At 40.6% G+C, this 72,089-nt stretch overlaps 4 protein-coding genes, 1 long non-coding RNA gene and 1 pseudogene across 8 annotated transcripts; 4 read left to right on the top strand and 2 right to left on the bottom strand.

Moving 5' to 3' along the window:
- The first annotated feature begins 16,025 nt into the window (after positions 1–16,025).
- Positions 16,026–18,705, top strand: LOC112197871 (UDP-glycosyltransferase 73C4). 4 transcript variants are annotated; one of them, XR_005810125.1, is made up of 3 exons: positions 16,026–17,681; positions 17,874–17,952; positions 18,515–18,705. XR_005810125.1 is itself a non-coding variant. In XM_040518599.1 (2 exons), the coding sequence occupies exon 1, from the start codon at positions 16,210–16,212 to the stop codon at positions 17,665–17,667; it is 1,458 nt and encodes a 485-aa protein (XP_040374533.1). In that variant the 5' UTR covers positions 16,026–16,209; the 3' UTR covers positions 17,668–17,681; positions 17,874–18,494. The 4 variants fall into 4 exon arrangements, 2 of the variants coding, with proteins under 2 accessions (XP_040374533.1, XP_024194562.1); XR_005810124.1 differs by having other exon boundaries at positions 16,028–17,681; positions 17,795–17,952; XM_040518599.1 differs by lacking the exon at positions 18,515–18,705 and having other exon boundaries at positions 17,874–18,494.
- A 1,704-nt stretch (positions 18,706–20,409) lies between these two features.
- LOC112199118 lies at positions 20,410–21,530 on the bottom strand. Its single transcript, XM_024340175.1, has 4 exons — positions 21,158–21,530; positions 20,917–21,035; positions 20,682–20,811; positions 20,410–20,633 (listed from the first exon to the last, which is right to left on the bottom strand). The coding sequence occupies exons 1-4, from the start codon at positions 21,528–21,530 to the stop codon at positions 20,410–20,412; spliced, it is 846 nt and encodes a 281-aa protein (XP_024195943.1).
- A 19-nt stretch (positions 21,531–21,549) lies between these two features.
- LOC112199119 lies at positions 21,550–22,919 on the bottom strand. Its single transcript, XM_024340176.2, has 3 exons — positions 22,697–22,919; positions 22,417–22,549; positions 21,550–22,272 (listed from the first exon to the last, which is right to left on the bottom strand). Exons 1-3 carry the CDS (start codon positions 22,882–22,884, stop codon positions 21,550–21,552), a joined length of 1,044 nt encoding a protein of 347 aa, XP_024195944.2. The 5' UTR covers positions 22,885–22,919.
- A 10,188-nt stretch (positions 22,920–33,107) lies between these two features.
- LOC112199120 lies at positions 33,108–38,930 on the top strand (annotated as a pseudogene).
- A 9,519-nt stretch (positions 38,931–48,449) lies between these two features.
- On the top strand, positions 48,450–50,876 carry LOC112198121. Its single transcript, XR_002935865.2, has 3 exons — positions 48,450–48,655; positions 50,056–50,121; positions 50,818–50,876. It is a non-coding gene; the product is annotated as an uncharacterized LOC112198121 (long non-coding RNA).
- Positions 50,877–66,936: 16,060 nt separating this feature from the next.
- LOC112197615 (aldehyde oxidase GLOX) lies at positions 66,937–68,850 on the top strand. Its single transcript, XM_024338357.2, has one exon. It carries the CDS (start codon positions 67,034–67,036, stop codon positions 68,672–68,674), a length of 1,641 nt encoding a protein of 546 aa, XP_024194125.1. The 5' UTR covers positions 66,937–67,033; the 3' UTR covers positions 68,675–68,850.
- The last annotated feature ends 3,239 nt before the right edge of the window (positions 68,851–72,089 follow it).

The raw sequence follows: 72,089 nt of genomic DNA on the forward strand, positions 1-72,089 counted from the left end.
CAGATTTTTATTTAGAATAGTCTTTTAATTTCCAAGAATTATGTAATGGCAATTATGCCTTAATCAATAAAATGACTTATTGGATTATCTCTTTTCCTCTAGGCGTACTCAATTAAGTATGATGTCTAGGAAAGTAATTGAGATTAGTGGTACTTAAGAGAGCTTCGCTCCACCGACATCTCTCTCTACTTCCCTGGTCATATTTAATTGGAATTACCGAACGAATTGAGTGACTACAATTTGTCTAATGTTTGATTTTACTTTGGATTAGATTATGGTCACGAAACTTTAATGTAATCATTGGCTATTATTAATAAAGTATCGATTACTTAAAAGATATAAGAGCCAATGGTTTTCATGCGGAAACGCATTGTGAGAATGGACATGAGTTCCTTTGCATCACCTCTAATGACTACGGACGTAAAAGAGTCTTAGAGAAACTTATGTGTCGATCTAGTGGGTTGTATGCAACCACTATTCGCATAATTGAATCCAATCATGTTATGAGAGATGATTTATGGGATTCTGACACATATAGGCTTTGGCATGACCGTCTGGGACACCTAGGTCGTGATATGATGATCCGTATATTAAAGACTTCACACGGACATCCATTCTTCAGAACGAAGAGAAGTAAAAACCAAAAATTGGTTCGAGGAGATGCACCTGCGCCTCACGGCGCCAAGACTGTGCAAGACCGACCACTTAGGGTCGGCGCCGTCTACCCCCTATGGCAACAACATGGCATTGACGCCATGGATCATTGTTTGACTCCTCCTTCTACTTCTAAAGTCAATTGTGACTTCATGGCTAAACCAAAATCCTCATTGGTTGTCTCTAAAGCCCATCATTCGTTCTGCAAAGCCTGCTCTTTAGCATAATTAGGATCGAGACCATCCTATGCAAAGGACACTAAAGAAAATATACCATTCTTGCAAAGAATCCACGGTGATATTTGTGGACCTATTCAACCACCATGCGGACCATTTAGATATTTTATGGTGTTGGTTGATGCATTGACACGCTGGTCACATGTCATGCTATTGTCCACAAGGAACGCTGCATTTGCTAAACTCCTAGCACAAATAATTAAGTTAAGGGCTCACCACCCTGATCATCCTATTAAGTCTATAAGGTTAAGACAATGTTGGGGAGTTTACATCAAAGACTTTTGATGATTATTGCATGTCCATTGGGATAGAAGTTGAACATCCAGTTCCTCATGTTCACACCCAAAATGGTCTCGCAGAAGCCGCCATGAAACGACTACAAATGGTCGCTAGGGCATTGGTAATGCGCACCAATCTCCCTATTTCTGCTTGGGGCTATGCAATATTGCATGTAGCTGTGCTTCTTCGTCTGAGGCCCACTGCCACTCAACCCTTTTCTGCGTCCCAGATGGTGACTGGGTATGAGCCTAATGTCTCACACTTACGCATATTTGAGTGTGCAGTATATGTGCCTATTGCGCCGCCACAGCGCACCAAAATGGGTCCTCAACGACGATTGGGCATTTATGTTGGATATGATTCTCCAACTATTGTCCGCTATTTAGAACCCTTGACAGGCGATCTCTTTACCGCAAGATTTGCGGATTGTCACTTCGATGAGACAGTCTTCCCGTCGTTAGGGGGAGATAAGAACATAAATGTTCAACAGGAACGACAGGAATTGTCGTGGTCTGTCCCCACTCTGTCTCATCTTGATCCCCGAACTACACAGTCCGAAATTGAAGTGCGGAGAATTCTCGATCTTCAGAACGTAGCAGAATCGATACCTGATGCGTTTTCTGATATCGCTAAAGTGACGAGATCACACATACCTGCTGCAAATGTGCCTGCAAGGATTGATGTCCCTAAAAGTAGAGGACATGACGCCAACTCAAGAATGCATGAGCATGGTGCCAACGTCCCATCTCTCAATGATGGTGACGATGTGGCTAGGCCCACGACTCCTGCCAAGAAGCGCGGGAGGCCAATAGGTTCGATGGATTCTCGCCCAAGAAAGAAAGCGAGTTTGGCACAAAATAATCCATTAATCATCGATATAAATAATCCATCTCATGAGAACATTCCGGATTATGGTTATGTCCAAGAGACATCATTGGGGGACGCTCCAATGTCAAAACCAACTCCAGAGAATAGAGAGATCTCCATAAATTACACTAGTGTACATGAGATGATGGATAGAAATTTTATGGCGATTGATGATGCATTTGCATATCATATTGCAAAAAGAATCATAGAATATGATGATATCGAACCTCGCTCTGTCGAAGAATGTCAACGAAGAGCGGATTGGCCTAAATGGAAAGATGCGATCCAGGCTGAATTGGATTCACTAGTAAAGAGACAGGTATTTGGGCCTATAACGCAGACACCCCCAGATGTAAAACCTATTGGCCATAAATGGGTCTTTGTTAGAAAGCGTAATGAGAAAAATGAGGTGGTTAGATATAAAGCCCGCCTCGTGGCGCAAGGTTTCTCACAACGCCCTGGAATCGACTACGAGGAGACATATTCTCCCGTAATGGACATTATAACGTTCCGCTACCTTGTCAGTTTGGTAGTTTCCGAAAAACTTGACATGCAGCTTATGGATGTGGTTACAGCATATCTCTATGGGGATCTAGATTCAGAGATATATATGAAGGTTCCAGATGGACTTCAATTACCCAAATCAAGTGGCTCAAAACCACGGAGCGCGTTTTCAATAAGATTAAAACGCTCACTATATGGATTAAAACAATCCGGACGGATGTGGTATAACCGTCTAAGTGACTACTTAATTGGGAAGGGATATATTAATAATGAAATATGCCCATGCGTGTTCATTAAAAGAACAAGTTTCGGATTTGCAATCGTAGCAGTTTATGTTGATGACATGAACCTAATTGGAACTCTAGATGAGTTAAAGGAAACTGCTCAATATTTGAAATCCGAATTTGAGATGAAAGATCTTGGGAAAACACGGTTTTGTCTCTGTTTAGAACTCGAGCACCGTAGTGATGGCATTTTGATCCATCAGTCTGCATATACTCAGAAAATCTTAAGGCGCTTTAATGAAGATAAAGCAAAGCCTGTGAGTACTCCCATGATCGGTCGTAGTCTTGAGCTAGGAAAAGATCAGTTTCGTCCAAAGGATGAGGACGAAGAGCTATTAGAGGCAGAAGTGCCCTATTTAAGTGCAATAGGCGCATTATTGTACTTAACTCAATGCACAAGACCAGACATCTCATTCGCAGTGAACTTGTTAGCTAGACATAGCTCTGCGCCTACACGTCGCCATTGGATTGGTGTAAAGACAATCTTTCGATACCTAAGAGGTACGATTGATATGGGCCTATTTTATCCCTACAGAGAGAAGGGGAATGACGGAAGAATGGGATCGGACCCCATTAGGCATGGAGCCACCGTCCACCATGACAAGGTGGCCGGCCATGTTGCCGCCAACGCCGTCATCACCACCAGGGGTGGCCGGCCTCACCCTATCCCCTTCATCAAACGACAATGATGTCTTGATGGGTTTTGCTGATGCAGGGTACCTCTCTGACCCTCACAAAGGTCGCTCCCAAACGGGTTATGTCTTTACCATGGGAAGCACTGCGATATCTTGGAGGTCTACGAAACAGACCCTTGTTGCTACTTCCTCAAATCATGCAGAGATTATTGCTCTACATGAAGCCGTACGTGAATGTATATGGCTAAGGTCTATAATTAGACATATCCGAGGACGTTGTGGTTTGAAGTCTACCACAGATGAACCTATATGCATTTATGAGGATAATGCAGCTTATATTGAACAAATGAAGTTAGGTTTCATCAAGGGCGACAACACCAAGCATATATCGCCTAAGTTCTTCTATAATCAGCAACAACAATCACTTCTAAAGATTGAAGTGAATCAAATCCAATCAGAGGATAATGTAGCGGACTTATTCACTAAGTCGCTACCTAAATCCACCTTCGAGAAACATGTGAAGAGCATCGGATTGAGAAAGTTATCCGAACTCCCACGATTGTAGCAATCAGGGGGAGATATCAACATCAGGGGGAGTTATGATGTCTACATGTTCGATCTCAAAGAGTGAAGGACGTGTTGTGCTCTTTTTGTCCTTCGACCAGGGTTATTTTTATCCCACAGGGTTTTTGTTACCTGGCAAGGTTTTTAACGAGGCAACGGATAAAGCGTCACCACCAAGTTTGAGCGGCACAAGGGGGGTGTTGAAGGAATATCGATTTAGTGTGCCTTATCAAACTAGGAGTAGCAATAGGAGAGAAGGTTCTAGATTTCCCAATCCTACACGGATTGGTATTCCTTGTAACATTAGAACTAGTACTTTGTAATCCCTATATATAGGGCTCCTGTACATACATGTACATTTGCAAACATAATTAGCTATAATGGGCCACGCTCATTGTACCGCCAAAGGTACTAATTCCAACTAAAGGAATGACACGCAGGCACACCGCCAGGTAGGCTACAGCCTCAGCGTCGGACCATCTCCAGATCACCGTCGACGCGCCGCCACGCGCCACGCCAAATTGGCATCAGAAGCTTCTGAAACTGGGAACTGAAGTATATCAGTCCCACATTGAAAACAAAGAGAAGATCAACCTCTTCCTCACCTATAAAAGGTTCTCTCCTCTCTCCTCATTAATTACGCATTCAATACTTACCTACTGTTACTTTGTCAACACAAATACATTGACTAACTTAGGCATCGGAGAGCAGAAGACCGCCTGGCGCGGTCTCCCTCTGACGCCCATTGTATTTCATTTGACAGGTGATGGTAGCTTCGAGAACAACACAAGTATCGATCCGCCCACCGGATCAACGTTAGCTAGGGTCCAGCTACCGCTGGACTTTTAGGCATCAACATTGGCGCCGTTTGTGGGAAACCTTGAACAGAAGGCCATCCCACCACACTCACCATGACTAACGGTAGCGGGGGAAATGCTGAAGAGCAGGCAGACCATCCCTCCATCCCCCAATCTTCCGACCCAGCGGTGGGCGTTAACCGTGCACTATTCACAACCCCGGTCAACCCCGGTGGTGAGGTAGATCCAAGCGGCAGTCGCCCGCCGGGCCAAGACCTCGTCACTATGTACGAGCTAGCACTAGCGGATCTCCATAAGGCAAACAGGGAACGTGAGGAGGAGCGCAAGGAAAAGGCCGAGGCCCAAAGACAGGTGGCTACGCTTATGGAACGTTTTGAGGAACTGAAAAGGACGCTGGAGGCCACCGCCCGCCCAGCACTGAGCGGGCAATCACATAACACCAGGCATAGTCGACCCAGCACCGGCACATTGGTACCAGGGCCGGCCATACAGATGCAGGTACCGTTGAACCCACCTGAAATGTTGGGAATAGGACCACCGCCCATACCTCAACTATTGCTGGAGCAAGTGGCGGAATCACTCCCGCACACCAACCGCTCGGGAGCCAGGGCAAGGACGGAAGGCAATCTGCCTATGCCAGGGCGCAGGCCATCCCAGCGGGACATTCAGGCCGATTCCGCCGGCGATGCAACCGCCCAGATATTGGAAAGGATGCACCAACTGGAGCAGAGGTTGATCCGGGCGGAATCGGGCGTCCCAGCACCAACTCGGAATCCGCTCTTCACTTCCAGACCGAGACCCTTCTCCGCTGCAATTCTGCGGGCTGTCAAACCCCAAAGATGTCGCATTACGGCGGAATGTCCGACCCCTTCGTCCACATGGACACCTTCAAGAAGGTCACCAACAACAAGGGGTTCGACGACGCCACCTTGTGCCACTTGTTCAGCGAAACGTTAGATGGCGAGGCAATGAACTGGTTCTTTGAGTGTCCGCCGGGATCTGTCAGCTCATTCCATGCACTATCACACGCTTTCCTCTCCCGCTTCATCTTATTGTCCGCCGGTCATCACAACACGAGTCAGCTATTCAGCGTTAAGCAGGGGGAGGACGAATCACTGAAGGCCTTCGTCACAAGGTGGCGAGCGGCAGCGTCTCAGTGCCGCGACCTAGACAAAACTATGGCATCAGCGGCCTTCAGGAAGGGACTTCTCAAGGGACCGTTCCTCTATCACCTCAACTACAATCATCCCAATGCGACGTATGACCACGTCATGAGTGAGGCGGTCATTCACGCTCAGGCGGAATTCATCATATATGGAGAAACCCCACCACCACCAGCAACGCCAACAAAGTCAACACAGCCATCCTCCATTCACCAGGAAACCGCTAGCAAGAACCCCTCAGCACCACCAACTGACAGGAAAAGAGAGTGGCAGCAGGGCCACCACCAGAACAAGAAGCAGAAGGACCAGCATTGCAACAGGGGAAACCGCCCAACCCATGGGGATAACCGCAACAAGCAGGCGGAGTCCTCGCAGCGGTATGCAGTTTTCACGATCCTAACCGCCTCGTATGAAGACATCTACAATCAGTGCAAGGAAAAGATCCCACCGCCACCCCCCAAAGTACCCAAAAACGGGCAAACCCAGGAACACCGGCAGGTGGTGCAAGTACCACGAAGACAGCGGCCACAATACCAACAGCTGCAATGCTCTCAAAACAGCCGTTGAGACCTTGTACCGCGACGGCAAGATGGAACAGTTCAGGGTACGCCAACCACCACCAGTAATTGCCAACGTCGAGACCTTGGGCCGCATCAACACCATCGATGGCGGTGCTCCAATCACCAACATGTCCCACAGGGCAAGAAAGCGCTATGCACGCGCTAATCATCCGAAGGAAGTCTGCAACATCCGCTACGAAAGATCTGCCAAACTCCCAAGATCAGGTTGGGAACCTATTACCTTCTCAGAGGAGGAGGAGCGCGGAGTCCATTTACCCCATGACGACCCATTCTTGGTTGATGCCATTCTTGGCAAATTCTCGGTGGGGAGAATCTTGGTGGATAGCGGGTCCGCTGTCAACGTCATCTTCAGCGGCTGCTACGACCATCTCAAGCGGAACAAAAAACTACTCCAGGATCATGAGCCACTGCTCAGCTTTTCCGGTGACGTCACACAACCGCTAGGGTCGGATTACATGCGCTTGGTTATTGGCACTAGTCCGTGCATGGCGGAGGTGCATACAGAGTTCATTATTGTAGACTGTTTCAGTTCGTACAACGTCATTATTGGTCGACCAGCGCTTAACAAGCTCAAGTGCATCATTGCCGGGTACATGCTTCTCATGAAGTTCCCCACGCCCAACGGCACGGGCTGTGTGAGGGGAAGCCAGCAGCTGGCACGAGAATGTTATTCAACGACTATGGCGCGGTCAACACGCCGCCATGAGATTCTGACGGTGGGTAACGAGGCACCACCACCAAACATCTTTGAGGATCCTAGAGATGAGGAGAAGAAATATGTAAAGAAGGAGCCGGTCAACCCGGACACGTCGTTGAAAGTTGTCTGCATCTCAGACGAGCACCCTGACCGGACAGTCCGCATAGGCGCCCAACTAGATCCAGAGGTGGAGGCAGAACTCACTCAGTTCCTACGTGATAACGCCGCCGTTTTTGCATGGTCCTACGCGGACATGCCAGGTATCTCCCCTGAAATTATCACTCATAAACTGACCATCAAGCCCTCCTTTTATCCTATCAAACAGAAGCGGAGGGCCTTTGATGAGGAAAAATACCGGGCAATCGGAGAGGAGGTCGCCAAACTACGGAACATTGGATTCATCCGCCAAGTCATCTATCCCCAGTGGATCTCAAATTTGGTAATGGTCAAAAAGCCCAGCGGCAAGTGGCGGATGTGCGTCGACTTCAAAAATCTCAACAAGGCATGCCCAAAGGATAGCTTCCCGCTGCCTCGTATCGATCAGCTAGTTGATTCAACTGCCGGACACGAGCTCCTCAGCATGATGGACGCTTTCTCCGGATACAATCAGATCAAGATGCACCCCAGCGACCAGGAATGCACTACCTTCACCACCGATAAAGGCCTCTACTGCTACAATGTCATGCCTTTCGGTCTGAAGAACGCTGGCGCAACGTACCAGCGGTTGATGAACGCCATGTTCGCTGAGCATCTGGGAAAAATCATCGAGGTCTACGTGGACGACATGCTAGTTAAGAGCATAAAGGCCAGTGGACATGTGACAAACCTCAGGATCATAGTAACCATCCTCCTGGCCTATAATATGCGCCTCAACCCAGAAAAATGTTTCTTTGCAGTCACCGCTAGCAAATTTCTCGGCTACATCGTCAGCGAGCGAGGTATCGAGGCTAACCCGAATAAGGTACAGGCCATCCTTAACCTGGCAAACCCCGAGTATAAGGTGGACGTCCAGTGCCTCCAGGGCAAGTTAACCGCCCTTTCTCGATTCATCTCTCGACTCACTGATAAATGTGCCCCATTCTTCAAACTCCTCAAAACAACTCACAAGAAGGTCATTGATTGGAACCCAGAGTGTCAGGCGGCGTTCCAGGACCTAAAAGAATACCTGGCGGCAGTCCCTCTCCTTTTTGTCCCTGTGCAAGGAGAAACACTGTTCATCTATCTAGCGGTCTCGGCAACGGCGATAAGTTGCGCCATTGTCCGACGGGAGGGCCAGGATGAGCTCCCCGTGTTCTACGCCGGCAGAGGCATGAACGGAGCAGAAACAAGATATTCACTGTTGGAGCAGCTGGCCCTCGCACTTATCGTTGCCGCCAGACGCCTCCGGCAGTACTTCCAGGCTCACACGATCCATGTGTTAACCAATCAGCCGCTGAGGCAAGTGATGCAGAACCCTGAACACTCGGGGCGCCTCAGTAAGTGGGCCATTGAGCTCAGCGAATTCGACATAGAATACAAGCCAAGAACCGCCATGAAGGGCCAGGTAGTGGCGGACTTCATCGCTGAGCTTACTGAGCGTCGGCCGGAACCCGGTACTCAAACGGAGCTCGGAACAGAAATAGTAAACGGTGAAGAGGCAACTCCCCCAGAGTCAGATTGGAACCTGCATGTGGACGGCTCCGCCTGCGCCAAGGCCAGCGGCGCCGGAGTCATCTTAACGGGACCCGGGGGACTGAACGCGGAGTACGCGTTGAAGTTCAACTTCAAAGCTTCAAACAACATGGCAGAGTACGAGGCACTTATCGCCGGCCTACTCCTCGCCATTGACTCAGGAGCTGACAGCGTCAACATATTCAGCGACTCGCAACTAGTTGTTAACCAGGTCAACGACAGCTTCCAAGCCAAGGACCAACAGTTGGCGGCATATTTGGGGTACGTCAAAACGTTGCTAAAAAGGTTCAAATTTCACACCATCACACAGATTCCCAGGGAGAAGAATGCTAAGGCTGATTCACTGGCGAGACTGGCAACCGCCCAACCACATCAGAGCCCAGCGGACACAAGGGTGGAATACCTTGACAAGCCAAGTATCACAAAGACCCTGGCGGAGATTTTCAACATTCAGGTCAATCCCAGCTGGATGGACGAAATCATTGCATACAAGCGCAGCGGCACATTGCTAGAAGATAAAGTCCACGCAAGACAGCTCAAACGCAGGGCAACCCGCTACAACATCCAGGATGGCAAGCTTTACCGCCAGGGATTCACCCATCCCAACCTCCGTTGCCTAACCCCAGAAGAGGGAAAGGCCGTCCTAGCACAAATCCACGGCGGAGAATGTGGAAACCACTCGGGCGCCAGATCCTTGGCCAACCGCACAATGCGACAAGGCTACTTCTGGCCCACACTTGGTGATGACGCCCGGCGGATTTCGAGGTCTTGCCACAAATGCCAACAGTTTGCAGATCTCCCCCACGCACCGGCGGAACCACTGTCAGTCATCATCGGCCCATGGATTCATTCCACGTGGGGCCTAGATTTGATGGGAAAGTTCCAAACCGCCAAGGGTCAGTTCAAATACATCATTGTTGCCATAGATTACAACAGTAAGTGGATAGAGGCGGAGCCACTGACGGCAATAACTACCGCAAAGGTAATTCGCTTCCTTTGGAAGAATATTTACTGCCGCTATGGTGTCCCACATACAATCATTACAGACAACGGCACACAGTTCAACAATAAGGAACTCATCTCATTTGCCGCCAACCTGGGCACCAAGTTAAGTTTTGCATCTGTCGCCCATCCCCAAACCAACGGCCAGGTCGAAGCAGCAAACAAGATAATCAAGAAGCTGCTAAAAAAGAAGCTCGACGGCGCCAAGGTTTGTGGGCAGAAAAACTTCCAGAGGTCCTATGGGCCATCCGGACAACCCCATCTACCGCCACCGGCGAAACTCCTTTTTGTATGATGTTCGGCACAGAGGCGGTCCTTCCTATGGAGGTAACTCATCCTACCGCTAGGGTCGAAGGCTATGGCCCAGAGACCAACAACGACGGCGTCAACTTGGACAGGGATCTCCTAGAAGAAAGAAGATACAAGGCCCATCTGCATAACTTGTAAAACAAACAACGGGTATCGCGTTTCTACAACGCCAGAGTCAAGGCCCGGAACCTCCAACTGGGGGACTGGGTAATGAAGGAAGTCATCCCGCCACCAATAAAACTCCGCCAAACATGGGAAGGCCCATACAAAATCGTGGAAGTCGTTAGCCCAGGCACCTTCTACTTAATGGACAAGGACGGCGTCACGTCGACCCACCCTTGGAATACTGAACACCTTCGGTATTACTACAAATAGTCAAACCGCTACCCAAGAGCATCTTGACTTAGCTAAATTTTTGTTCAAATGTTTAGCTAAGGGAAGCTACCCAACGGGTACTATCCCACTGTTGTACACCGATCCGTCAGCTATCAATGAAACGAGGAATTATTCAAACCATTGTTACCAAGTCTAGCACTGAGGGCAGCTGGCAACGCCAGCAATCGTCGGTGGACTTCATCCGCTACGTGGTGCACTTGGACCAATCTTAATTCCTTTAATGTTTCATTGATCGACAGAAGAAATATATATAACTCAAAACACTAGCACTTGCAAACACATCATGGCAAACCAAGTCAGAAATTTATTTCACTTTCAATATTCTTTACAAGCTGTCGTGACTCAGCGGCCACAAAAACAAACTAGGAAAATCTCCAGCGGCCTCGGCCGGCTTCAGGGGTTGCCTTCGACATTTTCTGCTTCGGCGGGCGGCGGCACGATCGATCGACTCGCTTGGTCGGACCCTCGCGCCGTCGGACTGGGGGTCTCCATGGTACCATCCGCCCGGGTGTGTGCCTCCAGGAATCCGGCATGTGAAACCTCCGACGGGGTGGGGTGGGGAGTCTGCTGGAACCCTTCTGCCAGATGAGCGCCACTTTCTCCGCTGCCTGAGCAGACACCGCCTGGGGCAGGCACGTCTGTCTCCGGCGGGATACTCTCAGTCGGCGGCACGTCAGGCTGTGACGCTTTGGCGAAGTCGATGGCGCCCTTCCGCTTCAGCATGTCTATATTTGCTCGGGCCCCAGCCTTCGCCGACTCGGTCATTGCCTTCTTAAACTCCGCCGACTGCTTGAACGCCTCAACGGCGGCGACCGCAGCAGTACTCCCTTCAGCCTTCAGCCGGGTAACCTCACCCCCCAGCCGCTTCACTTCGGCCATTCTCTCGGCGGACTCCCGCTGCACAATAATGAGTTTTTTATCCTTGGCGGCTATCCGCTCCTGCAGCAGGACGATGTCTTGCTCCAACTTGGAGACATATTCATTCCTCTCCAAGTCCCGCTCAATGGCTACGTTGAGCTTACCGCGGACGTCGGCATAGTCACATTCCGCCTTGGCAAACCCCCGCTCCGCCTCCGCCAGCTTCTCCTTCGCCTCCGCCAACTCCCTCTAGAGACCTTGGATTTCATCCCTGAGCTCCCCCTCAATCAGGGGCCGCTTCGACGCCGCCACGAACATGTCGTGCAGTCCCGCCGATATTTGACCAAACGCCGAGCTGAAGGGCGATTGGTCAATTGCCGTGGGGCGCGAGATACCCGCTAGGCCGCCGAACCCTAGCCGTTCGCATAGATGGAAGAGGAACTCCCACTCACCATCTGTCATGAACGCGGCGTACTCGGCAAACGAGTCCAGATCACCGCCGGCGGCCGTCTCTCCCTCCACCGCAACAGTTTTCGAAGGAGCTTGGCGAGCCTTCTTCTGCCGGCGGGCCCCGATTACCTCAACCTCCTCTTCCTCTTCCTCGTCAGGAGAGTCAACCTGCCGGCGTTTTCTCTCCAGCGCCCTTTGGTTCCCGGCGGCGGTCCTCGTCACCCTCGCTGGCGGCTCCGCCAGTTGCACCACTTTCCCCTTTTGAGGGCCACGCCTCTGAGCAGGCATCCGCTCCTTCTGTTGCCCAGCCGCAACGCCTCCCCTATCCCCGCCAGCTGCTTGGGTCCCCGTCTGCACTACCGGCAGACCATCCTCACCAAGGTGGGAGTGGTGCGGCATAGGCAGCACCACGGGAACCTCGGACTGACTCAGTGCCAGTGTCTCGGGGTTCACCAGCGTCTGCTGAGCCGCCAGCCCCTCGGCATACATGGCCTCCAGAAAGTCGTCTATCTCCGCGCGGTCCATGGCCTTTTCGAAAGCGTCGCGACTTGATTTGTTACCTGGCGGAGTCTCTAAAAAAAAAAAAAAAAAATTTCATCAGTCCAGATCACACTTCCAAAAAAAAATAAAAAAATAAAAAAATAAAAAAAAAATAAAACGGTCTGGCGGAGGTTTCTCACCAATGGAACGCGTTAGCCGCTGGTCGACCAGCAACTCCCAACCGGTCAGAAGTCGGAAGTCTAGCAAGTTGCGGTTCCGCCAGCAACCTCTGATCCTCGCTACGCGGCACTCTTCTTCGCGGGTTAGTGTGTACCGCAGTCCCGCTACACAAAAACGGTAATCGTTAGTGAGACTACAAATGCAAATACATAAACCCGCCAACTACGTTCAGCGGAAACCGGTTACCAACCTCGAATGGGTTGGAACTCCGACTTAATCCTAAATGTCGGCCCTTCCTCTTTCGACCTGGCGTGATACTCCCAACCCTCTGTGGCGACGCAGAAGGTCCCCCGCCAGTAGGACATTGAGTCCCTTAGATTTTCGATCAGCTTGGGGGCTCCCTGCCGGCGGCTCAAGTTCACTTGCCCTTTGCAACCCCGGCGCTTCACGTACACCAGCTCGTAGAAGTGAAGCACTTCCGCCACAGTAGGCCCCTCGCACCCGGACAACCGCCAGAGTGAGTTCATGGCCAACATCAACCTCCACATGTTGGGGCAAATCTGACCAAGGGCAAGGCCAAATTCGCACACCAGGATTTGGAGATTGGGCACCAGCGGGAATGTCACTCCTTGGCGGAGTATCGCCTCATGAACGGCAGCAAATCCGGCTGGGAGAATCGAGGCCTTCTCATCCGCTGTCGGCGGGCGCAGCTTTACCGAGCCCGGCAACCGGAACGTCTGCTTCATTCGGTTAACAGCAGCGGCGTCGATCCGCCCTTCTGCCTCGTCGACGGTGGTGCCATCAGATAGAAACCACGCCGACTCGGCATTCCCACCCGCTACTTCTTCTTTTCCACCGGAGCCGCTAGCAGCGCTATTACTCGCCAAACACTCGTCGCGTCTAGCGTTGGCAGCAGCGGCCTCACCCGCCCTAGAGCTCTCTGGACGCGAACCACGACCCATTGCTACCTCCCAGGGGATGGTCTGTAGCGGCTCAACTTCTAGTGGTTCTGGCAGTGAGGTTCCTGCATGGGCAGACGGACGCAACGAGTCAATAAAAATCCTATCCGCCGCGCTGAACGACACATCAGACCCGGAATCCTCACTGCTCGAAATCTCTATGACGTTAGCCATCCCAAAACCCTAAAACCCACATCAGTTAGCACAAACACAGATCTAGCCTATTCTCACATCAGTTATAGCCGAGCACATCAAGAACAAAAAAAAAAAAAAACCCAGAAAATGCCTGAAGCTTTTACCAAAGTGTCAAATCTCGCTAGCTTTCCCCCCTTTTATGTCAACATCAGCGTGTCCTCCGCCGTCCGCTGTAAAACGACATCACACGACAGCCGTACACGTGTCACATCCCTCCACTTAATACCCGGATTAACCGAGGCGTCGCTTCGATTGCGAAACCCGTAATTACTATCATTTATGGCTGGCAGACGGCCAGGCTTAGGGGACAGGCCTCCGCACGCTAACCCCCTGCGAGTTGGACACGTGTCTACTACCACCAGACGAAGCGTCTGGTGGAAGTAACCACCGCGATAACTTCACCAACCGTCCGAGTCTCCGCTGAGCGAAAACCCCGCCAGCGGAACTTCTCCCTTATCATCCTCCAAGCGATGAAGTCTCCGCTGAGCGAAACCCCGCCAGCGGAACTTCTCCCTTGTCCTCTTCCAAGTGATGAAGTCTCCGCTGAGCGAAAACCCCGCCAGCGGAACTTCTCCCTTGTCATCCTCCAAGCGATGAAGTCTCCGCTGAGCGAAAACCCCGCCAGCGGAACTTCTCCCTTGTCCTCTTCCAAGCGATGAAGTCTCCGCTGAGCGAAAACCCCGCCAGCGGAACTTCTCCCTTGTCATCCTCCAAGCGATGAAGTCTCCGCTGAGCGAAACCCCGCCAGCGGAACTTCTCCCTTGTCCTCTTCCAAGTGATGAAGTCTCCGCTGAGCGAAACCCCGCCAGCGGAACTTCTCCCTTGTCATCCTCCAAGCGATGAAGTCTCCGCTGAGCGAAACCCCGCCAGCGGAACTTCTCCCTTGTCCTCCTCCAAGCGATGAAGTCTCCGCTGAGCGAAACCCCGCCGGCAGAACTCCTCCCTTGTCCTCTTCCAGGTGATGAAGTCTCCGCTGAGCGAAACCCCGCCAGCGGAACTCCTCCCTTGTCCTCTTCCAAGTGATGAAGTCTCCGCTGAGCGGAACCCCGGCAGTGGAACTTCTCCACGGCCATCTTGCAAGCAGGGTGTCTTCCGCTGTACATTTCTGGCGGAACCCCCTTTCATCTTGCAAACTGCGTACTTTACTCAACGCAATATCGTTCAACAAAATACCACCAGCCGCGTCTACAGGACGCTACTTCCTGCTACATTTAGCGGGGGGATATCTGCCGAACTGCGAATCCCGAGGCCACGCCTCACTGACAACGACCGCCACGCGGCGTTACCGTCAGACCGTCCCTACGGGACACGGGGACGAGTCAACAGTCTACGACGGCCCTGATCAGGCACGTTGACCCCCGTCATTTGGGTGTCACATTGGGCTCGCTACCCAACACCCTCTGCTCCGTGCAGCTCCCCCTCAACAAACAATTTACTGACCATCCGGAGGTCTATCTTCGCCGGGGAGTGGGGGACTCCCTGGCGGGCCCAGCAGGGGCCCACCCGAAAGGGTATAAAGCGTTTGCTCAGTAAAACCAACGGTTGACAACGCACTGACGCTAATTATGCTCTTGCAAGTCTAGCGGAAGAAAACGCTTCAAACTGCCGAACAAGTCCCCAACCAAGATTGCCCTCCTTGACTGGGGACTTGGGGGACTTGTACATACATGTACATTTGTAAACATAATTAGCTATAATGGGCCACGCTCATTGTACCGCCGAAGGTACTAATTCCAACTAAAGGAATGACACGCAGGCACACCGCCAGGCAGGCTACTGCCTCAGCATCGGACCATCTCCAGATCACCGTCGACGCGCCGCCACGCGCCACGCCAAATTGGCATCAGAAGCTTCTGAAACTGGGAACTGAAGTATATCAGTCCCACATCGAAAACAAAGAGAAGATCAACCTCTTCCTCACCTATAAAAGGTTCTCTCCTCTCTCCTCATTAATTACGCATTCAATACTTACCTACTGTTACTTTGTCAACACAAATACATTGACTAACTTAGGCATCGGAGAGCAGAAGACCGCCCGGCGCGGTCTCCCTCTGACGCCCATTGTATTTCATTTGACAGGTGACGGTAGCTTCGAGAACAACACAAGTATCGATCCGCCCACCGGATCAACGTTAGCTAGGGTCCAGCTACCGCTGGACTTTTAGGCATCAACAGCTCCTATTCTCAATAATATGACATACAATTCTCTCTACAATTCTCTCGAATCTCTTTTTCCTTAAACATCTTTTAGAATGTCTATATGTACTAATGCATCGAAAAGGCACATGCTTATGTTTGCACTCACGTCACTGGATTCGAACCCTTCTGTGGTCAAAAAGGAACTCTACGTAGTTATATCATTTCTTCATCCAAGATTTGGACGCCTCTGGTTTAGTATACTCTTTCTCTCTGTCAACTGCAATTGCAATGGCTTCAGAGTCTCATGATCAGCTTCACTTTGTTTTGATACCACTAATGTCTCCGGGCCACCTTCTACCAATGGGAGACATGGCTAAGGTGTTGGCACAGCATGGTCTGGTGGTCACAATTATCACCACACCCCTCAATGCCATTCGAATCAAACCGATGATTGATCGCGCCATTGATTCCGGTCTCTCCCTTCATCTAGTTCAGTTTAGGTTGCCACTTGCTGAGTGTGGCCTCCCAGAGGGATGTGAAAACATGGACGCAGTCCCTGCAAGAAACTTGTTTTGGAATTTCTTTGAGGCAGGTAGCAGGCTGCAACACCCAATAGAAGAGTTGCTTGAAACTGTAGAACCCCATCCGAGCTGCATAATTTCAGATAGACACCTGCCTTGGACAGCTGAGATTGCTCGAAAGTTTGGGATACCAAGGTATTTGTTTGATGGAACTAGTTGCTTCACTCTATTGTCTAACTATAATATAGAAACATCCAAGGTCCTAGAGAGTGTTTCAGGATCAGAGCCATTTCTAGTGCCTGGGTTGCCTGATGAGATTGAGATTACTTTAGTCCAGTTACCGGGGCACATGAATCCGGCTTCAGATGATTTCAGAGAGTTTTACAAAAAGATGAAGGAATCTGAAGAGGGAGCATGCGGGGTTGTTGTGAATAGCTTTGAGGATTTGGAACCAGAATATGTCAAAGAGTACAGAAAGGTTAGTAGAGTTTGGAGTATTGGTCCAGTGTCGCTATCCAACGACACTGAATTGGACAAAGCTCAGAGAGGAATCAAGGCCTCAGTTGATGAAAACCAGTGCTTAAAATGGCTTAATTCATGGCCTGAGAGCTCGGTGGTTTATGTGTGTCTCGGAAGCCTTAGCCGCGTAGCAACCCTTCAGTTGGTAGAGCTTGGTTTAGGCTTGGAAGCATCAAATCAGCCTTTCATTTGGGTGGTCAGCAGAAATAAAACTGAAGAATGGGAAAGTTGGTTGTTGGGAGATGGATTTGAAGACAGGATTAGAGCCAGGGGATTGTTAATCTATGGTTGGGCTCCACAAATACTAATACTGTCACATCCTGCAGTTGGTGGATTTCTAACACATTGTGGTTGGAATTCAACTTTGGAAGGGATTTGTGCTGGGATTCCAATGATCACATGGCCTATGTTTGCTGAGCAGTTCTACAATGAGAAGTTGATAGTGCAAGTCTTGAAGATTGGTGAGAAAGTTGGGGCTAGTGTGGCAGTTCCGTTGGGGAAACAAGAGCGGTCTGTGGTGACCGTGAGGAGTGGTGAGCTTAAGGACGCCATAGAGAAAGTCATGGTCAATGAACAAGGAGAAGAAAGAAGACAAAGAGCAAAGAGGCTTGCAATGATGGCCAAGAAAGCTACAGAGGAGGGAGGCTCTTCTTACTTTAATATTAGACTGTTAATTGAAGATGTAATATCATATAAACACCCCTAGCAGTACCATTTGAGGTGAGACATCACCAATGACTTCTGATCCATTTCTTACAATATGTACTATTATTAGGATTTTGGTTAGAAATAAATCTCTACTATTTACATGTCTGCTCTGGGAATATTTCCAGGCACGTACTCTCTGGCTTTAACCACGTACAAATACCATCCTCTTGCCAGCTGACTCATCCTGTTTTCATGCCGGAACAGCATTACGGAATTTTTCGGGTTCATCCTGTAATATGTATTATCTACTCAGTCATTGGCACTTATACACTGCTATGAGAAGGTAATCTTAGTTCTCAAGATACATGTACTTTCACAAGATATACGCTTCATTGGCTTCCCAATAGTGTACTTGTATGTAGTTTTCTAACTATGGTCAGCAGACTGAAATTCAGAAAAGAATGTATAGTTGTTTACAATATATTTGAAGCCAACTGTAAACAGCTATGTTTTGTGAATCTGTGATTAACCCCCATCTTTCTTTCCTTTATCTATTCAAGCATAATTTTCTTTCACATGTGTTCAATCTGAAAATTATAGGCATTTACAACCAGAGATCATTGTGTAAATCTATTTTGCGCCACAGTTTCTATTTTTCTGTAGTAGGTATTATAGACGTTTTGTTTTCCATATTCTAGTTTTTATTGTTAGCTTAGTCATATGCACTAGAAGAGTATATTATACCGGCTAATAATATTCCTTGCATTCATTTCTGGTCTTTCTAGATTGTCAGATATTCAAATTTCTAAATTTCTGCAACATGCAAGGATCCTATCCAGTTTGTTAAATGTCATATTTAATTTTTTCATCACATGAGGCATGATCATGACTGCTGTCTGAGGTAGGTGAGCGAAGATTCGAAGATTGCCGAGTTGGTGTCATTGACAAAACTCATCTGCAGCCTCAAGAATTACTCAGTTTGTTCTCTGAAGTTTTGAACTGCGTATTCCTTGAATGTATCTTAATGTTGGGGGTTTGATTCCAAATTCCAGATGGAAAACCCTATGCAACTGAGGAATTGAACATGATAAATTAGATTATGATCATTACTGCTGTTTTCCAACTCCAGTTTCTTTTTATTTCTATTCATAAGAAACAACACAAGTCATCTGAAAACTTTCTGATAACTAATCATTATTCTGTCTTTCTTGTTCATAAAAAAAGGGTAGCAGGGTTGGCATTCTTCCTAAATTAAAAGCCACCAAAGAGCAAGGATATAAGCTATCTATGTTAGATCAAAATGCTAGATACCAGGACCACCGACCAGGTATATATATGAGTTATCTATGATTAGAATAGTTGATCAAGGAATGATAGCATCAGTTGATGTAATGACTTACAGCAGAGAGCTGATTATGTCCACTGTTGGAAAAATTCCTTATTTTGCTTTATTTTAACTTTCTTCTACCAACAGAAAGTGATCAAGGAGCCTTAGATTTGTTTGACTATATTTTAGTTACCTTTGAAGATTAGGATCTTGTAGTTTCGATTGCATTGAATCCGTATATCTAATGTCAGAGGGAAGTTCAAATACTCTTGAAGCACCTGCTAGTATAGGATCTCAAGATACGACAAATTCAGAAATTTCAAACAGAAAACCTAGAGGTAAGGCGAAGGCATTGGACAAAGGAAAAGTGATAGTATCTATTGAAGTTGAATTCAATGAAAGAAGTCAGCCTTACGGGAAACATGCGGCTGGATTTGCTACATTCCTTGGGGTCACAACAAGTGAACTAGTACTGTCGGGTGCATCATGAGTATGAAAACTATGTCCCAATTTGTGTGATGTTCCCTACTTCCAAGTATAGGAGGTCAAGTTTTAGTAAAGAGAAAAAGTAAAGGGTATGGTACTCAAGGGATTGAGTAACTCTACCCTACCTAGATCACCGTGAAAATAAACCTAGAAAACACATGCAAAGTCTACCTTTTTACAAGTTCAATAGTTTTGGCCCTTTGGAAGCGTAACTACCAAAAGTGATATTAACAATGGATGGTAGTGAATCGGCTTTTTAATTAATTTTAACTATATTAAAATTAAAGTGAAAATAAAGCAAAATAAACTATCAAAGTGTGAGAGATTTGATCAAATGAGATAAAAAGGGTTGTAAGGCATCACACCTAACCTCCTTTGTGCAAATTCTAAGTAACCAAATCTAACATGCTCATGCCAAGATGGAATCCCCCTTGGTTCTCTTGATTATCGAGTAACCAAGAAACAATTATACTAGAGAATGTATTGAAGCTACCCCTTGATTATCGGACATAACTCTCCTACAATCCTTTTAGTTTCTACCCATTCCTTAATTATCGGACACAAATAGACCCAAGGTTCTAAAAAACGCTAGGCGCTAGTAGGGCGGAAGGCCGGGGACTAGCGCCTAGAGGCCTAGGCGGGGACTAGGCGGTTTTTTTTTTTTAATTTTTATTTTATTTTTATAACATATAAATGATATAATTATAACATATAAATGATATAATTATATAAAAGAAACTGCAAAACAGAGCCTAAAACAATTGCAAAAACAACCTGCAAATCTGCAATTCAGTAACTAAATCCAAATCTGCAATTCAAAGTCTAAATATATCTAATTCAATATTTATCAAGCAACATTCCAACCAAGCAACATATAATTACATAAATAAAAATATAAAAGGTAAAAAGGTATCCTCAAATTCTCAAATTCCAAATCTGCTATATGTTATAATTATATAAATCTGCAACATTCCAAATCTTCCAAGCCTAATCCTCAAATTCTTCTTCTCCATATCCGTCTAGTACTCCCTCCTCATCGGACTCAAACTCAAAAGTCATCTCATCTTCTTCCTCTTCATCCGATACAAAATCCTTCTCATGAAGTTCTCTAATTTCTTGAATTCTACTACTTCTCCTATGCTCTAAGCTACTATCCACTCCCAATCCCAATCCCTCTCCAACTACTTCACTAGTAAGATCGGAATCTACATCTTCATCACCACCATCCACAATCCATCATTGGGCCATAGTAGCTTCACATGCTAGTAATACATCCACATTCTTCTCTTTCATTCTTCTCTTCTTGTTGATGATCTTGGCATTGAATTGGACATAAACTAAATTGTTCAACCTCGTTATATCTAGTCTATTCCTTTTCTTTGTATGGATCTACATAAAGAAAAAAAATGAGTATATTATGAGTTTCTAAATAAGTAAACTACATTCCTACTTGCTTATAAACTTACAAAAATGTATAACTAAATAAATACTTACCCCCTCAAAAGCGCTCCAATTTCTCTCACATCCGGATGAGCTTGTGGTCAATGAAAGTATCCTCTTAGCCATACTTTGCAATCTTGGTACAAGGTTTCCATAAATATTCCACCACAAAACTAAAAAAAAACATAAACAAAACAACAACAATAATGAATTAGCCAAACTCCAAAAACAAAACAAACAAAACAATAACAATTGGCTATATAAAAAAAATAAAAAATAAGTTGGTATTTCTTACCCGGATTATAATTGTCATCATTTTGTGCGCATCCCGCCTTAGCCAAACCTCTTCCAAATCCATCATCTTTCTTCAAATACTTGTGCAATTCTACATCTGTCACCAAACTTTGAGTTTGAATGTCATCAGGAAAGAATGTCTCAACACAAGTGAAGAACCCATCCATGACCACATTATCATTCTCAAGACTTGGATTGGCATATGTGTAGTAAGGGTTCAAGAGGTAACCCGCTAAATGCAATGGACTATCAAGTCGACCACGGGCTTTTCCATCAACAATGTCAAGGATTGGACGATAGTGAGTTTCTTGATCTTTGAATGCCATTTTAATCTCCTCCTTGGCTCTAAGTAGTTCTCCATACACAAAGCCCATTGATGGCTTTCTATCCCCATCAACAAGGCGAAGCACCTTGACTAAAGGGGCAAAGACTTACCCCATTCCAAAAAGAAGCACTCAAAGCAATATTCACCGCTGCCTTCCTCTTTACACTCTTTGCATGCTTGCTTTCATTCCATTCATCACTAGTAATCATAGCTCTCAACTCATTCTTCTTCTTCATCAAGCTTTGCAAAGTGAGGAAAGCTGTTGCAAATCTAGTGACTCCCGGCCTCACTATATCTCTTTTCTTTGTAAACTTCCTCATCAATGCCAAAGTCTTGTGATGTGCATAAATATAGATGGTGAAGCTCTTTGCCCTCTCAATCACTCCTTTGAATCTAGGTTGATTGCCAATTCCTTGAAGCATAAGATTCAAGGTGTGAGTTGCACATGAAGTCCAAAATATGTTTGGCCTCTTCAACTTCATCAAATCTCCCGCCGCCATATTATTTGAAGCATTGTCCGTCACCACTTGAACCACATTTTGTGGCCCAACATCTTCAATGCATTTGTCCACATATTCAAAAATATACGTCCCGGTGTGTGCCTCATCCGATGCTTCCTTAGAAGAAAGAAAAGTTGTGCCTTCCGCATAATTGACACACAAATTCATGATACTTCTTCTTTTCCAGTCGCTCCAAGCATCGGTCATAATAGAGCAACCATTCAAAGCCCACTCTTCTTCTTGCTTCTTCAATAAACTTTTAGTTCTCTCTACCTCTTCCTTCAATAGTGGCTCCCTTAATTGATATTGGCTTGGAGGTCGGTAACCCGGGCCAAATTGACCAACCGCTTCAACAAACCTCTTGAAGCTATCACTATCAACGGCATGAAAAGGAATCCCGGCTTCATACACCCATCTAGCCAAGTATTGATGCACACTATGTGTTCTTTGCTTGAAAAGTGCATCATTGATATTTTGTTGCCTCATCTTCCTACTTCCATCCAATGAAGAATCTGGATCGATGGGGGTTGCAAAACGGTCCATAGGCCCAAGAGTACGCGGCATTCTTCTTGTCCCTTGACTCGCTTCATTGTCTTCATCTCCTTCAATAATGATTTCTTGCCTCACTTCTACTTCATGTCTACTCTTTTCTTTCTTCTTAGACTTTGCCTCTTCAATAGCATTCTTGCATTTGGCTTTATCCTCATCCGAAGACTTTTTACAAGGAGCCACATTTCCCTTGATGTGGGCAATATGCTGCTTCATTCGATATATCCCACCACTGACTAATTTCCCACACAACTTACACTTCAACCTATCCAAGTTTGAAGCATCCGCCAACTCCGCATATTCCCATCCAATATCACCTGAACCACGCTTCAATGATGAACCCATCTCCGACATTGCATTAGATGCCAAGGAAGATGTAGTACCCGCCATTGCCCTAAATAAGTAAAAAGAGTATTCAACCTATTCAAGTATTAGGTTGAATAACCAATCAGTCATTCACAGAGGCCAAAACAAGCTGCAATTCAATTAATCAATTAAATTAACAAAACAACATATGATGCAGAAGAATCTAAAACAGGGCTGAAAACAAAGCACTCTAATAGTGTAACTGTGTAATTGGCATTCCTGAAAACAAAGCACTGTAATAGTCTAAAACAGGGCTCTAAAATTCAAATCAACATATGATGCTTCACAGATCCTGTTTCTCCTAATACCAACATATTTGATAGCTCAACAATTCACTGATTTGAATTAATTCAATTCCAAAACATAGGCCAAATATCAATATATCATTATCTCAGATTCTCAGTATCTCTAAATAAAGTCCAACTGTCCAATCTCAGATTCTCAGATTCTCAGTAACTCAGAGTCTCAGACACTCAGTAAGCAAAGTCCAACTGTCCAACACAGTACAACAATCATGATTCATGAATCAGAAACACCAAAATCCAAAACTCTCAAGTGAGATACACAAGTACAAAACATTCAAACAGCTCGAAGAATTACCAAAATATAGAACAACTGAACAATTCAATTATAAGTTTATAACATATTAACATTCATAGTTTGATACAATAACTCAATGCCCAGCATTCCAGCAACTTAACAAAATAACAAGACTCACAGTGTATTGAAGAATCACCGAGCTTGCAGAATCAATCACTAAATCCAAAACCCAGAAATCGAGCTTCAAGCCTTCAAGCCTTCAAGAATCACCAAGTTTGAACTTTGAAGTTTGAACTTTGAACCTAGAAATCGAGCATGAAGAATCAGTGAATCACCAAGCTTCGAGGTTGAACCGTTGAAGAATCACCCAGCTTGAAGACTTAAACCCAGAAATTGAACCGAAAATCGAACCCAGAAACTCAGAAAGCCCTGAAAACATGAAAAATGTGAACCCATATTCCCAGAAAATGAGATGAAAAACCCAGAAATTCGATTGAAGATTTGAAAGACAAAAACCCAGAAAGAGAGCTGGAGGTCTAGTTTACCGGCGAGCTGGAGAGCTAAAGAACTGGCCGAACTGCCGGAGACGAAGTGGACGATCAAGGAGGGAGCGACGAGCTGAAGTGGTGAGAGACTGAGAATCGACAGATCGAGGAGGGATCGAGTGAACGAAGAAGCGGCGAGTTTTTGTTGCGTGAAACTGTGAAAATGAAACCCTGATTTCTCATTTCTGTCGCGTTTCTGAGTTTTTAACAATTTCAAGTTTAAGGAAAAAAAAAAAAAAGATAAAGCGCCTAGGCGCCGACCGCCCAGCTCCCGCCCAGAGCCGCCTAGCCCCGCCTAGGTAGGCCGACTTTGCTCCCACCGCCCAGCTTGCTCGACTAGGGAAGAATCGGGATGGTTTAGCAGCGCCTAGGCCGATTTTTAGAACCCTGAGTAGACCTATGTAGATGCAAGCTAAGATCCCTTGATTATCGGACACCTAAGCCACATCCACATGATAAGCTCAATTGTAAGGACCCAAGCAACCTTATTTGATTATCATAAGACTACCATTTCTACATTTGCAACATGCTTTAGTTTACTAAGTTTCTCAAGCCTAGCATACTTCCATGAAATTAGCAACACTTACCAACCTTAGGTGACAAATCTAAGATGCATAAATGATGAATAATTAAACTAGCAAAGTAGAAATTCATGGCATGATCCATATTAAATTTAACTACATAGTTTGTACACAAATTCGGCTAGGACTAAACCCTAGCCTCAAATTTATTCTACTCACAACTCATGGAAATATACATAAAATCCTTAAAAGAGGAATACAACATAAAAACAAAGAGAAGATGGTGAGAAAAAGTCATAATACCCACGGGTTTGGTGTGTCAATACCAAACCAAGATGAATCAATCCCCCCACAAGCTTTCTAGATGCAAACCGAGAAGATGTGATGCTTCAAAGTATAGTATCTTCGGTTTTCTCAAACCCAAAACACTATACAAATCTACAAACACGTACAAAGAGAAGATGAAGAACAAGGCTTTATGAATATATCCACAAGTGTGATTGATCAAAATGTATATAATCTCCGGTTTTGATTATCAACCAAAGATGCTATACCTCTCTCTCTGCACAAAGGCTAAACAAAACTACCTAAACTACCTAAAAAATGAAGAACTAAGAAGAGTGGAGAGGAAATGAAGAGAGGAAGAAGATGAAATGGATGAAGGAATAGATGAAAAACGTCCAAAGTGAGGGGAGGGTGTTTTTATAGGCCAAAAGTGATGAATGGAGGGTGGAGATCAAAGGAAATGAAGGGCTAGATGTAAAGAACAAATGTGTAAGAACAAAATGTGGACCTAATCTTTAACTCCACATGAAAATGAATTAGGAAGCCCATAGATATTTTGGTGGAAGGGGCATTGGGAGACAAAAGTGTACGATGTAAGAGGAGGACCACTTGTCATCCTTCAAATTTTGGATTTCAAAATAATCTACACCTAAAGTCTTCCCACCTAAACTCTCTAACCCTAGTCAAAAGCTGTTCCATGCCCTCCACACATGTCCTTGGCTGGAAATGGTTGGAAATTCGGCATTGACCTCCATTGACCCATTTTTTTGTCCGTTTACGCACTTTCTTCTCCTTTCTTCCTTCAATTGAATATCCACCGAGACTTCAGAATTGGCCTTCGGTTTCTTCATACCAAATGTTCATCCATATGTGTAGATCATCATGGTAAAATTTTAGAGCTTAATTCGCATGATTTTCCAGGAAATTCTGCCAGAATCTGTACAGATCCGGTTTTGTCATTTTTGTCTTCTAGTGCAGAAATTTACACCTATCTTTTGAAGTCCTTCCACTCCGTCCTAGCTCTTGACCTCTTCATAAGAAATGATCCTTAGGATATTTAGAATACATCTGGAAATTTTCAGATCATTTGGAGTTCAGTTGGTTAGGTAAATCTCCTCCTTCCTTGCCTAGCTCAGTTTCTCTTAGCCGGAGCAGGAAAATGTGCTAAGATTGACTTTTTAGTGCATTTCCAAGCTTCTCTATCATTTTCTAGCATGATAAGGAAAACATAATAAATATATATAAATAAACACAAAGGTTAAGCAAAAGTGCAAGATTAAGGAAATAATTAATAGGTAATTATGGACCTAACAAGTACCATTAACAATTCCCTCCTGGACTGGGAAAGCACTCTCAGATGAATTAAAATTAAAACTCAAATCTGGCAACACATCACTGTAAGTTCCCTTTTAATTACAAGTTTGTAACAGATTAGTATGATTGTTGTTTGTACTCTGTACAAAAGTAGTGTTTTGTTGATTTAATTTTCCCGTTTTGACTTATTACATTATGGATGAATGTCACAAAAATGTAATTTTTCAAAGAATGTCTAAGCCTTGGCAAGATCATAGAAGCTTGACATTAAAAGAAGTAATGAATTAAGCAAGGCTGTTGTCATATGCAAACCTGATAATACACATTCTACGGATGACTGGTTAAGATTCATCAACTCCAAGATGACTGCAAACTTTATGGTAAGTGTATCAACAATAGTTTCCCTTGATTATTACTTGATTTGCTGCTCGTTCTGCTCTGGTTTATCTTGGATGCATATGAAAAATTTACTCTCACATGGTTTGGTTCATAGGAAAAGTGTGAGACGTTTAGACAAATGAGAGAACGAAAAACTTGATGTCACGTCCCGTATTTCAAATTTCCCGGTTTACTAGTCATTTGAACGGTAAACGGCAATTATTTTCACTTTTTACTTTGTTTTGATACTTTTAGTGGCCCTAAAAGTTGACTTTTTGTTGGGGTCAAAATTTGAGAATATTTTCTTCCGGAAAGTCGTAGAGGACGTTAAACCGACTCCATGCATATGTGGTACGTAAAAATCAGAGTTTGTAAGCAAAAGTTATGGATGAAAATACAAAATTACTGTTCATGATAGGTTTCTATATAAATAGAAAGTTATTGTGGCAGGTTTCCATTTCCGAAACCCACTTGGTAACTCTCTCTCTCTCTCTCTGGCATATCTCCACCTCCAGGCCACCTGACGGCGTGCCAACTGCGTCGTTGGCTTTGCCTCCTCCTCCCCTTGAAGCCTACGGCGATGATTTGTGGCGGTTTGGCCGGAAAACTGCCCTATAATCTCAAAAATCGGACAGTAGCTATTTCGGAGTCAACGCCAGTTTTTCTCATTTTCGGCCAACACAAACGACAAACCATGTCCATTAGAAGCGCCTTGAGCCACTCTTCATGCTCTCCAAACCTCTAGCAGTGATTTGCAGCTTGGAGGAAGAAATCATAATTGGAAAATATCACTGTACTTCAGGTTGCTTAATTGTTCGACCACTTAGAGGTATTTTCTGACTTTTCCACAGTTGAGAAAGTTTTTGGCAATGTTGAGAAGATATTGTACATGAAATTTGGTAGCCGTTGGTGGTGGTGGCACGCGCTGCCACTGTAGGTGGCGCGTGGAAGCGCGGAGGGTAGGGTTTTGGTCCCTGTTTTTAGCCTATTAAATCCTATAATTATTGTAGAGTTTGAATATGTGAATTTGGTGAAGATTGGGGAAGTTTTGAATCGATTATGAATTTTCAAAAATTTAGAATTTTGGTTATCGATTTACGAGAATCCGACCGTCGAATTTCTCTCGAATTTGCCTTAGAATTTGTAAATCGACGTATAGAAGTTATTGGTGAAGTTTGGATGAAATCCGATGTGGATTGAAGGAGTTGAGCTCAAAGGAGACGTTTGGAATTTCGATTTCAAATTATCATAAATTAGGTCTCTGTTCTTGAGAAACAATTATTTATTATATTGATTGTTCAGGACGACGGATAATGCAAGTTGAAGAAGAAATAATTGGATGGTTGTCGTAACCGAAATCTGTTAGTGGACTTTTGTTTTAAATGATGATGCATGCGTTTATTTCTTGAATTAATGCTTTATTTAATTATCACGTTATAGTTCGAGCATATAATTTAATTTCAAAATTTGATTTTCGATTTATCTCGTGGATTTGCTTTCAAGGATGATTTTCAGAGATTGAATATACTTTATCTTGATTATGATTTGCAAAATGGATTTGTGTTACTATTTCTTCAATATTGAGTTTTCGATGGCTTATTTTCGATATATGAGTATTATTCGAATTTATGATTTATGTGATTTTTGACGAATATGTTTTCCGAGATAAATTCGGGGGATCAATATTATATATTATTAACCGATGTTGAGCTTTATGGATTTATATCGAAAATGAGATTTTCGAGGGAATTATTTATATTTATTATTTCTTGCCTATTTATATATGAATTTAAGAATATTTTGGCGTGTGGGGCCACGTCATTAGAATATATTTATTTTGTTGTGAGGAATTGGGGAAGCCCTATGGATTTATGGATTTACTAGTTTTCGAATGTTTCCTTCACCATACTTGGGTTGCTTTATTTCTAGTTCTCCTCCTCACGTGAGTTGCAGTCGAGGCTCCTCCTCACTTACTTTGTGTTTGTGGGTCGAAGTCGAGGATAGAGCCTAGGAGGCTCTGACCAGAGCCTGAGAGGCTCCTTTGTTGTATGGTGATTTCTTCTTCTCCATACTCTACCGTTACTTGACTAGCGAGGCTAGTTTGATTTCTTTTAACATTAGAAGTGTAAATGTCATTCTACAAGTTTTGGGTAGTCCACTTTTAGGGGAAGTTCCGCTAAATTTTTGGTAGAATTTCTTCTAAGGTAGGCCCCGCAGGGCCACTTCAGATTTCAGGGTGAAATCCGGGGCAGGTCCTGTCAACTTGGTATCAGAGCATTAGGTTGTCAGATTCTGTGGACTTGTTTCTATCATGTTACCTTATATGCTTAATGTTACTTAGTACCCCTCGAGTGATTGCCCAACTGCAGCGGTTCTCCATCATTTACTTTTCGATGCTGATGTACTCATTAAGTGTGTAACGTACATGTCTAGTTGGTTTTCTTTCATGTGCTATACCTCTTGTACGCCGACTTCATATGGATTTCATTGCTTATCGAATTGTTTACATGTCTTGCACCTTTCCCTGTTGATGGTAGAGTAAGACTACTCTACAAGTTCAAGTTGTGCTACAAAATGTGATTTGAGGGAATGTTGTGGTTATCTCTTCCTGGATGCCAACAAGATTGTTGGGGCAGGGTTTAAGGTGCGAGACCGGAATTCGATTTCGTGCATGAGTGTCTGAGTTGAGCGACCGTAGCTTTGGGCTGTCTTTGGCTGCTAGAATTGTTTCAGAATCTGGATTGTTATTGAAATGGGATTAATAGTAATAGTGGTTTTGACTTTGAACTGAATTTCGGGAGATGTGTCACGTGACGTGGTTGGTCTTGCAAGCATCATTTTGGAACAATACTTTGCAATTCACAGAGAAAACCGGATTGGAAATTCCTCCATTTAGACACCTTATGATGGCGTAGTGTACAGATCACTCTTTGGTATCCAATTTGTCCCTATTCTCGGATCGTTCAACTATAGAGGGTGGATAAGATAAGTCGGATCCTTGATTGTTACAACTAATTTCCATGTTTTCTTGTGACTCCGGTCACCGATGGTGGTAAGTAAAAAGGTGGAAGTGATGACGTTAAGTGAGAGCTTTGGCCAACTCTTGGACTAGATCTAAAGCTAATTTCTACATGATTTGAGCAGACTTGCACATCTTTTTCGTGCACTATCATCATTATTTTCGTATAGTCGATGAACTATCTTCTTCAAGAATACTGCATTTCAGATTGATGTGTGTGTCCTACTTCTACTTCGGCAATATGAAATTTCAAGGAAAAAAATTTAATAAGGAGGGGAGATTGTTATGTCCCATATCTCAAATTTATCGGTTTACTAGTCATTTGGACGGTAAACGGCGATTACTTTCACTTTTTACTTTATTTTGATACTTTTAGTGGCCCTAAAAGTTGACTTTTTGTTTGGGTCAAAATTTGAGAAACTTTTCTTCTGGAAAGTTGTAGAGGACGTTAAACCGAGTCCGTACATATGTGGTAAGTAAAAATCGGAGTTCATATGCAAAAGTTATGGATGAAATTGCAAACTTATTGTTCATGGTAAGTTTCTATATAAATGAAAAGTTACTGTGATAGGTTACCAGAACCCACTCGGTAACTCTCTCTATTTCTCCGTGCTCTCTCTCTCTGTTTTGCAACTCTCTCCCTCTCCGGCATATTTCCGCCTCTAGACCATTTGACGGCGTGACAACGGCGTCGTTGGCTTCGCCTCCTCCTCCCCTTGAAGCCTATGGCGGTGATTTGTGGCGGTTTGGCTTGAAAACAGCTCCATAATCTCAAAAACCCGACTGTAGCTAATTCGGAGTCAACGCCGGTTGCTCTCATTTCTGGCCACCACAGACGGCCAAACCAGGTCCATTAGAAGCGCCGTGTGCCACTCTTCATGTTCTCCAAACCTATTACAGCGATTTGCAGTGTGGAGGAAGAAATCATAATTGGAAAATTTCATTGTTTTGGTCCCTGTTTTTAGCCTATTTTCCTATAATTATTGTAGAGTTTGAATATGTGAATTTGGTGAAGATTGGAAAGTTTTGAATCGATTATGAATTTCTGAAAATTTAGAATTTCGGTTATCGATTTACGAGAATCCGACCTTCGTATTCCTCTCGAATTTGCCTTAGAATTTGTAAATCGATGTATAGATGTTATTGGCGAAGTTTGGATAAAATCCGATGTGGATTGAAGGAGTTGAGCTCAATGGAGACATTTAGAATTTCGATTTTTAACTATCATAAATTAAGTCTCGGTTCTTGAGAAATAATTATTTATTATATTGACTGCTCAGAATGACGGATAATGCAAGTTGAAGAAGAAATAATTGGACGATCGTTATAACCGAAATCTGTGAGTGGACTTTTGTTTTAAATGATGATGCATGCATTTATTTCTTGAATTAGTGCTTCATTTAATTATCATATTTTATTTGGAACATATAATTTAATTTCAGAATTTGATTTTCGATTTATCTCGTGGATTTTCTTTCAAGAACGATTTTCGGAGATTGAATATACTTTATCTTGATTATGATTTGCGAAATGGATTTGTGTTACTATTTCTTGGATATTGAGCTTTCGATGGTTTATTTTCGATATATGAGTATTATTCGAATTTATGATTTATGTGATTTTCCACAAATATGTTTTCCGAGGTAAATTCCGGGGATCAATATTATATATTATTAACCGATGTTGAGCTTTATGGATTTATATCGAAAATGAGATTTTCCATGGAATTATTTATATTTATTATTTCTCCCCTATTTGTATATGAATTTGAGAATATTTTGGCGTGCCGGGCCATGTCATTGGAATATATTTATTTTGTTGTGAGGAATTGGGAAGCCGTATGGATTTATGGATATACTAGCTTTTGAATGTTTCCTTCACCATACTTGGGTTGCTTTATTTCTAGTTCTCCTCCTCACGTGAGTTGCAGTCGAGGCTCCTCCTCACTTACTTTGTGTTTGTGGGTCGAAGTCGAGGATAGAGCTTGAGAGGCTCCAACCCGAGCCTGACCGGCTCCTTTGTTGTATGGTGATTTCTTCTTCCCCATACTCTACCATTACTTGACTAGCAAGGCTAGTGTGATTTCTTTTAACCAGCAAGGCTGGAATGTTTTCATGAACATTTTGTTTGGCTAGAAATATATTTCAAAAATATATTTTATAAATATTGCATGCATCGAGATTTTGGAAATAATGCATTTGTGGGAAAGTATCAAAATTTATTTGATTTAAATTGTACTATTTGTTTATTTATTTATTTTTGTCCACTCACACTAACGTGTTTTTCAATACTTTTCCCCTGGGCCTTCAGTTTCAAATGCCCAGTTTGCAGGCATTAGTTGAGGTCGGGCCTATATGGAGTTGAGGCATGGTTGTCACTGCTTCTTCATTGTAGGATCTATCGATCCTTTACCCGCTTTACTTTTTATTCTAGTATACCTTTTGTTTTAGAATTGCTCTGATAACCTGTGGGATTAATGTTATTAAGTTGAGATTTGTGTAATGTGAATTGGTAGATGTTGTGATTTGGCGAGTAGGGTGGCTCCAGGAGTTGAGGATGGTGTTTGACATTAGATGTGTAAGGCCCGGTTTGGGATGGCTTTGCTTTTAAAAAAATCAGCTTTTGTTTAAAATTTTAGATTTTATTGTGTTTGGTAAATAAATATAAAGCAACTTTACTTGAAAATTATAGGTCACTTGCAGAAGATTTTAGAACCAACTCAAATGTTCCATTTAGAAGCTGCTGTGGATCAAAACATGCTTAGAAGTTATTTTATGCACTAACAGCACTTTTAAAAATATTATTTACGAAACATAAAATTGTTTTAATTTACAGCTGATTATTCTCACAACACAGCAGCAGCTGTTTTTTTTTTTTTTTTTTTTTTAAGTCACAGTAATCCCAAACTAGCCCTAAATGTCTTTACAGGTTTTGGGTAGTCCATTTTTAGGAAAAGTTCAGCCAAATTTTTGGCCGAATTTCCTCTTTTTTTTTTTTTCTTTAATCAAAGTTTTATTTGTCTAATTTTAGGAAGATTAGTTCTCATTCCACCGACTAAAAGTTCTATTGAGGGGCAACAGGGGTCTGTAGGGGAACAATAGACTAATATAGATGTCTATTGGGGGGGGGGGGGGGGTAATATATGTTTATTGGGGGCAATAAACATTTTCGGCAACCTATGGGATATCAGACGACTTCTTTGCAGACCTCCGGCGAGGTTTTCAGAAAAGTCAGGCGGGCGGCGGCCAGTGATCAAAATCCGGCGAAAATTGGCTGGAATGGTTGAATTCTGGCGAAGTCTCCTATGGTTTCTCTCTCTTTCATTCTCTCTCTCTCTCTAAGTAACAAATGGGAGATGGTAAAATAGTCTAAAAAAAAAAACTTAATTGGATATTAGGAAAGACTTCCTTAGAGTGTTTTGAGTAAGGGGGAATTAAAAGAACTTAATGGGACAAGTGAGAAAAAAATCTCTAGAAATGGGGTAAATGGACAAAAATCCTTAACTAAAGGTCCATTATCATGTAAGGGGAAAAAAGAAGACCCAAACAGTCCCTTGACTCCCTTGTAAGTCATAAAGAATCGTGGTAAGCTCGAGTGCTAATTGACATAATGCCGGTAAAGGCGCGTCCACACTTTACGGTCATCACAGAAGCAACGAACAAACTGAGACGGTCACCTCCGGACCCAGTGGCTGTGCTGAGAGGTCACCGTGCCTCTGTGTCACCGACCTTCGTTTCCATCTATCTCCACCTCTCTTATACACTGGGTACCATTTTAATCCAATCCGAACCTTACCATTACTATTCTTCTGCTTCAAACTGTTACCTGTTTGATCAAGTTTTCTGCTTTTTCTTTTTCAGTTCCTCAGAAGGTGAGTTGCGGATTTGGAACACTCTGCAGAATCGGACGAGGGTAAGTAGCATTTTGTTTCATGATGTTATGTTGTTAGTTTTCCCATGCAGGGTGCATAATGCGGCACATGGGGTTGCTTCTATTGCTTGTACGTAGCTCTTCAATTGGAGCTGACAAAATTATCAGGTGCTTTTTGTTTTTCTATCTGTGTTCATTTACTAGCTGTTGTTGTAGTATTAGAGCAAGAAATGAAATTTGAGAATGTTTGTGTAGCCAGGGTAAGGATGGAACTGTTAAAAAAGTGCTGGGATATTGGAGATAGGAGGTCTATCGAGGTTGTTAGCTAATTCTCGTGGTTTTTGCCTATAGCTATTAGATATTGTTGTCATCTGTTTAAAAAATTTGATTGGTTTATGTACCTCGTTTGCCTTGTAGAGTTCCCTCTGTGATGATTGAGATAAGTACTTACCACTTCTGTAAGCTTTCGTTGGTGAAGAGACCTCATTCTTGTTCTACACAAGTTGACCGGCCAAGGCATCATGATGGAGGTGAGAGGGAGACTACGTACTGATGCAGATACTCTGGATGATAGTGAAGAAAAGGTCCAAGGGTATCTGTCTGAGCTGTCTAGAGCCAATGAAGATTTGTTAAGATTGGTAGTCTGATAGAACAAGTTGCAAATGCACTTTAGTAGTTTCTTTCAGGTTGCGAGGGCTTAGGCTTGTATATATACTTATACATATGCACGCACACACATATAATGCATATCTATTAGAATTGAAGTTTGTATGTGCGGATTATAGTATTATACATTTATTGTCTTCATTGGCCTTAGAAGATTAGAAGCTTGAACAATAACGAACAGTATTTATTGAAACAGAAAATACTAAAGTTGGAGGATCTAAATACATTGCTATAGCAGGAGATCAGTCTTCTGAGGTTTATACGCAACCTTAATTATGTTTGCTTTTTTACTCATTCCTTAGACTCAATTGTTCATAATCTTCATGTGGTTGATGTGCCAAGGTTGAGATTTGGGATCTTAATACTGCAGAAAGGTGTATGCGACTACCTCAAAGCTGTTCTGCTAGCTCCTCAGCAATTTCTACCAAGGAAAGAGGTCAGTTACTAATTCCATTGACATTTGACTAACTAATGACTGGGTAGAAATGGACATAGATTAACAAAGATAGAGCCATCATATGTTTACCTTCATAAATCAAATCATTTAAGTTGAAAGGATTATTGGTTTAGAAACATGTTTATTTAAAGTGTTGCTACTAATGCCTGCTGGCTTTCACAATTTACTGTCTCTTATATAGGTCATATGTTAGTTTTCTATAAAGGTCTCTAAAAGATCTTTTTAGTGGGAGGATTTTCCTTGTTCAAGTAGCCCAATTTGTTAGTTTTGTATGTGGACAGTAGGCAGGTGGTTCAACTATATATGATCATATGTTTAATCGATCCAACAATTGTTTCAAGTGATGCGTCATTGTAAAACACAAATTATGTTTAATTGTTGAAGACTACCTTGGACTATCACTTTTTTGTTCTGTCTTTCCTGTCATTTCATCCTACCTTTGACATTGTAGTCATTGTTTCTTGGTAGGAATGTGCATGGCAGTTCAAGCATTTTTACCATCGGAATCACTGGGATTCCTAAATGTCCTGGCTGGGAATGTTCTTCTATTCTCATTAGCAATCGAGTATGTCTATGACTGCGGTGGAGACATTACAAGATCATAGTATGCAAAGCTATATCAGTATATTGTAATAATGACATTGATACTAATTTGATACATTGGATTCATCACCTCTGAGTGTGGTACCAATAGATTTGTGATGTCTCATATTTTTGACATGTGCATCCATATGCATAAGAACTCTAATAAGTATATATAGCAGTAACATTCTGTATTTGGTTTTGGGACTTGAAATTCGTGGCCAATTTTGTGTTTGATTTATGAAATGTGATTGTGTTTGTTTATTCAAGAATTCATGTGATATTATTGTGGTTTTTTCTACATAATGCAGTTATGAGGATGGCTCCATGCTTTGGTGGGATATTAGAAATCCAGATGTTCCAGTTACATCTGTCAAGTTTCATTCAGAGCCAGGTGTGGGAATCAGAATCCAAAGAACTCGATCGCACCTTCTCCTTTTATTCTTCTCATGTTCTTCATATAACTTTTTCTGCATTTTTAAGCCTATGCATTGATGATTCATGCAATGGTGGTATCTCAGGAGCTGTAGCTGAAAAAATTGTGCTCTACAGTTTGGATAATTCCATGGTAACTTTCCTATCTTTGTAAGTTTGTATGACTAGATTTATTGCATATCAGGCCTCTTAACTTTTTAGATGGGTGGCAGATGTTTAACTTGAACAAACAGATAGAATATAACACTTTCATACGTAAATCTGATGTCATTCTTTCTATTTCCTGTTGTGTTTTCTCCAAACTAGGGTACATGTGTGATAAACAAAGAAACTGATTTGGAGCGACCTGGCATATCAAGCACCTCTATTCAACCTTATGGTAAAATATTTGCAACAGCTGGCTGGGATCACAGGTTGTGAATTAATCTTTCTCTGTTTGAGTTCTAAATGATATATTCTAGTCATGTAATTAATTGTCGTAATTTTCAAGGACATGCAATTCAATTATAGACACTGCCAAAAAAAAAAATTAAATAAAGAACATACAAAACAAAAGAAAAATTCAGAATTCCTGTTTTCTCTTTTCTTGCAAAGAAAGGCCTAACAGTGAGTCTTTATTAGTCACCTTTGTTGCATTAAGGCCATATTATCTCCCATTTTCTGCATTCTCATGTCTCTTTTTCCTTTTTACCTCTTGATGGCAGAGTGAGAGTATATAACTATCGCAAAGGAAATGCTTTGGCAATATTGAAGTATGGAGAATTCTTAGGTACCTTGGTGTTTGCCATACCCTCATTTTGTTAAATATTTTGGACCATTGGATTAGTAATATATCCAATGGTTCAAGATATTTATCAAATTGGTAACTTTATTAGTCCTTTCTAATTATGCTACTCATTTCCAATGAGCAAAAATGTTAACACAAACTACTAATTGAATTGAAAACAATAAAGATAGTGAAAACAATAAAGCCAATTAATATTTGATTATCAATTGACAATTGAGAATTATGATTTTTCCTTTTTCAAAAAAAATTAAAAGAACCTTAATTCTATCCTAAGTTCACTGAATTACTATTAGTTAAATAGTCTATATTACTAATTAATTTTATTATTAGTGAATTAATGTTTGATTAATGCTTGTTATTAATGGACAATTACACAATTGAAAATTATGTTTTTTCCTTATTAAAAACAAAACCTTCTAACCTAAGTTTGCAAAATTAGTATTAGTTAAGTAGTCTTTATTACCAATTAATTATATCATTAGTAGTTTCCTTAACCAAATATAATTCTTTTTACATGCATTTTATGACAACCACAACAATTAGTGTAAAAATAAATAATATTTGTTTTAAATGTAGTCAAATGAGAACCTACTTTAGGACTTATTTACTCAAATGAGAATCTACTTTACTCTAATGAGAACCTATTACAATTACCACTTTTAGGACTTAATTACTCAAATGAGAACCTATGACAATTACCACTTTTAGGACTTAATTACTCAAATGAGAACCTACTTTACTCTAACGAAGACCTTATTTACTTTAATGAGGATTTTTTTTCTAATTACCACATGTGTCCTCAAAGTGGTTACATGAGTCCAGGGGTGGATCCACATAAAGCCCAGCTTGGGCACTTGCCTAGACTGGATTTTTGATTTTACATTGATTTGGTGTAGGCAACGGATGTGAAAATGGCAAAAATAGGGCAAAATAAGGTGAATTGGGGAAGAAAATGACAGAAATTAGGCAAAATCAAGGCAAAAAAAGGGCAAAACCAAGGCAAAATCTTCACAATTGCCTCCAAAATATGCAGCTTCTCTCTAATTTTCCTCCCTTCCCCTCCTGCCATTGACTTGCCTTACCTGAAAAAAATTTCTGGATCCGCCCCTGCATGAGTCCTCAGAGTGGTAAATATTATATAAAATAGAACATGTATGAGAAATGTTAATGTCCATAGCTTTACCCGTCCTTATTTGTGTAATAAAGTTCTCCCTTGCATAATGAAAGTAATATATTGTGTAATGTCCATGGTCGAATTAGTAATTACTCTTAATCGACGTAATTTACCACAAATTCCAACAATTGACGAAAAAATGAAAAGTTTTGTTCTAATTATAGTAATTACTTCACCTAAACTAATGTATTAATTTATGGACAATTTAACAAGTATGACAACAAATTTGTTGTCAGAGTGGTGAATTTTTATGTTTTATCATTAATGAAATAATTACTACAATAGCTACATATTTTACCACAATCACAACAATTGATGTAAAAGCGGTAACTTTTGTCCTATTTATAGTAATTACTCAACCTAAACTAATGTACTAATTTATGGACAATTTAACAAGTACGTGCAACAACAAATTTGTTGTCAAAGTGGTAAATCCTTATATTTTTATCATTAATGGAATAATTACCCAATGACTACATATTTTACCATAACTCGCAACTATTGGTGTAAAAGCGGTAACTTTTGTTCTAATTGTAGTAATTACTTCAAAAACTATACCATTTAAAAGATTACCCACCATTTTACAATTCCGACAACATTTGTGTTGTGAACATGGTAAAATTAAAATTAGACCAAAAGATATGTAACAACTTAGTATTGTAAGGAGCTTCGCCACTTGATAATCAATGTTTTAAATTTGATAAAAGTTGTCCAAATATGATATTTACATCTTTGACCACTCAATTACAAGAACCACAACAATTGTTGTCATAAGTTGTAATTGTAGTTCAACTATGTGTAATTTATTATTTTGACAATACTTGTTACATGATTTTTAACAATGTTACATATCAAGAAAGAATGTGTTGTTAATATGATAAATTTTATTTTTTAAAATGACACATGTCGATATTTAATTCGGTAACCTATTGACCAGTTCAGTAGGTTTCCACTATATTAATTTACTAAAAGTAAAAAAAATAAAAAAATAAGGATATGACATACATCAAGGTACCCAAGACGACCTCATTGAAGTATCACCATGCAACGGTATAATATTACTCTTGGCAAATGATATCTATCCAAAGATTCTCAGTTCGGGCATTTATGCATTTCTATCTCTCATTTGAGTTATTATATGTTCTTAAAAATAATTGTCCATTTGTTCTTTAATTTCTTCAAATAACTAAAAAAAGTAACCCAAGAAAGAAAAGCTCTTATTGCACTATCTATATGACCAAGGCTGCTTCAACATTCTAACGCCTGATTTTGTGTATATTATATAGGATTCTCTCTGACTTCGGTGCTTTACACACTATTGAGGGCCTGATTATTGCATATTCTTTGGCCTTTTGCAATGTAATGCAGTCTCTTATTCAACAGATTGTAAGCTAATGGCCTTCTCATCAGAGGACATAATGGTGGGCCGGACTTTGGAAACTCTATACTCCTCAAATCTGAGAGTGATATTAGAATCACATCGAGAATCAGTAAATGTTTTTGTTTCTGTATATATATATTTTAACCAATATGTCAAATATTGTTGGAGCCTATTCTGCATCCATATATGACATCTAGAAGATACCTTGACATTTATATAACGATCCCATTCTGTGTCTCAAACTTTTTGCTAGTGTGACTAACATTAGTCTTCGAACATCTTTTGATATTAATGAATGAGAGTAATTGCAGCTAGGAAAGAAGTAGTTGCACATAATCTTTTAATTTCATAACCATAGACGTCGATGATTTACAGCAAGATTAGGTTTCCGTTTCTTTCAATATTTCATTGAGAAAGTGTTTATACTAGTAATTACAATTGAATATTAATAAGCCTAGCTAGTGGGTCTACTAAATGTATGCAATCTATTCGGTCGTGACTGAATCATGCATTTCCTTGAGTCTGAATCATGCATTTCCTTTCAAAATGAATCAGCAATACCTGAGGACCAATGTCACAAAGCAGTTATCATTCAAAGGTGTCATTCCACGAGGCACCCAAAAATCCAAGAGCTGCCTCTTCCTTTCACTCAAAGCATATAGTCCATGTTTAATGCTTGTGAAAATACCAAACAGAACGATATTGTGCTATAATCAATAGAACAACTTAACTATGAAATCACTATATCAAGAGGGACACAGAAATTGCTAACGCAGTGTAAAACTCTCCACTGAGGAAACTTCACTGCGTGACTTTTAACGTAGCCAACACGAAAGATCAATCCAATATGAATCAAATGAGTTTACAGTATACAAGTTGTGTTGTTCATAACAAACACATTCACTTAGCAACAAATGCTAACTTGATTTACAACTGATCTAACGTTTACTTGATTATCAATCAATCAACTGATCTTCCTTGTTCTCGACGTCTCACAGATCTTTGAGAATGAATTATGAAAGCAATAGACAACACATGAGAAACACGGAACAAATAATGAGAGTTTTCAGAAAAAGGTTTTAACAAAAACTATTGGTTCAAGAGTGAACAATGTTTATAAAAAAAACGATAATAAAAACCCTAAGCTTTGTATTAGTTTCGAAACCTTTTATACAGGAGGAAAACTCCCCCTCAAACAAATCTTTTCTTTTATCAACAAATAAGTTCAATATGGAAAGATATCAAAAACTGAAATCAATGTTTCTTGTTTATTTGTTATGCATGCAAAAAGTCTTTAATGCAAAATGCACCAAATCAATGTAAATCAATTTAAATTAAACAACAAGATTTGGAATGAGTGTATATTAAACTCAAGATCAGTGAGACACTTTTCCTTGATCGTGTCTTCCTCTTTGATTCCTTGATGCTCCGGTTTCCTTGTGACAATGGGAAATCATGCATTGAATGGTAATAGCCTAATATACTTACAATCTCCCCTTTGGGCATTCCCATTCAACACATGATTTTCCATCTTTTTGTCCTACATGTTAGTTTTCACAGATAAACACTAATCACTAAACAAGGAGGGCTACTTGGATTAAGGAATCAGTTTCCATCCTTTTCCAGATCCAAGTTATCGATATAAAATTACTTAATAACAAAAAAAAACATCCCAAAAATATCTGTGCTTATGCACTTACAAACCCAAAACCAAAATAACTATTGTTCATGAAAAGTTTAAATGCAGAAACAGAAAAGAAGATGGAAAGATAGGATTTACTTCTCCCCCTTTGAATGGGAAGGAACATCAAACTCCTCCAGTAGTTTGGTGACGGTGTCCCGATACTCCTCGGTGTCCATGGAACCGTTGCTTTCCTCTTGAGCATCGTCATCCGTGACATGCATGGACGGACCAGGAGCGTCAAACCCAGGAGGGTGGCGCTGCATGTTGCGGATTTCCTTGAGGACTTCCCTGAGAGTATGGTTGGTGCGAACGAGGAGAGAGTGCATGTCATCCATGTCAGTTATGAGACAGGCTATTCTCCAATCAGCCACGAGAATAACATCCCGAAGAGAGGAGTAGCGAGAGGGGTCAGGGGAGGGAGAACGAGGAGGAGGAGGGGGAGGAGTGCGACTTCGTTCACGTTGCATGCCAGGATGGAGAATGCCAGCGCTCGCAGCGGCCTGACGACCTTCCTCTGGAGGAGGAAGTCACCGGTGTCCACCAAGGCGAGGAGTGATCTTTGTGCGAACCATGATGAGAGTAACAGCTTTTGAAAGAACCTGCACACAGAGACAACCAAGAGTAAAATATGAGGAAGACAAAAGAGGCTATATATAGATGGAGGTAATAGGTTTAGGGAAAACCAAGGGACGCATCGATTGGAATAGCGTCTCAAAGCGGAGAGGAATTATGACAATTTAGTTTTTCGAGATACACGCATGCAGATTAGTTCTCCCCCTTAACTTAGGCTTAATCAATAAGGAATTTAAGTGCATGCAGTTGGCAAACAAGGAAGAAAACGAAGAGACAAAAATATTTCCATAATCTGCAATTATATCACAAGATCGTTTCCTTTGCTAAGTATCAAGACATTGAATGCAGTTGTCAAATCGAAGAGAGAAAAAATAGCATGGTTTAATCACAGAGAGCACAAATCATGTAGTGAAAAGCACATAGGTCAGAGCACGAAGCATGATGTATTCTATCAACAAATGAATGTGTACTCATATTCAGACCTTAGGGAGTAAACCTGTGATAAAAGTGATATGGGGCTTAGAACCAAGTTTAGTGAAAAAGAGAAGGAGTGAAGTAAGAGAACTAAACGTGTGAACTAAGCTCAATGAATCTCCTTAGAAGGAGTAGGAAACATTGTTCCCAAGCACGTAATTTATTTGAGTCATAGACCTCTTTTATTTTGTGACACCGAGAACTCATGTAACAAGACTCTTCTCAGCAACCCCCAGAACAGATGTTCTTAGGGTACTAAACATAACAAGGATGCTCCATGGCGAGAGTCTCGAGTAGTTGTCTGCATTATTTTATTTTTCGTGCAGAGATCACTCACCAACTCGTTTCTTGCAAACCATAGAAAGTTCACCACTACTAAGGCCTGATTACTAGGAGAGATGGGATAGAATTATCCATTCTCGTTTCTTACAAATCCTAGAAAGTTCACCACAACTAGGACCTGATTACTTTGAGAAGAGGGAAGGAATCATTTGAGCATTTTAATTAGTTCGCCTATTTCATTGAATCTCTTTTGATAGTAAACAAGCAGCATGCCACCACATAGGCTATAAGTGAAAGTGCATAAGAGAATTAACTGACTAAGATACGAACCATGAGTACACAATATTTGTCCAGAATAAGACATGACAACAATGTCCAGAGTATATGTACAAGTCACTAATGACAATGGTCAAGGTGCACTAAGATCATAATGTTCTCTCTCAACAGTGGACAAACATTTGAGTGCCTTAATACTTAGAACATATCCCCAAAGCATTTCTTAACATCTCAAACCTAGCAGTGTCAAGAGGCTTAGTGAACAAATTAGCAAGTTGATTTTCAGTGGGCACAAAACTTAGCTCAAGTATATTCTGCTCAACCAAATCTCTAATAAAGTGATAACGAAGATCAATGTGTTTTGTTCAAGAGTGTTGAACAAGATTTTTTGTGATATTGATAGCACTTGTATTATCACAGAAGATGGATAACTTACCTTGAGAGAAGCCGTAATCCTTGAGCATTTGTTTCATCCAGAGCATTTGAGTACAGCAGCTCCCAGCAGCAATATATTCAGCTTCAGCAGTAGATAGAGAAATACAATTTTGTTTCTTGCTGTGCCAGGCAACAAGGTTATTCCCAACGAAGAAACAGCCTCCAGAAGTGCTTTTTCTATCCTTTAAGTTTCCTCCCCAGTCAGCATCAGAATACCCTGCAACTTCCACGTTAGTTTCAAAGGTATAGAAAATGCCACAGTTAACTGTACCTGAAACATATCGAATGATTCTTTTGACAGCTTCCAAGTGTGATTCTTTGGGATTTGCTTGAAATCAAGCACAAACTCCCACACTGTATGAAATATCAGGTCGACTGGCAGTGAGATATAGCAAGCTGCCAATCATGCTCCTATAGAGAGTCGAATCGATTGATTTTCCATTTGAATCTTCGCTCAGCTTTGTAGTTGTGCTCATGGGGTTGTTAACTACTTTCATGGATTCGAGGCCAAATTTCTTGATGAGATTTTCAGCATATTTGGTTTGAGAAAGAAAAATACCTGCATCAAGTTGCTTTACTTGCAGTCCAAGGAAAAAGGTTAGTTCAGCACACATGCTCATTTCAAATTCACTTTCCATGATTGATTGAAATTCATTGACAAGATATTTAGATGTAGAGCCAAAAACAATGTCATCAACATACACCTGAGCTATGATAAGATCATTTTTCACTTGTTTTACAAATAATGTTTTATCAATTGATCCTCTTGTATATCCTTTTTCCCACCAGATGAGTGGAAAGTCTTTCATACCAGGCTCGTGGAGCCTGTTTCAAACCATACAGAGCTTTCTTGAGTCTATAAACATGATTTAGATTATGTGGATCTTTGAAACCTTGAGGTTGTTCCACATATACTTCTTCCTGCGACACCCCATTCAGAAAGGCAGTTTTGACATCCATTTGGAACAATTTGAATCTTAAGTGACAAGCTACAGACACAAGTAGTCTCACTGATTCTAATCTAGCAACAGGAGCAAAGGTTTCATCAAAATCCAGACCTTCAACCTGTAAATACCCCTGTGCCACTAATCTAGCCTTGTTCCTGATTACATTCCCTTTTTCATCACTTTTATTTCTGAATATCCACTTAGTCCCTATTACATTACAGTTTCTAGGTCTTGGTACCAAGTACCACACATCATTCCTAGTGAACTGAGTTAATTCTTCCTGCATGGCACTAATCCAATCATCATCTAGTAAGGCTTCCTTTATATTCTTTGGTTCAATTAGAGAAACAAACCCACACTGAGATATGATATTCATTGTGATTTGATTGTCTGTGATAAAACAAATTAAGGCATTACCTCGACTTACCTCCTCTGCACTTACCTGTGGAGCAGTTTGGCTTCTTGTTTTGAGACCATCTGAGATTTGTCCAATAATATCTTGATGAGAATGATCTTTTTAGACTTGCTTGAACCCTCTTTTCATTTGAGGAGCTGGCTCGAAGATGTTGTCAGCATCCTCTTTCTGGTCATCAGTAGCTGATGTGTCTTCTGATTCTGAGCTGAGAGAAGATGATGTATCGGTAAAGGCTTCCTCCTGTCTAGTGTAGTAATCATCAATAGATACGTTAATAGATTCCATAACAATCCTGGTTCTTTTGTTATAGACTCTATATGCTCGACTATTAACATAATATCCAAGGAAGATACCACCATCGCTTCGAGCATCAAATTTTCCGAGTTGCTCTCGATCTCTTAATATGTAGCAATGGCTTCTGAACACACGAAGGTGGTTTATGTTCGGTTTCTTACCTTTCCACAGCTCATAAGCTGTTTGATCAGTTCCAGGTCTCAAGAAGACTCTATTGATGGTGTAACAAGCAGTACTGATTGCCTCAGCCCAAAAGTTCGAGCTTAGACTAGCAGAATGCAGCATTACCCTCGCCATGTCTAACAGCACTCTATTTTTGCACTCAACAATTCCATTTTGTTGTGGTGTGATCGGGGCTGAAAACTCATGGGAAACACCTAGCTCATGAAAGTAGTTAGCAAAAGCAGCATTTTTAAACTCAGTTCCATTATCTGACCTTACTCTTACTAAGCACATGTTTGTGGTCTGTTTTTCAATTTTCATTCTCTGGTTTAAACTCTTGAATGATTCAAAGGTTTCAGCTTTGTCTCTTAGGAAGTTAACCCAAGTGTACCTGGAGAAGTCATCAACTATCACAAGTATGTATTTCTTACCTCCAATGCTTTCTGTTTGAGCTGGTCCCATAAGGTCTATATGCAGTAGTTCCAATACTCTTATGGTAGTGGCAGCGTTTATTGTTTTATGAGGAGATCTGGCTTGCTTACCGATTTTGCATCCTCCACATATCTTGTCGGTCTTACCACTTAGTGCTAGTAGACCTCTGACACATTGCTTAGTGGATAATTTGAGTAGATCCTGATAGTTTACATGTCCCAATCTTCTGTGCCATATTTCGAAGGTTTCTTCAGCAGATCTCACTGACAAGCACTCCTATACATTTAGAGATTCATTAGATAAAATGTGATAACAATTATCTGAAGATCTCCAACCTCTCATAACATTTTCTCCCTTTTTATCGAGGATCACACATCTTTGCTTGTTGAACCAAACATCCTCATAATCATCAGCCAAGTGACTGACACTAATTAGATTGGCAGTTAAACCCTCTACATACAAAACATTTTTTAGATTAGGAATTCCAGGAGTATTGACTGTTCCTCGTGCAAGAATTTTTGCCTTTCTTCCATCACCAAAGGTAACTGAACCAGTAGTGCTTTCATCTTCGAATGAGATAAACCAAGCTTTATCTCCAGTCATGTGTCTGGAGCAACCACTGTCCACATACCAGAAATCCTTTCGCTTGTCTGCCAAGGCAGTGAGTGCTACCAGGCAAGTTGCTTCAATATGTGTTGAAGGATTATCTGTACTTACACTTGTCATGAGATAGATATCACTAATAGAGTCAGTAGAATCAGAGTGATTAGAATGATGATTATTCAAGTCCTTTCTAATCCAGACAGGTTTATCTCTATTTTGCATGTTTGCTTTAGTAATCAGGTTAGCCAATTTGTTGACAAGCTCTTTCTGCTCTTTAAGTTCACAATGTAAAGATTTTACAGATAGTTTTTCTTCACCAGCTAGAATTGACTTATATCTCTCATTACATCTGGGTCTGATATGTCCTAATTTACCACAGTAATGACATGTAGGAATAAAAGGCTTAAAAGTTGCGTACCTGTTATGATCAGTCGGGAGCATCTGATTCATCCTTACATGAGTGACATTCTGAGAAGAGTTTGGTTCCTTGTCAACCCTTGTGATAGTGTCCTTGATGACTTTGGTGATTGGATCACTTTTCTCCACTTCCGAATTTGACTCTCTCACAAAGTGTGTGCCTTTGGAGCTTTCACCAGAATATCCAAGTCCGAATGTATCATGATGGGCTTTTCCGGAGCTGAACAACTTAGATGCTGTTGTAGAGCTTATCTCAAATTTTGTGAACTTCTCTTGAGTGGACTTCAGTTCTTTCTGTAAAGATTCATTTTCAGTTAGTAGATTTAAGTTTAGAGCATGTTGTCCTTTCACCTCAAGTTCAAGAACCTTGATTTTGTTTTTCAGTTCATCACATTGTATTTTCCAAGTCTGGGAACTTTTGTCACTTTGTGAGTTCTGCAGCTCTTCTATGAGTTTGTTCCTTTCTTGTTCCCAAGTGTTTTGATAAGTTCTCCATACAAGTTCCAACTTCTCATTTTTAGCCTTCAACATCACAATTTCATCCTCCAAACCTTCATTTTTGATTAATGTGGCTTTTAACGCTTTATAGAGTTGTTTGCAGCGGACATTAGTCTCATCATCTGAGAATTCTTCATCACTTTCAGATTCAAGTGAAAGAGACAGGCAACATTTTCGACTTCCTGATGTTCATCATCACTCCATGTTCATAGTTTCAAATTCATAAATCAGACCTTGCAGTTTTTGTGCACGTACCTTTTTGTTTCCTTCATATGTAGTCTGCAGCAGATCCCAAGCTTGTTTTGCAGTGTCGCAGTGACTAATCCTCAGCTTTTCACGTTCAGAGAGAGCAGTGAAAATGCTGTTTTTTGCTTTGAAGTCAGCTTGAAGATCACGTACTTCTACATCAGTCCAGTCCTTCCGTGGCTTAGGAATAGAGACTGATGAGCTCTCACCTTTAGCTGGAATTATTGGTGTCTTCCAGCCATTTTCCACAATGTTCCATACATGTTCATCTTGCGCATACAAGTATGATTTCATGTATATCTTGCATTGAGTGTACTTTTCACATCCTCCATCAAACCATGGAGGACTATTAACAGATCCACCAGCAGCCCTATCTCGATGTTGTTCCATCATCCATGCGATCTACTAGAAAAATCTAGAACCCGCTCTGATGCCAAATGAAAATACCAAACAAAACGATATTGTGCTATAATCAATAGAACAACTTAACTATGAAATCACTATATCAAGAGGGACACAGAAATTGCTAACGCAGTGTAAACCTCTCCACTGAGGAAACTTCACTACGTGGCTTTTAACATAGCCAACACAAAAGATCAATCCAATATGAATCAAATGAGTTTACAGTATACAAGTTGTGTTGTTCATAACAAACACATTCACTTAGCAACAAATGCTAACTTGATTTACAACTGATCTAACGTTCACTTGATTATCAATCTATCAACTCTAATCAATCAACTGATCTTCCACTATGTCAAAAAATGCTTCATACCATACCCCTCAGACGACAGAAGACGTTTTTTCTGTTGTCTGATTTTTTTGAACGTCTTCAGACAACAGATTTAACTATTTATGTCGTCTAAATGGTATCAAAATCAACACCAGTTCAACTTTTTCAAGTTTGTTATAATTTAGAAAGTTTAGACAACAGATTCTGTTGTCTGAGTAAATGGAAAAGTTTATCCGGAAATTTTTTTTTTTGGTTGAACATACTGAAACTTAATGTGAACTATTTGCCCAAAAAAAAAAAAAAAAAAACTTAATGTGAACTAGCAGATGCCTATACCCGAGTTTTCTCAACACTTAGTCAAAAAAGAGAAATTTTCTTTCTCAACCCTAACCACACTACAGCCGACCTCCTCTTCATCATCCTCATCCTCCTCCTCCGACCAGCACCCGACGGCTCCCATCCTCCTTCTCCGGCTCTGACCGTTATCCACCCAATGTCGGAGCAGCACTTCTCTCATCCAGTTTGACTTCGATGCACCTCTTCTCTCATCTCTTTTCTCTAATTCACCGAATCCGACCATTCTCCACCCAAAGCCGGAGCTCCGCGGAACTCCACACTCCCGATCCAGCGTCTCCGATCTCCGCCTCCAGCCCTCCAGCCTCCAGGTATCTCTCTCTCCTTCTCCGTCTTCTTCTCCTCCTGGACAGTCCACTCCTCCTCAGCTCCTCTTCTTCTCTTCTTCTTGACTTCTTATTAATCTGAGATTTTGATTCTGATTTTTCGTGATATGTAAATTGTGTTCGATTTGTCATTTGTGGCTTTCGATTTGATCTTGTATTCTTGTTGGTTTTGAACTAAGGTAATGGTATGGATGGATGGACTGTATGGTCAATTTGTTGAAAATTGAAATGGTTGAAAACTTGAAATGGGTTCAATACTTCAATTTCCTTTTGAGTTTTGACTCAGGGGTGGATTACAAATGGGTTTGAGAGTGTTTGACACTGACTGTTTGATAACTTGCTTAGTTGATTTCCATTTTAATGATTTAATTAAGATAACTTCTTCTTGAATTGCAGACTTGCAGTTTGTAACTCGGTCACTGTCTCACTGAGGTTAGTGAGGTGAGGTTAGTGAGGAGAAGCTCTCAGAAGCAGAGGCCACAAGCCCACAATTTCATTGAGAAACGATGAAAAAAAAATAAAGGTAAATACTTCATTAAATATTTAAATTTTGCTATTTTGATAATTGTATCGGCATTATTCTCATAATTGTAGTTGACGCGAGAGATTTGGGCTTGTTCGAGATGTCTACGTTCCCAAGCATTACTACACTGGGTGAGCTTTACTTTTGCAGCTTTGCTAGTTGTGATTTTGATTGAGAATTATTCTGATGAAGCTTTACTTTTAATTAGTCAAAGCTTGCTGTAATGGACAAATGGATAAATTTGATAGCTTAATAATGTCTGCATTCCTCAGGCTGCGTTTAAATGTGTACATGTCTCTTTTGTTTCTTATGCTTATTGGTCATGTGAATGAATCTTCTTGTTTCAGATCCTATGCTACCCACTTTGTTGATATGGATAAGTTTTTATTTATTTGGGTTTCTATGTTTTACGTGTGTTTTTTCTGTGTTTTATGGTAAGAGGTATCAAAAGTCTTTTTATTTGTTTCTTTGTTTAAGGAAAACAGTCCGAATCTAATTGTTGTCTTCATGATAACATTTGCTTCTTACTTCTCAACAGCTCCCACAGTTAGAATCTGTTCCTCAGTTGACAGTACAAACTTCTGTGGAAAACAGGTAAAAGATTTTTCAATCTTTAATGAAAAGCTCTTTAGTTTACTTTTGTGTCAATTTTTACATAGCACTTTCCATCTAACATCAAACTTTCTCAGTTTCTCTTATGCAGATTCTATTTGTTCCCCGATTTCATATCTGGATAAGTTACTGCTGCTATTTCAAGGTATAGCTGTCAATTTTCGTCATTTCCAATCAATTACTAACTTCTATATCAATTGTCTTTATCTTCATATTATCCAGTTCCTATTTTTGTAAACTAATCATGATAACTTCTGAATACTCATGAAAAATATTCCTATTTGTCTTTGATACGTGAATATAAAAAATTATAGAACAATCGTTTTTCTTGGTCAGCAGTTTACTTTCCTCTTTATACATGAACAATTTATATATAAAGTCTTCATCTTTAGTTATTATGCAGTTCAAATTAACACCTTCATTCAACAGTTGCGTATATTTGTTCTCCTTCGTCTGTTTCTTTCCTTTTATTTAACAACACTATTTGTACGATCTCTGTTATAGTCATTTTGAATTCTAAAGTAATGGTGACTGATAAGGTTGTAAGTTTCTGTTGATGTGAGAGTTTGTTTATAGTGAATTGTTTGTTGTCATATATGAAATTCATTCAAGTCTTTCAGTTTTGGATTGTACAAAAAAAAAGAAAGTAAAAACTGGGTTCTGGTTGGTTAGTCAATTTGTCTTCAAAATTGGGTTCTGGGTGGTTAATACATATGATAGTGTGTGAGAGAAGAAGAATTTATTGTCCATTTGATGTGATGAAAAGTGCTCGAGGCTGAAATCTCTTGATTTAGTAGTCAAAAAAATGTTGTATTCTGTTTTCAGGTTATGGAAATGGCATTATAAGAGTGTCCGAGTTTCGACCTATCACACGCCACTTAACAAACAAGTATGATGTATTTTGTTTTTTGATCTTCAGGGTGATTACGTAAATTCAATGAGAGCAGCACAGGAGTTCAGCTCAAGAATGTTTGATTCCATAAAGGTATTATGTTTCACAAAGCAGCATGGTTTCATGAATAAGCTTTGGAAGTTTCACTTGCACATTTCTTGATGCAATTCTTTACTTTCCAGTTGTGTTAGCTTCTATATCTGAAATACTTGTAGTTGTGATATATTGGTTATGCTGATCCAGAAACTGTAGATTATAACTAGCTTAAATAGCTTGCTCGATTTCAAGTTCTAGATTTCACTTCTGTTCTGTGTAAGTGACAGTTTTCTCACATTCAATGTTAAATTGACAGTAGCAAAATGATAAGGAACTGGGTTTCTTTTTATTCATGTTTGAATGTAGCTTGGGAGCCATTTCAATTGGTAGTAGAGCACTCGTTTAATAGCACATGTAGAGCTGTTGTAGGTTCATTTAGCACCTGGAAGCAAATTTAATTTAGCACCTGGAAGCAAATTATAGGTTCATTTAGCACCTGGAAGCAAATTTAATTTTCAAAAATATATCAAAAGATCATTAGAAGATGACTTTAAGGTGGTTGTGGGAATCATGTGCTATTGCCAACCTTTTCTTTCTTCATGTTCTGGACTACGATGACGCTCTATTTGCTACTCAATGTTTGTGGTGATTAACTCTTGTTTTGTTTCCTTTTTCCTATAACTGAGTTGGCCTTTTTTGTTATATATTTCATAAAAGTCATTCGTTGTTTCTTTCCATTTTGTGAATGTACAGATGGTTTCAACAATGAAGAAGTCGATCTTTGATGAAAAAACTAACAAGGCCTTAAGGAACTTGCAAAACAATGCTCAAAAGAAGAATAAGCATCATGATGTGGTTCGAGCTGAATGGGCAAATCATGTTATACAGTTCTAACTTTGGTTCTGTTTAAGGTAGATGAGTAGCACTTGGAACTGCTTTTGTGCATTTATATATAACTGATGGAAAGTGTTGATGAACTTAAATTATGCATGCAGTTGCTCTGTCTAGCTACTCTTTCTTTACCTTATAGGTTTTTGACTTGGTGCACTAGGTAAATGATCGAGATAAGATGGTTTTTTGGTTCTCTCGATCATAATGTAACTGTTGGCTAGGTTTAGAGTTGGAACTATGGATTGTATTTTGGATGATGTTGATGCAATTAATGAAACGTAGCCATCATTTTCAATGCTGATTTTAGTCCAATTTTATGATTTTGATGATTGTAAATGACTGATGTTGAAATGGTTGAAAGGCAACAGATATATGCAGGTTTATGTTGTATCAAGAAAATGCAGTACAATTTATGTTGTATCAAGAAAATAGAAACAACAGAAACGAATGATCATCTGTTGTTTCTACCAAGTTCAAACAATAGAAAAGTAGAGTTCAAAGAGCTCTCAGACAACAGAAATAGGTGGTTGATATGTTGTTTCTACCAAATTCAAACAACAGAAAAGTAGAGTTCAAAGAGCTCTTAGACAACAGAAGTAGGTGATTGATATGTTGTTTCTACCACGTTCAAACAACAGAAAAGTAGAGTTCAAATGGCTCTCAGACAACAGAAGTAGGTGTTGATATGTTGTTTCTACCACGTTCAAACAATAGAAAAATGAGATTGAATACTACTTCAGACAACAGAAATTTGAGTAAGACTATACTCTAAGTGACATTCAAACAACATAAAAAAACTAAAACTGTAGTTGGAAACTAAATCTAACCACAAGAATCACAATTATCTGTAGTCCAAACAAATCTCACACAACATAACTCATGGTATAAATGTTGTTGCATACGAAATCAGTCAACATATAACTGTCATTGTTCTTCAAATCAGACAACAGAAGCATCAACTAAGCTTAATATTGGTTCAATCAAACGACAGAAACAACAAAAACTCCATCATCTTACATTAACTACATCGACAGTTATTTTTTGAATCTGTTGATGAAGTGAATTTCCAACAACATTAATATGTAGTGGTATGGTGTTTCAGACGACAGATAGACTCCGATTCTTCAATATTAGGTACTTCAGACGACAGTACCTTAAACTGAATCTGTCGTCTGAGTGCATTATCAACGACGGAGAATATCTGTCGTCTGAATGGCTTAGAGACGGCAGCCACCTAGACAACAGATTTTTACTTCATCAGACGACAGATATTATCTGTCGTCTGAAGCATTTTTTGGCATAGTGTTCCTTGTTCTCGACGTCTCACAGATCTTTGAGAATGAATTATGAAAGCAATAGACAACACATGAGAAACACGGAACAAATAATGAGAGTTTTCAGAAAAAGGTTTTAACAAAAACTATTGGTTCAAGAGTGAACAATGTTTATAAAAAAACGATAATAAAAACCCTAAGCTTTGTATTAGTTTCGAAACCTTTTATACAGGAGGAAAACTCCCCCTCAAACAAATCTTTTCTTTTATCAACAAATAAGTTCAATATGGAAAGATATCAAAAACTGAAATCAATGTTTCTTGTTTATTTGTTATGCATGCAAAAAGTTTTTAATGCAAAATGCACCAAATCAATGTAAATCAATTTAAATTAAACAACAAGATTTGGAATGAGTGTATATTAAACTCAAGATCAGTGAGACACTTTTCCTTGATCGTGTCTTCCTCTTTGATTCCTTGATGCTCCGGTTTCCTTGTGACAATGAGAAATCATGCATTGAATGGTAATAGCCTAATATACTTACAGCTTATATTCAAGGTCCCCATAGAATGTGTCAGGCTGGTTTTTTTTGCTTTGTAACATCGTTAGTAGATTGGTGGAACAGACTGTTTATTAGCGTAATAAAACATGCCTCATCAATAGTACGTTGATCGAACAAATGGTTCATTGGCGTAATAAAACTTGCCTCGCTCTCAGGTTTGGTACTTCAACGAATAGCATTGATGTTAGTGGGATTGATATGCTAGTCCTTCTCATTCCCATGTGCTCCTCTTATATGATTCTTCTAGGCTTCCAGCCATAGCTTTCAGATCTATGATTGAAAACCCGAACTTTGTCTTCGTGGGCCAAAAGAGAAGAAACTTATGGAGGAAAAGTAATTTTAAACCTTTGGATCATTTTCAATTTTTTTGCTTCTAGGCATCATGATGTTCTTTGGTAGTTCTTCATTTGTTTGTTTCGCAAGGTTTTACCACACATGATTGGCATGGAGAAGAGCTTTTGTACACATGCTGGAGTGTTATTGTGCGTGAGATCAACTGTATAAAAAGTGTGTGATAACGTTTTTGGAGTGTCAGTAACATTTCTTGACTTTTAGTCTTATGATGATTTAGCTTAATGATAGTCTTGATTCATGTATCTTTTGCAAGATTAAAAGCACTCTTGTACGTTTTTCCTTACTTCAAGTCTATTTTGATTGAGAAGTAAATGATTCTAACCACGCAATTACTTCAACTTTGACCTGTCATAGGTCGTTTCAATATATTTCAATGTACGTACCATCACAAAAGGCCTTTACTCCAACACATAACAACCATATCCATGCAGAATTCAAATAAGATACGCTAAAGCTAAAGATAAGATGATAATCATGCAACAAACAATAATTATTGTGCATACCTAACCAATTCTAGTTCTAGCTAATCCCCAAAACAAAACATACTAATCCTCCTGAAGCACCAATTTTTCAAGGGTAAAGCTATGGTATGTTAACATTTCTCATACATCAACTATTTTTACCACTTTAAGGACTCATGTTACCACTTTGAGGACTAATATTATTATTTTGAGGACTCATATGGTAAACTAAGAAAATTTATCACTTTAAGGACTCATGTTACCACTTTGAAGACTAATATTACTATTTTGAGGACTCATGTGTAACTAAGAAAATTTACCACTTTAAGGACTCATGTTACCACTTTGAGGACTAATATTACTATTTTGAGGATTCATTTTACAACTTTTAAGGCAATTGTATGCATGTCGTACGTTAACACATCGTAGAATTTTCCATTTTTCAAAGCGAAAAGTAAAGAGAACCAAGCAGAACGCCTAAACAAGGAAAAAAAAATGAAAAAAGCCGACTTTTCTTTATTTTCTTAATTTCTTTTGGTTTTATGGAAAATTTTTAACTTGTAAATTTTGTGAAAATGATGCACTTGATCGACATGTTATATAATAATTAACTCGATCAAATTGAGTAGAAAGATAACCTTTATCATCTAGGAAACGTGTTGCATCTATATTTGAAATTAAGAAACCAAACGTTTCTGGGTTCCTCTAATCCTCATATAAAAATACATATTAGTTTCTTGCAGTACTCTTTAGCTATTTCGTTTCAACATTGGTTTGTACTTTCCTCATCCAAATTATGGTCAAATGCCCTGGGCTTCTAGGTTCATGAATCATATGTTTTTGACTTGCACGTATGGTTTAGAATACCACAACACCAACAAGAACAATGATTAGCAAAAAATTGAAAGAGGTAGGTAGCTACTGATGAAGTCATTAAACAAAGAATAATGAGACGAAGTCGATCATGGACTAATAATGCATGTCATAGATCGCCTATCAATATGCATGTGTATAATAATCCCATATATATACTGTATTAAATTGATCGATCTGCAGAAGAGTTATATATACTGTATAGATCGACCTGCATAAGTTATATATACTGTATATAATATCCAGAAGACGTGCAGGTTTTATTTCCATGCCTCAAAAAGTTGACATAATTAGCCAGATCGACTGTTCATGATTGCAAGAATAAGATCAGACAGAAAAAAAGATATAAATTGTAAACTGATTTGAAAATGTTGATGTGACTCACCAACAAGATCAAAGATAGAACACACTGATTCAGCCTCCTGAAACATGAAGTCGTTTAGTACTAATATAATATTTACTATGGACAAAGCACGCCTCAGTCTAATTCTGTTAGGTTTTTAATAAAATTGTTAATTTGCATTATCCCCATCTGAAGATTAATCTTGGAAGTCCCCATAATCAAACCCTAAGATGGATCTAGTAAATATGCTTTACGTACTTATCGCAGATGCTTTGTTAAAAAAGATCTAAACCGCCCGTTGGTGTAGAATGTGTTTTTCTTTCCAGTTCGTCAGCCCCGAAAGGGACGTAAATTGAACTAACATGCACTATTCATCTTTGCATAATATAAACGATCTCCAAGCAATTCTGATCCCTTCGTATACAAGCAATAAGCTTTCTTTGCCAAAATGGGCAAACATAAATGAGGCCAGGATGCACCAACTGCTTGAGCAAAACCAAGCTCGAGGTTTTGGAATATGAAAGCCACAGATGCCTAACATATTAAGCAACTAATTAATTAAGGCAATCAAACTTGTGGCGTGGTGTATGGAAATGACAAGTTTTAGATTAATGCATGTTGTAATGAGTCGGCTTCGAAGTCGTTTTCAATTCTGTTAATTAGTAGTGATGGGTCAGCAAGCTACTGGATTGAATCATAATTTTCATACTAATTAATACGTCCTTTTTGAATATATCCTAAGTTAATTCTTGTCGTCTGCTATTTGTCTTACATCCCCTTCAGAAATTCTCATGAATCATTCGAGTAATAAACACATGTTCCTTAATTTCTAAAACTTTAAACATTTTGTACGTGATTAGTCACATTGTAAAATATATAGTGACTGAGTTTTTTTTTTTTTTTTGAGAAGAGAAAATAACCATTAATCAACAAAGCTTACATTGGGGGGGACATGAACCAAAACCCCAAGAAACCGCGGTTACAGAGACCATTAGGCCAAAGGGCCCAAACTCTAACTACCAAACGCCTATTTCCAAGGCTACATTGAGCAGATAAACCCGAAAATTCCAGTAAAACCTCGTAATCAACTGCGAAGAAGACAGCGTCCTCTTCAACACCGTGTCCGAAGGTGCTAGACCACGTGTAAAGGATCGCTTATCAGCAAATCGACAACAAAAGTAAACCAGAGTTGAACAAAATCGTCCTCATCCTCGGGAATGACACCATTTACATGGCTTAACACCTAAACCAATTCCTAGCTCAAGAGAGTAGGAAACCAACCCTATCTCAAAAGAGTAGGGACTTATTAAACCTAAACAAACCAAACTAAAAACCCTAACCAAAACCAAACTACAAACCCTAAATAAAACCAAACAACACCAAAGCCCAAAGACAGGGGCCCGGCCCAGACCCCACTTCCCCCAACAACACCCGATCACCGCAGACAACCATTCCCCCCGCCGGAAACCACCATCGTCATCACCCCACTGCCTCGCCGTTGCCTGCCATCGCCACTCCACCATGCCAAGTTGCAAACAGAATCTACATCCTGTTAACAACCTCACCCAGATCCAAACGCACGATAGAAACAGCTCCCTACAGGGAACCCTTCTGCCACGATTTGACCGCTGCCACCATGATTCAGCCCGCCTAGGCGATGACGCCGAGTCCCTCCGCCGGAAAGAAACAAACCGCCGCAATAACTCGGCCGTCGTCGCCCCTGAACCCAGAAGGACAGATCGAGAACGATCCGCCCAACCCGAACTCAAGAGCCCACCCTCCTCCTCCTCCTCCTCCTCTGGACCGCATCTCTGCACTAAGGGCCTTCCACTAATCATCACCGGCATCCTCTCCCGGGCCGGAAAGCAGCGACGGGATCGCCAGTAGCGCTCGGCCGGGAGAGAAATGAACACCGTCGGGATTCCTCCTTTTTACCTCGCGCGTGGGGCGCGTTCCTCCCAACCCTTTTGTCGAAGCGGTCTACCGTTGGCGCAACTAAAATATAGTGACTGAGTTAGGCAGACAAGAATTGAAAATCTTGTGAGCAATGACGTACACGCGCAGATAATTAAAAACCCTAACTATATAAGTGTATCATAATTAATTATATAAAAGCATACGCTCAGACGATTAAAAATCCGCTACAAGTGTCTATATACAGGATTGAAAACCCTAATTTCATACCTATACACACCAACAATTAAAAACCCTGATCACATGTACTTATTCGTGGAATTAAAAATCCTAATCACAAACGTATACACACAAACAATTGCAAACTTTAACTGTAGGTGTTTATATAAACTTGGAATTGAAAACCTTAACCACATTGCTAGATTACAAGATTTTCTCGACTTAAATGTGTTCTAATAAATCAATTGCACTCATCCCTTTTTTGTAGGCTAGGGTTGGGAATCTTGGGCTCAAGGAACTACCCGACAGACTATTGGTATGACCTAACGATTAGCAGTTAGGTACTTAGGTTCAACATTTTTAGTAATAAACACATTCCTTAATTTCTAAAACTTTAAACATTTTGTACATGATTAATCACATTGTAAAATATATAGTGACTGAGTTAAGTAGACAGGAATTGAAATTCTTGTGAGCAATGACGTACATGCATGCGTAGATAATTAAAAACCGTAACTATATAAGTGTTTCATAATTAATTATATAAACGCATACACTCAAACAATTAAAAATTCGCTACAAGTGTCTATGCACAGGATTGAAAACCCTAATTTCATACCTATACACACAAATAATTAAAAACCCTGATCACATATACTTATTCATGGAATTAAAAATCCTAATCACAAACGTATACACCAGACGATTAAAAACTTTAACTGCAGGTGTTTGTATGTACTTGGAATTCGAAACCTTAACCACGTTGCTAGATTACAAGATTTTCTCGATTAAATATGTTCTAATAAATCAATTGCACTCATCCCTTTTTTGTAGGCTAGGGTTGGGAATCTTGGGCTCAAGGAACTACCCGACGGACTATTGGTATGACCAAACGATTAGTAGTTAAGGTACTTAGGTTCAACATTTTTAGTAATAAACACGTTAATTTCTAAAACTTTAAACATTTTGTATGGGATTAGTCACATTGTAAAATATATAGTGACTGAGTTAAGTAGACAGGAATTGAAAATCCTTTGAGCAATGACGTACACGCGCAGATAATTAAAAACCCTAACTATATAAGTGTATCATAATTAATTATATAAACGCATACACTCAAACAATTAAAAATCCGCTACAAGTGTCTATGCACAGGATTGAAAACCCTAATTTCATACCTATACACACAAATAATTAAAAACCCTGATCACATATATATACTTATTCGTGGAATTAAATGACAGGGTCCGCCCCGGATTCCACCCTGGAATCCGAAGTGGCCCCGCGGGACCCACCTTTAAAGAAGGTTTACCAAAAATTTTGGCATAACCTCCCTTAAAAATGGGTAACCCAAAACCTGTAGAATTTCAACTTCACTTCTAAACAACCCTCCCAAAAACTCCTGGAGCCACCCTGCTCCCAAAACTGCACAACTTCACAATTTAGAGTACCAAATTATCCAAATAACTCAAATTACAACCAAGTCATAGGTTACAATATTAGTACAAAATACTCAAGGTTATCAGAGCAATCTAGAACCAAAAGAAATAACGATACACAAAGTAGGTTAGCAAGTAACCTACGAGGGATAGAGGACAGCGGTGGTGCTAAGCCTCAACTCCTAAAGCCGAACAGCTACACTGCGAACTGGGCATTTGAAACCGAAGGGCCCAGGGGAAAGTAGACGAAAAACGTTAGCGTGAGTGGACAAAATAAACAATTTAAAAGAAGAAGGATTTCATACTTTCCCACATTTATTTCTCTAAAAACTTCTGATGCATGCAATGATTAATGACAAATAAACAAGAGGAGTTCCACTCATGAAAACCGACTAGCCCCGCTAGTCACATACGATTTAAAAGAAAAAGTTGGAACTCCGATACTTACGGAAAATAAGACCAGCCCCGCTGGTTAAACAAAAATCGAGCTAGCCCCGCTAGCTAAGTAGTAAAGTGAGTAGGGGAAGGCGATAGCCATATGAGTGAGCCTCCCAGGCTCGGGTGATAGCCTCCTAGGCTAAAGTACTCCCATTACTCCCGTAATATACCCTTACGCCAGTATGTGTAGCAATAGGATACTGGGCTTCAGAATTACTGTCACAGAGACAGTAACCAGCGCCACAAAGGCGGAGGGCTTCGGTGATCCCATCACCTCGCCACGAAGGCGGAAGATCAATGCTAGCAATGATAAGTCACCCAAAGTATGGCAAAAGAAAATCCGAAAACCGTATAAATCCATAAAACTTCCCCAATTCACGTAAATGAATTTCCAAAGACGTGTCCCACACGCCAAGATAATCTCAAATTGCCGAGTATAAGTATAATATAAATAGTATAAATCCGGAAATCACATCGGAAATAAATAAATAAAAGAGGATAAGCGTAATCCAATGACGTGACCCCGCACGCCATAAAATCTCCAAGTAAATTAATTAACCAAAACCGTTTCCGAAAATAACCGTATGCTCAAGAAGGTAAATGGATAAATAAAATAATCAACTCGGAAGCAAATAAATATATATGCATGCATCAATCTTTAAAAATAAAAGTCCACTCACGATATACGGCTAACGTGGTATCCAAGCGTAAGGATCCTCGTCGAGCGATAGGTCGGTATCACGTCCTGTACACAATTATAATCTGTAAACAACAATTTGATAACTATTTACGATAATCAATAATTAATCTCAAAACCCATAACCTCAACTTCTCCAATCCTCTTCCACACCCAATCAAACTTCACCAATCCTTACCACACTTCACCATTAAAATCCATCCGTCGGTTAATGTATTCCATATCGGAACAAGGGAAATCCGAAGGTCGGATTCCCACAATTCAACAACCGAAACTCCCAAACTTCAGAAATTCATAATCCATGTCAAACTTCTCCCAAAATTAACCAAAATCACATATTTAACCTCTACAACAATTATAGAATTTAATAAGCTAAAAATTGAAATTAAAAAGCACCCCTACGCGCCTGCACGCGCAACCTACAGTGACGGCGCGTGGGGCCCACGCACCGACGGCCACCACCTCCGATGGCCACCAAATTTCGGCAGCAACAACTACTCAACACGCCCAATCTTTTTCTCAACTACAACACAATCTAATTTTACCTTGAAACAGTCGAAATCAACCGGTGAAGAAAACCCAGAAATTCCAAACCCTAGGTTGTCGATTCTGCCTCTACACGGCAAATTGGAATGCAAGGCCTTAGGGGAAATGATCTCCGTCGAAAACCAAGCCTTCGACGCCGGTTTGGTGGCCGGAGAAGGCCGGAAACGAAAGAACTGCCGGAAAACCCCAATCTGCTACAGTTTGCTTCTCACTGTCGATTCTCGTTTCTCCGGCCAAATTGGCGTGACTCACGGGTACTAGCGTGAAGAGGGGGAGTAGGCGCGCTGGTGATGATCGGTGACCCGCCCCCAGGTGGCCGGACGGCCGGGAATTGAGAGGAGGAAGATAGAGGCCGAAAGGGAAAGAGGGAGAGATCGGGGGAAAGAGAGAGAAAGGGTGGGTTTCCGGTTTTGGAAACCTACCACAGTAAAATTTCTATATATATAAATTTATCATGAACAGTAACTTCCTTATTTCCCTCATAACTTTCGCATACGAACTCCGATTTTTACGTACCACATATGCACGCGCTCGGTTTAACATCCTCTACAACTTCCATGAAGGAAATTTTCTCAAATTTTGACCCGAACAAAAAGTCGACTTTTAGGGCCACTAAACGTACTGAAACGATAGTAAAAGTGAAAATAAAAGTCGTTTACCGTCCAAATAGCTAGTAAACGAGTAATTGAGATACGGGACGTTACATTAAAAATCCTAATCACAAACGTTATACACCAGACGATTAAAAACTTTAACTGCAGGTGCTTGTATGTACTTGGAATTCGAAACCTTAACCACATTGCTAGATTACAAGATTTTCTCGACTTAAATATGTTCTAATAAATCAATTGCACTCATCCCTTTTTTTTGTAGGCTAGGGTTGGGAATCTTGGGCTCAAGGAACTACCCGACAGACTATTGGTATGACCTAACGATTAGCAGTTAGGTACTTAGGTTCAACATTCTTAAATCAAGTAGACAAAACACATCTAATATAAAAAAGGACATTTTTTTTTTTTTTTTTTTTTGAGAATGAAAAACTTTTTATTCAAAAATAACAAGATTACATAAGTTGGGAATGACCGGTGGTGGACATAAGTTCCCCACTCTCCTCCCTAAAAACAACCCTAGTTACGGGTCCGTCAACCACAGTAACATCCATGAGCCGAATGGGCCCAAACCCTAACCAAACTAATAGCCCCTCAATTCGGGCTACAATATAAGACCACTTCCGAGAGTCACGATAAATCCTTGCAGCCAACATTACAAACCGCCACTTCCCTTCATCAACACCATGTCCCAAACCATCCATACCACGTGCAAGAGCAAGTGACTACGACATTGACAACAAGAAAACACCGAGAGAAAAACATGTAGTCCCCGGAAATAACGCCATATCAATGACACCTCATCCACACTGTCCCAAGAGTAAAAGTACCTCCTCATAGCCAACCGCAAGACGAAAATTACTCCTTTCAACACCATGACCCAAAACCGCCAGACTATGTGTAAGAGCTTTTCCCCATTACTTTGACCACAAAAAAGTACTAATAGTAAATTGAGTCCCTGGGAATGAACCGACACAACTACCATACCAAGACCCCAAGACCCTAGCTCGACAGAGTAGGGACTTATTAGACTACACCAAAAAACTAAACCAAATAAGAAAACCCTAATAAAACATGAAAAGAAACCGCCACAACCCGCTTCACTTCTATGATCGGCCAACATCAAACCTCCAACAACAACCGTCGCCAGTCTGAAACCAACCCACATAGGTTCCCTAGCATCAATCACAGACCGCCACTCTATCCAGTAGCCAATCCATGGGCTCCACTTCCTCTCCAAACACCTGCGATCAACCCTCATCCACCAGCCCATGTCTCCACCGCCTAGAAGAGGTCGGTCACCATTACCACTCGATCCCATTGGGCCAGATCCATGTAGGACTCGCTGTCGCACTGATGAAACAATATGCCTCAAGGCAGAGACTAAAGCGGCGCGATCGAAGGCCAGAAGGCACGATCTTCCACCCAGCCATCTGCTTAGAACGAGGAGGCGCAATTGAGTCCACCTTCCCATCGACGCAGTCATCGGATGTGAGAGCCAACCACTTTCAGAAACGTTCAGACTTGTGCAACATCTCCCTCCTTGAGAAAACCAGAAAAGCCAAAGAAATTGCAGCCCATCCTGCCGCACCCACCATGCACCGACGAGGCATAGTACCATCGTTGACACGGGGGGCCGCCGGACAAGCCCCCAAGAATCTATTGCCTCGCTCAAAACGCGGTCCGCCACGATCTTTCTTTTCTATGCTAATTTTTTTAGTTATTAGTCTATTAAAAAAAAAGGACAATTATTAGATTTACCCCTGAGGTGAATGAGCATATTCATTATTTATTCTTTATAATTTTCTAATCCAACCATTCATGTTGCCTAACATCATACAAAGATAAGCTATGTAAAAAATAAATCAAATTGAAAACCTTTTAGTTATTCATTTCTATAAAATACATAGACGGTTCATCATAATAGTAGTAAGTATTGTTAGAACCATCCATTTGTTTGATTCGATGAGATAATTAAACAATTTCTGATTCGATTGATTTTTTACATAAATGATATGTAAAGGATAATTTAATATATTAACCGTTGGATGATATATTTATTAAGTTAAAATATGTTAATCGATAATAGAGGTAGGGTTGTCAATTCCGATATGACCCGATAACACGACTCGAAACCTGCACGAAATAAAGCGGGTTGAACCCGCATGATTAAAAAGCGGGTTGGTGATGAGTCAACCCGTCATGACCCATTTAATAAATTGGTCGGCCACGGGTCAACCCGCCAACACGAAGTGAACCCGTATAACCCGATTGTGCTATATATGTTTCTTCTTGAAATTTTGGACTTGCGAAGTATTTGATCATAGGATTAGACAATTTGAAATATTTCGCTTTTTAATTATTGGATTTAATTATTCATGAATTATATATAATTATTTATATTTTTTGTCTTGTAGAGTTTTTAGTGAATTTAATCAATTTATGCCTTTTTAGTTAAATGGGTCTCATTGCATGTTAACGCTTAAATGAGTAATTTTGTCTAATAAAACACGACCTATTTATTAAATGGGTTTTGAGTATCTCGGCGGGTTTTCTACAAATTCTGGCGGTGATGCGGAGGCCGACCACCAACGATCGAATGGTCTCGGTGTCTCGATCACGTCTATGGTTCGGGTTTTCACAGAGAAGCTCAAATGAAGTTGAATCGAAGCCGGAAGTCTCAATCTTTCGGGCGAGCTTTCTGGGAATTTTTCGACTAATCCGGCTAGGAACTGAGCCATGCCAGTGAACCTACCGATGAGCTATCCGGTCAGTTCGAGCTTCAGCTCTGGCGGGAGCCACTAAGGCATCCAGCTCTCTAATACTACAGTCGCTCCTTGCTTGCCTCTGCCTTCCCTTCCGGTGTTCTGCGGCGCCTCTGATCAGGACCTCTGGTTGTTCGATGAGCCGAGTCGGAGCACTGCGAGGTTGAATTACTACGACGCCGCTCAGGCCAGTAGGATTGCTGATCTGCTTTGTGCTACTGACGTCTCTTGCTTGTAAGTGTGCTATTTGTTCTTAGCAGCAGTTTTGATTTCCAGATTTAGCTTTGACATTTGAATGTAGCATCTTGAAATTGCAGTAACGATTTGAAATTTTACCTGTTTGATTGTTTCTATCACCTTTGAATTTACCGAATTTTGGATTTAAGTAGGTTTTCTGTATAGTAGCATTTGTTTTTTGTTTTCTGTTTGTTAATTATTGCTAATATATGTGGTATAGTGTTAGGAAGCTGAGGGGGATGCTGCGGCAGTTCAATATGGCTATATCCAACCTATGAATCTTCACAATGAAGTTTTACAGTACAATCCAGAAGCCTTTCAGTACACCACTCCAGGTAAACGAAGTATTTAATTGCTTGTTAACCACGGTACTGTTGGTCGCAAGTGTAGCTACTTTAGAATTCACTCTACTGTTGTTTACGTGCAATTTTTCATTTTCCATATTGTTGCTTTGGTTTTCTGTGTCATTGCTTGGCTACAACTAGCAAAATGCCTAGACATATTTTTTGTTACTTATTTTAATTTTAATTTTAATTTTTAAAGTAAGAGTAGAAGAACTAAAGAAATTTCATTATGAGGGCAGTAGCAGGATTAGGCAATGACGAGTGCAGTAGCAGAACACAAGTACGAGGGCAGTAGCAGAACTGGGTGAGTATGAATACAGCGAGTACAGTAGCAGGATTGGACAATTGCAGTAGCAGGATTAGACGATGACTAGTGCAGTAGCAGAACACAAGTACGAGGGCAGTAGCAGAACTGGACGAGTATGAATATAGCGAGTACAGTAGCAGGATTGGACAAGTGCAGTAGCAGGATTAGGCAATGATGAGTGCAGTAGCATAACACAAGTACGAGGGCAGTAGCAGAACTGGACGAGTATGAATACAGCGAGTACAGTAGCATGATTAAACGATGATGAGTGCAGTAGCAGAAGACGAGTACAAGTGCAGTAGTAGAACTGGACGAGTATGAGTGCAGTAGCAGGATTAGGCGATGACGAGGGCAGTAGCAGGATTGGACGAGTGCAGTAGCAGGATTAGGCAATGACGAGTGCAGTAGCAGAACTGGACAAGTATGAGTGCAGTAGCAGGATTGGACGAGTGCAGTAGCAGGATTGGACAAGTGCAGTAGCAGGATTAGATGATGAAATTAGAGTAATAGGAGAGTAAGGTTTTGTGAAGTAACATAAAGGGGTTATTCTCAAGGGAAAAAAAAAGTAACATAAAAGGATTATTCTTCTCAGAAAAAAAAAAAAAAAAAAAGTAAAAAGAAGTAGTTAAGAGTAAAAAAGTAAATTAACTCATGACATGTGGTAAGTGGAGAGCAGATTGTCCTTATTTGTAAGATTTGATTCTCATTAAGGGATTTAGATGTCAAAAGAAGTAGTCAAGGGTAAAAAAGTAAATTAAATCATGATATGCGGCAAGTAGAGAGCACATTATCCTTATTTGTAAGATTTAGTCCTTATATGTTTAATTCAATCTTTAGATGATGTATTTATTAAGACATTTTTTGTCAATAACTTATATGTAATTTGTTATTAATAAATAGGTTGGGTTTGTATTTAAATTTTTGACACGATTATTAAATGGGTTAGGTTTGGGTTTATATCTTGCGACACGACAAATACCTTGACCCGATGCGACCCATTGACAACCCTAAATAGAGGTGACCCAAGGGTAAACTTAAGAATTATCCAAGAAAAAAAAAACAATAACAGAAGAATATTTCATTATTTCTGGTCCGAAAGTCAATATTATACCATAACAATATGCAGTAAGATAGAAATCAATTAAGACACAAAAATAATTCATGATTAACAACAAAATGCAATCGCTAATAACGTACACACAGAAACGTTTCTGACGGCACATTAGATCGAGATGTTGAAGAAGTAAAAGCTTTCACTGCCTAACCAGTAGAAAGATAACGACTGCGAGGAAAAAATAAATGATTGTGATAGATATATAGGTTGAGTGTTTCAGTTGAAGTTAGCCTCTTTCTTACGTTCAAGCTAGTTTCAGAAAGCTTTCAGCCTTTCAGAGTTTGCATGAAGATCTCTATCAATAATGTTACGTCGATGAGGTCCACCTATAGAAGTACAGAAGTACTCGATCCTTCTTCTGGAAATGGCTCTCGATGACTCTCTGCTAAAGCCCTTCTCACATATGTAAAAGTACAACGTCTCCATATCACAGAGGATATAATGCAGATCGAAAGATCTATATTATTTTGGGTTATTCAAATTTCAGAATCAGAAGTCATATATATATATATATATATATATATATGGCCATTTTAGATTTTTAGTGAGATCTTTTTTTGGTCATTTTAAGGGATACTTTGGGACTCACTTTTTGATCGCATGTCAGAGTCTCGATTGTTTTAGGTTTCTTAACTTTCTTTGGCCGGTGCCGGAAAACAAGTTGTTATCAATGCACTCGTTCAAGAATCAATAGTAATGACCATTTCCACATTTACCAACCAGAAAAAAAAAAACGAAATAAATATCATCACCTGTACAAGAAAAAATAAAACAAAACTGATGATCGAATATAAACCAGCTAAGGCTAGCTAGCATTCCTACTGGAATTTATATTTGCATTTACAAATCCAGAACTAGGTCATTATATTTTCAAACCGAAACAAAACAACGGTCTGTCATTTTGACCAAACCGGTCCCACACGTTTACATACATATATATATATATATATATATATACAGTCCGGCTACACTAAGGATGTCCTTAGTTTTTCTTATGGAACGGATTTACTGTTTTCACCCACTTTCCGATCACATTTTCACATCTTAACCGTTCAGTTTTTATGTCCTAATGTATGGATCACCTCTGCAAAATTTCAGCCAATTTGGTGATCGTTAAGGCGTCCAAAACTGCAATTTACACGAACGAACCGAATCTGTCGAACCGGAACCGTTCGTTTACATTGTTGTAATTTACAGTTTTGGATGCCTTAATGATCACCAATTTGGCTGAAATTTTGCAGAGGTGATCTATACATTAGGACCTAAAAACTGAACGGTTAAGATGTGAAAATGTGATCGGAAAGTGGGTGAAAACCGGAAATTCGTACCTAAGAAAAACTAAGGACATCCTTAGTGTAGCCGGACTGTGTATATATATATATATATATATATATATATATATATATATATATATATATCTGTAATTGTCTCTCCCAGATCACAAGCTTACTACTATATAAAGGCAACAATGTCAGACACACAGCAAAGCAGCAAAGCTTCACAGATAGACCCATTATTCTGAGACCAACAACAGACCAAAACACGAACAAGCCAAGTAGAGAATCAAATCGGATCCCCCCATTATGAAGACATGCCCAACTCCCCATCTCATTCTCTCATTCCTGTTCATATGCACTTTTTTCTTCTCCCTGACCCACGCCGCCGGCGGCAAATGGCAGCTGCTTGTGAAAAGCGTCGGCATTTCGGCCATGCACATGCAGCTCCTCCACAACGACCGTGTCGTCATGTTCGACCGCACCGACTTCGGAAAATCCAACCTCCCCCTCCCCAACGGCGTCTGCCGCAACAACCCCCACGATACGGCGCTTAAAGTCGACTGCACGGCCCACTCCGCCGAGTACGACGTGGCGTCCAACAAAGTCCGTCCTCTGTTTGTGTACTCCGACGTGTGGTGCTCCTCGGGGTCAGTAAACCCCAGCGGAAGTCTAGTCCAGACGGGAGGTTTCAACGACGGAGACAGAAGAGTGCGGGTTTTTGATCCGTGTCCTACTTGTGACTGGAAAGAGATTGAGTTCGGGTTAGTCAACCGGAGATGGTACGCCACCAATCATATTCTTCCAGATGGACGCCAGATAATCATCGGCGGACGGCGGCAGTTCAACTACGAGTTTTACCCCAAAAGTGGAGGCTCAATGAACGCGCACAGTTTACCTTTTCTTGTTGAGACAAGTGACGGCGACGCCATAGAGAATAATCTCTACCCTTTTGTCTTTCTCAACCTTGACGGCAATCTTTTTATCTTTGCCAACAATAGAGCTATATTGTACGACTATGTTGCTGGTAAAATAGTGAAGACGTACCCCACAATACCCGGTGGAGACCCGAGGTCGTATCCGAGCACTGGTTCAGCGGTGTTGCTACCTCTCAAGACTTCTAAAGGTCAGGTTGTGGCAGCTGAGGTTCTGGTTTGCGGTGGAGCTCCCAAAGGCTCTTATGTTAAGGCCGAAAGTGGGACTTTCGTGCCAGCATTGAAGACATGCGCTCGGATCATGATAACCGACCCGAACCCGCAATGGGTTGTGGAAAACATGCCTCTAGCCAGAGTCATGGGTGACATGACGTTACTAGCCAACGGTGACGTTTTAATTATCAACGGTGCCGGATCAGGTACCGCGGGGTGGCAGCTCGGGCGGAACCCGGTACTGAACCCGGTTGTTTACAAGCCCGATAATGCGGTCGGGTCACGGTTCAAGAAACAAAATCCGAGCACCATACCACGCATGTACCACTCCACTGCAATACTGCTACGTGATGGAAGGGTACTTGTTGGAGGTAGTAACCCTCATATTCGTTACGAGTTCTCAAACGTGCTTTTCCCAACCGAACTTGCTCTAGAAGCATTCTCCCCTAATTACTTGGACTCGCAATTTGCAAGTATACGTCCGACCATCTATTCGCCTCAGTCCCAAATTACGGTTGGTTATGGACAGAAGCTAGCCGTTCGATTTTCGATAACGGGGAGAATACAACTGAACTCGGTGTCTGTTACGATGGTGTCACCTTCATTTACTACGCATTCGTTCTCGATGAACCAGAGACTAGTGGTTCTTGCTTCCGAGAATGTTAGAGCAGTGGGGAACCTGATGTTTGAAGTTCAGGTAACGACGCCGGCTTCCGGTAATCTTGCACCGTCCGGATATTATCTTGTATATGTGGTTCATCAGCAGATTCCAAGTAAGGGTATTTGGGTCAAGATTCAGTAATTAAGATATTACTAGAAGTTAAGAGATATAGGTATGGCCGTATAGGTAGTTAGGTACAGTTGCTTTCTCAATTCTTTGTCATCGTATACATTAATTATTCTTACAGTATTTACAAGTTGTGTTAAGTGTATCAAAGATTTGTATACAGTATACAGTATGTGAATCAGAAAAAAGTCGGCAGGATTAATTCCTTTCCTTCACAATTCTCGTCAAATTTTTTTTTTTTTTTGGCAAATGGTAACATCTTGTCAATAATTTCATAGTTATATCTAAATCAAACCTCTATGTATATATATAATATACAAGTATGAATCATTTGAATGATTACGTGAGGTTTTTTAAGTAATGCATGCAAGCTTTACTATACCAATAGTTGAATACTTTTGATCTTAGCAAAAGCAACATATACGCCAACTTCAAATTTGAATTCGGAAAATACATTTTAGAAATAGCGCAACCTAAACTTTCCTTCTCTTCTACCATCAAAATTAACTGGCATTGTCGTTCTAAAGTAGGTTTATAATCAAGATCCTTGACAGATAACTTTCACTCTTTGACCTTATTATAAAACTAAGCTTTATATATGTCACGTCAACTGTATTGATGGTGCACGTAGAGATAGCGCAGTTAAATAAGAAAATGTCCATGTCCACGTAAGAGTAGATGCAGTTAGCATTAACACATAACATACGCTACTCGCAACTAAAGACATCAAGTCAGTGAGATTGGTACCAACAAAGCCACCAAGCTTTTCTTTTTTTTTTTTTTGGTCGAAGGGATGAAACAAAGCCACCAAGCTCATAGTCAAAACAAGCAGCCATCTCAAGTTCTCAACTGTAATCAATAACTGCCACTCCACAATTTCATTAACCAAGTTCATCATAATAGGCACTTATTCGTTGCTCTGACTCTAAAACCAAAATCAACCCAACCCCTTCAAGAGAGTCACGGCCACACCCAAGCCATAAAAGGGCAAAGAAACATTCAGAAAGGTCGGCAATTAGAAGAAACCCAACCCTCTCAACAAAAGCATCGTAGCACTTTCCATAAAACCTTTCAAACCAAATCCCCCGAGTATTGGAACCACCCTCATCATCTTCAAAATTGGAAAAGAAACAAATTGTGCAATAATCACGTGCACATTTGTCCTAATCAAGTTGACAACTTACTTGCACAACAAACTGTGCAAAACATTAATCACACTTCAGCACTTAATTTCAAACTTCATTAGAATCATATGCAATCATACTCATGAGTCACCGGTCACCACCATGTACACCCGTTCAACAAAACTTGAACGTACTCCACTAATCTTTCCAAACAACACCACTGATCCCCAATTGAATTCCTTGTTAAAATCAACATGACTTCTACTGCCTCAAAACAGTTACTTTCCTTTGTTCTGCTCTGCTCTAAAATCTGTTCTAGTTGACCAACTAGGAGCCTTATCGAGTCCAACCAAACCCAACATTAATGGCAAACCACCACCAGACGTACGGTTCTACCCACAGCCGAAAGAAAACTAAAGAGAAACACTCAATTCATATATATATATCAAACGCTTCAAAATATTCAATAATGATAATTTGCTTACCCGTTAGCCTATCTAAATAATTTTTTTTTTAGTTCTAAATTATATATTTATGATAAAATTTGAGATTCTCTTAGAAAACTCTAAATTGAAAAGAAGAAGACGTGGTTTGAGAATGCAGCTGTGACGTCTGACCGTTTTGAGCAAGGCTAGGGGAAGGGAAGAGATCGGTCTCATCTTCAAGGACTCATCTGAAATGTTCCAGTACCAACACCATGAACCAGGTACATTTGCCTAACAAGAATCGTGGTGGGAAACAGGTTGGGCATTCTCCAAATTACCATCACCCATGATGATTTCAGTTGCAATGTTCGGGGTCTTGCAAGACTCCGAGCATGCTTGGCTCTTGGATATGTTCTGAGGGATCATAAGCCAGATATTTTCTTACTACACACACACACACACATACATATACATATACATATACATATACATATACATACATACTAGATATGAAATCCCGCGCCATATATGTTGTGGGTATGTTATGTTTTTATTTTATTGTTCATATCGCTGAGCTTAACCCTGCTCAAATGAAAGACACTCAATGAGCCAAGCACCCAACTAACAACTTGGAAGTCATTATGCAATTGGATCTCAAATCATATTTCGTAATTGAATGTGGCTTTTGATCTTAGTGCTACATTTAATAAACTAAGGGATGTGATCGCTAAATTGAAACTACATGAACAAAAGCGATATCAGATATAAACTGGAAGCACCTCATGATTGATTACTTGCAAGTTTGTTATAATTGGATTACCAAGCGAATTGCCTAATTCAGCACGACCCTTAATTTCAGGCACATCTGCCAACATAATTCCATGGATTTGCCCATTTTACCTGGTTGTCTCTGCACAACCATCTTTGCTAGATTTTTGTGTTTTTGTGTCACACTCGCTAGATATATTATCTGTGGACTTGTTCCAACCCAGTTGGTAGCTTCAGCCTCTTCATAAATCTACCATCAGCTCACCATCGTTTAAACAAATTTCAGCAAGAAAATATGGAAGAAATAAGTTGCCTGGTGGATCAAAAAAAGATGCTAAAGCACCTGTTAACGTTGGCACACTGAAAGGCTCTTCCGCCATTCCCATTCCTGACGTTATCCTCCCATCAACACACCAGCAAATGAATATAGCTTTCTCTGAAAATGCAGCGTTGAAAATTGAAATGAATAATTTCATACCCATTTTGCAACACTGAATATAAGGTAAGTCCGTCTAAAGTATTAGATATCAGAATAAAAAATTCTAATATAATAGAAGAAATGTTCGTTTGAATAGAGGCATTTTCCCCCAATTTGTTTAATTTGTTTCAAATGGTCATCTGAGATCTAATCTCAGGTTCTTTCTAGATTTGTTTTGCAAGGAAATACAATATGTAGAAACACACGTCTCTGTTGTAGTTACGGTAAAATAAATTTTAAAGTTTAGGTGATGAACATACAAAGAGATGCTGCACTCCTGCGACAGGCATGCGTAGAATTTTCTTCCTCTATTCTATGTGGTATTAGCAGTTCGTAGAGCACACGTGCACCACAAGTAGTACATGAGATTGATTTGCCCTGCTAAAAGACCATATTATATGAGAACATATTACTTGGACCAAGTGAGGGTAGAAGAGATTCATAAGAATCAGGAATCCACAGAGTGCAAGGTAAGGACAATTGAGACAAATATGATCTGGTTGTGCTTCATAAAAGTGAGATCCTAGTCTTTTTTTTTTTGTCTTCTTCGAAAGAAAGTAAATCTTCAGTTCCATAATGTTTCACATTCCCCATGATATGGTCATACATAATAATAATATTTCACGTTGCACATG

This window comes from Rosa chinensis, chromosome 4 (genome assembly GCF_002994745.2).
Source record: "Rosa chinensis cultivar Old Blush chromosome 4, RchiOBHm-V2, whole genome shotgun sequence".
Taxonomy (NCBI): domain Eukaryota; kingdom Viridiplantae; phylum Streptophyta; class Magnoliopsida; order Rosales; family Rosaceae; genus Rosa; species Rosa chinensis.

What these genes read in the sequence shown, in the direction of transcription:
- LOC112199119 (XM_024340176.2), bottom strand. Translation starts at nt 22,884, where the DNA reads ATGTCGGAGATGGGTTCATCATTGAAGCGTGGTTCAGGTGATATTGGA. An exon ending in AATGTGGCTCCTTGTAAAAA is followed by an intron (nt 22,550 to 22,696) that starts GTCTTCGGATGA and finishes TCAAGGGACAAG; the next exon opens with AAGAATGCCGCGTACTCTTG. An exon ending in TCAAGCAAAGAACACATAGT is followed by an intron (nt 22,273 to 22,416) that starts GTGCATCAATAC and finishes CAATTAAGGGAG; the next exon opens with CCACTATTGAAGGAAGAGGT.
- LOC112197871 (XM_040518599.1), top strand. Translation starts at nt 16,210, where the DNA reads ATGGCTTCAGAGTCTCATGATCAGCTTCACTTTGTTTTGATACCACTA.
- LOC112199118 (XM_024340175.1), bottom strand. Translation starts at nt 21,530, where the DNA reads ATGGGCTTTGTGTATGGAGAACTACTTAGAGCCAAGGAGGAGATTAAA. An exon ending in TGATGACAATTATAATCCGG is followed by an intron (nt 21,036 to 21,157) that starts GTAAGAAATACC and finishes GTTTTTTTTTAG; the next exon opens with TTTTGTGGTGGAATATTTAT. An exon ending in TGTGGATGTATTACTAGCAT is followed by an intron (nt 20,634 to 20,681) that starts GTGAAGCTACTA and finishes GTGGTGATGAAG; the next exon opens with ATGTAGATTCCGATCTTACT.
- LOC112197615 (XM_024338357.2), top strand. Translation starts at nt 67,034, where the DNA reads ATGAAGACATGCCCAACTCCCCATCTCATTCTCTCATTCCTGTTCATA.